The sequence below is a fragment of the Sturnira hondurensis genome, unplaced genomic scaffold, assembly GCF_014824575.4.
Source record: "Sturnira hondurensis isolate 20B ecotype Veracruz unplaced genomic scaffold, ASM1482457v3 Scaffold0005198, whole genome shotgun sequence".
In the NCBI taxonomy this organism is placed as follows: Eukaryota; Metazoa; Chordata; class Mammalia; order Chiroptera; family Phyllostomidae; genus Sturnira; species Sturnira hondurensis.
In genome coordinates this window covers 814733-886821 of record NW_028077829.1, presented here as the reverse complement: position 1 = coordinate 886821, position 72089 = coordinate 814733, and the positions used below count along the sequence as shown (strand labels likewise).

The window sequence follows — 72089 nt, the reverse complement described above, 5'->3', positions numbered from 1 at the left end:
GTTGCAAAGAAAATAAACTATATGAATTCAGTGAAGGGGTTGAGATAATATATTATGTCAGTGTAATATAAATCAAGTTTTAAATTATTTTTTTATGAAATCAATAAAGATGATTCAATTCTTTAAAAGTAAATCTTTGTGTAATTTTATGAGAAAGCAGCTATTAAAATACAGTGATTGAAGTCTATAAGGCAATTTATATTCTATATTTAGTTTTCCATTCTGCACAACAAACTGAATAAATATATTAATTAGAAAATCATTTAAGACCAGCTTTCTTTTGTTGCTTTTAAAAACCATTTATTTTTTTAAGCCATAAGGACGCATAAATTATACAGGGCATGGCCTCATGATTAACATCAACAGGTATTGTGGAAATAACAGAACACATCTAGAAATGTATGGCAGTAATATTAATTTATAATATCTTTTGCATGATTTGTACATTGACATTGTATGAAATGAGCACAGTGAGTTATTTTTTTGTTGTTGTTGTCGCATCCAAAGAGCTGGGGAGAAAATATATTAAGAATGTATTTATAATCACTATTTTGAAATAAAAAATACATTGTATTGTTTTTACCCTGATTTGATTATTAGTATTTTAGGTTAGTTTATAAGACAAAAATCAAGTGATGCTATAAAAGATAATGTAAATCACAGAAAGGAAATGTTTTAATGACTTTTGTTTGCTTTTAATAACATCAAATTATTAGAGAAAATTTATTAAATGCCATTTTATGAAATTATTAATAAAATTGTTTGCTACAATGGTATTTCTGAAGCTGCAGTTTGTTAAATATATTTATTTATCTTTCCATTATTTTTCAGAAGAAATAAAGCAGTAACTAAACTGATCTTTTCACCTAGATTTGAGAGTAAGACATAGAGCTTTAAAATACTGTTTGTATTCAACTTAATTGTTAACTCTATGTTAAGAGATGCTTTCTTTTCAAACATCTTTGCAATCTGTGTTCCTTTACACTGACAGCTTCTTTAGAGAAGAGTCAGGTAGTGCCAAGATCAACATACTTTGATTCTTGCTCATTGCCATTAATCAGTTGGAATCTGACACAACTGCAGGCAAGCGAATATAATATTCAGTCTTAACTAGCTATTGAAATACCTTTAGCAAAACTCCAGAACCCTGCAATCATGGCCAACTTGACTAGTTAATGATTACCTACCCATTGATGGGGTGGATTGTGATTTTTATTTTTTTATTTTTTTTTCCAAAATGACCAAACCATCAATGTATTGTTTTCCCAGGGTTATTATGGTTGAGAAAAACGAACCAACTGCATTACGGTTCATTTGAGTGTGGCAAAGACTATAAACAGACTGCATTGACCAATAAAGTGAATTTCAGGCACGTTTCCATATGGGAAGAGATATAAAGAGAGAGGGAAACAAAGAGAATATAAATTAACATTGTTGTGGCCTTAAGTCTATACCTAGCTGTGCTGAAGATATAAACAGTATAGGTAGCTTATACAAGTACTTTTGGACTAAATGTTTTATGTATCACAGTGTATACATTACATGATTGTGTGACTTTTTTTAGTTCTTTATGAGTGGTGAGCACAGAGTGGTGAGCACTGGGTCCAGCCACTCAGTTATTTAGACAACTGGCATCAAATGAAAGTTTGTCTTCATTTCCAGTGCTCATTAAATTAGTCACCATGATCAGATGGACTAAACTAAAATATCCTGTTTATGGCTTCACTTACCGAGAATTACTGATGACATATATCAAGTTCACCTGATAATTGTTAACCCTCAATTTCAGATTTGCTGGGGAGCTGTCCTTTTTTAAATTAAAAGCAAATTAGAGGTTAAAAGAATTTTAATAGCTTATTGTGTGGAAAGCTATCCTTAATCTCATTTCAAATTCATTTTGTTTCAGTTCCCACTGGTTGATAAGATTGCATTTTAGAGGGGGAAATCAAGGAAAGCAAACGGAATTGTTTATCTTATATGAAACACTAAGACTTTTTAATTTTTAAAGGTTATTTTTAGCCTTCTGTTTTTATGTCTAGAGAGGGAAAATGAAGTGGGGCTCTGAGACAACTACTTGAATACTTTGAGCCAAATAATTGCTATTGAGAATAAAACAATTCAAATTTTTCATTAAATCATAATGACCAGATCTGCTGACTCTGGAATCCAGAACCAGGAAAGAATTACTCAGCCCTCCACCTCAGTTTGCTTTTGTAGACACACTGGATAAATAGAAATTCTTATGATTTTTAATAATACATCAAAATGAGAAATTACTTGTTTAAAAAGCTCATGAATAAGGCCTTCAGAGACATGATATGAATATGTAATGAAAAAATATAAAGTATCACTTTTAAATTAGCTATAGGAAGTAAACAGTTCTCTAAAGTTCTTCAACAACATATTTCTCTTATTTGGCATCTCATAAAGTAGATAATTTTATATGCTGCTGGTTTGCATTCTAAGGAGGCCATGTTGTACAGTCGATACTGCTCATGGAAGCCTTTGAAAATCACAATAAGCTCTGTTCTCCCTATGAAAAATTGCAATGTATATTTCAATAATTGTTCCATGTAAACTGAACTATTGTGGTAAAATTCTGCAGTCGATATCAATACTTTTAATGCTGTTTTCACTAATAAAAGTCTTTTCTTATAGGTCATATTTGTAGCCATTCAGTGTGTTTATTAGTGTGAAATTAGTGAAGCTCAACATCAAAAAGAAATGTGAACAGTGTTTTTATCTCATGTAATTGTTTATTGGTTTACATGATAGGCCAGGTCTACCTACCTACCTACCTACACATACATACACACAGGAATGCACATAAAGTGAATTATTCACAAAGGGAATTATTTAGCTGATGTAAACAGATAAAATGGTTCTGCCTTGACTACGTAGATTTTTCAAATAAGAGTAGGTATTTGGAGTCCAAAATGATGTTTCTGCTGGTTGCTGCACTTTTTTAAAAGTATATTTTATTGATTATGCCATTACAGCTGTCCCACTTTTTACTCCTTTGCTCCCCATCTGCCCTGTACCTCCTCCCCCATCATTATTCCCCACCCCCTTTAGTTCATGTCCATGGGTCATACATATAAATTCTTTGGCTTCTCCATTTCCCATACTACTCTTAACCTCTCCTTGTCTATTTTGTTCCTACCAATTATGCTTCTTAATCCCTGTACCTTCCCCTTCATTCTCCCTTTCCTCCCTCCAGGCTAATAACTCTCCAAATGATCTCCATATATATGATTCTGTTCCTGTTTGGTTGCTGCACTTTAGATTGAAACCTAGCTACTGTTTAATGTACAGTAGAAAATAGACCCAATCCATCTCACAGGACTCCCTTGGGTGTCAGTAATGTTTATTGCCTTAAGATTTAGTTTTTATTTTCCTTATTTATTAACTTTACCATCATTATCATCCTCAATCTATAAGCTCAGTTAATATGTGTGAGGTGTGCAATTCCCAGATAAACCATGATGTGAATCAACATAGCTACTACCCTTCTCAAATATTCAGAGAACCATGGAGGGATATCAAGATCCAAATTAAGAACCCCGGGGTCAGAATTTGATTAGAAATTAGTAGAACATAACCCTGACTGGTGTGGCTCAGTGGATTGAGCATGGGCCTGCAAACCAAAGGGTCACCAGTTCAATTCCCAGTCATGGACATGCCTGGGTTGTGGGCCAGGTCCTCCATGGGGGGCATGTGAGAAGCAACCACACATTGATGCTTCTCTCCCTCTCTTTCCCCTTCCCTTTGCCTCTCTCCAAAAAATAAATAAATAAAATCTTTTAAAAAACAACAAAAACCAAATTATTAGAACATGGATGTTAAAAAAGAGAAGAATAAGAGACAGTAGACTGAAAATTGCTAACCAAACAGCTCTGTACCTAAGTTAAGGTTGGGGAGGATTTGGGGAGGATAAAGGCAAAAGATTATTAAGGGAAAAAAGTGTTTGCTTATCAGACAAGACTCAGAATCTGATTACTAAATAAGAATCATGGTAAAATATGTCAAATCTTACACTTTTTTCTTATTCTCTCTCTGCTTTGTATTTTTCAAATATACCATATGAAATTTAGGCTATATCAATATAATACTAGTAATTCATGTATTTTCAAAGAATTCAATAGTTAATTAAAGTAACTAGTTACCTTTTGAACCCCCATGGAATTTTTTCCTGGGATGACTGACATCATGGATTGACTGATTGTTAAGGCCTCCTGATACAGTTCTATCTGTAAAAAAACAATAAGAAGTATTTGTGCTTAATGAGAACAAGAGGTGAGACATGCATATTACAAATAATGAATTTTGATAGGGAGCAAAATAAATCACTGCAAACATTTGGGTTTCTAATGTCATGGTAAAAAGCAACTAGACCTTTGGGTTGTTTTCAGAAATTGAATCCTAATAAAAATCACCAAGTGCATATTTCAGAAACCATTTCCCACAACAACCCCTGGGAAGCCACGTCTCTGCCATGGGTCCCCTTGTTCCATAGCAGGATGTTGTCACATTTGCCAAGTCCTCCCTGCAGGAAATTCTTCTCTTCTGCTGGTATGAACAGCCTACATCTATGACATGGGCTAGTGTAAGTAGATTTTTTTCACTGTTGTTTGATTCTTCGTGGAAGTACACACAAAAAATCCAAGATTCTATTTCCAAACATATATTTCCCATTGCAATATTATCACAAGTAAAGAACATTTCAGTTGTATATATATTCTACATTACTATATTTGTTTTTATTTACTGGTTATCTTCCTGTGCACAACTCCTAGTTGTTTTATTCATAGCTCTCCTTCAAAGCAGAAGGTAATCTCCACCTTGGAAACTCATCTATTTATAGAAAGAATCTTGATGCTTCTATCTGCTCATTTCCTTCTGTAACTTCTAGAAACATAGGAAATTTAATACATTAAGTGAATGGTTTACAAGGAAGTCCAACTGACACAAAACAGTTATAAGAAGATAAAGTGAGTTATCAGAGGAAAAAGTCAACTTTAGGAAAATCTTTCTTGTGTTTTAGATTCCCTTGGAATTGTAGTCCAATGCTTTATCTTCTCAGCTGGACTCAAAGAAATCAGTTTTCACTCTGGAATCTCTGCAATAACCAAAGAAGTGTGTTATTATTGACATGTGGACAGGCGTGCCATGTGTTGCCATGAAACATGACTATTATTTTCTCCTTGAACTCTATTTCAGACAATACTCATTTGATCAGGTTTGATACATCTGCTAAAATGCTGGTGTATCAAGTGTCAGCCTCAAAATGCACAAAGCACTTTTTTTCTATATGAACCTAAGTTGTTACACAGAAATGTGCATTGGAAACTGGATAAAACCATCAGAATTAAGAAAAAACCTAGTGCCCTTAGAGAAACAAAGTGAAGTGTTGTATTAAAATCACCTCATGATAGAGCACCTTTTTTTGAACTTGTTAACTTTTTGTAGATTTCAATATGTGCATTATAAAGGAAGTTTCATTCCAGTTCATAGATATTTGCATTTTCTGCACAGTCATCTTGGTTGCCTAGACTGTGCTGTGGCCTAGAATGTAAGCATTAACTGGGTTATTTAATCCCAAATGCCTATCTGATTTCAGCTGCTCATTTGAATACAATCACATTGAAGAAGACCAGTTTCTAACATACTGTTCTTACTGTAGCCAAGTGAGGCTGAACTAAACAGTCTTTATTTTATTATGTTTAAGGGCCATCACAGGAAGATGGCAGTATACATACTCATTGAATTTCCAAATCAGATCATTTGGTCCCAATTTGTTTTCTAGTGAAAGAGCAACCAGGGTTAGAAAGGGAAGGTGATTTGCCCAAGGTCAAATAACATTTTATGGCAAAACTGGTCTAAGACCTGATGCTCCTGACTCACAGGATGATGCTATTTCCATTACACTGCTCTTTTTGGAAGTTACAGAGGGGAGAATGAGAATCTGTTGGTGAGACTTCAGGGAGACATTCTAATGTAGCATAAGAACATTTTCCATAAGGTTATATAGCAGTCCATAACTAGAATGAGCCAGATACACCATACAGGATTCTCAATCCATGGAAGTGTCCAAACTGAGAATGGTTCCAACAAGGAAGATAGATATTATTCAAGAAAATTTATTTGAATGCGAGCTTGGACCAGATCTTGGTGGGCACTTCTAGCTCTAAGTTCCTGTGTTTCTCTGGTGTATACACCAAAGTAATTTATCAAGCAAGTCAAAACTATCAAATATTGATTTTGTCCCAAACATTTAAATATTTACTGTATAGTAGTTTAATAACTAATAGATGATATATACTAAATATTGAAATAACAAATCAGTAATCCAAAATACCAGTTATATATTAAGTATCATTTTAGAAGAAACATGAATTTCCCTCTAATTTTTAGTGTTTTCAATTTGTGTCAACATTCCAAAAAGCATAGTTTCTAATGTTTACTTTTATACAAAGAAAAAACCAACAACCTCCTTTGTACATTGCACTGAAGATGGCACTGTAGTAACAACCTCACACTAGAAATGATAAGGTGTGTTTATATTTAATGTTTTAATCCTACATTTCAATTTGGAGGTTATTTCTTGAGATTGGCAAAAGGAACACAAAGGTTAGTTTATTGTTACATCATCTCTTCTAATTGGAGTTGATTCTATTTTTTATTTGCCCTCAGTTAGACAGAATTGAAATTTATTACAAAGAATTTTAGTTCAAGTTATAGCTAAACAGACTATATTAAGAATGGCAACTACAAATTATCTGAACTATAAAAAATGCTCTCAGAAATTCTTATTTGAATTGCATTCAATACAGACAGTTTTCAGGGGGAAAAAGCAAGGGGAAAATAAACACTTCAGATCTCAAGTATTTTGAGTTTATTTTAGGTCTTGTTAGTTTTTAAAAATTCTGAATACATCCAAGATCTCTCTCAAATGCAATTTGAAGTTTGTCTTAATTCAATACATTAACTAGAACCCCCTCAAATGTGACTACTGTACATTCACTGACCCATTTAATCACAAAGAGTGTTCCTTCAGGTATTACTTAGTAACTCATTCAAAATTAGCAGTTTTACACTTTAGAATAATACTTCACTTCTAAATAGTAACAGTGTTTAATGTATAAATAACCTCTGCCTAATTAATTTTTTAAATTTATTTAATTATTTTTCAAGTACAGTTTTCTGTCTATTACTCCCATCCCATCCCACCCTCCAGGGTCCCCCCTCCCTTAATTTTATGTTTAAGTAGATAAGAACAGAAGAGAATAAAAATATTTACTTTGAGTGGTTTCTGACATGTTAAAATGTCCATTAGAATGAAGCATATTCACCCCCTGGCCTCCCCTCTCTGTTTCTTCACCTGTCCCCTGAAGCCACCACTTCACCCCACTTGCTACTTATGCAGTTCCACAACTCCTCATTCCAACATCCTTTTTTATGACAGTTGCCATTACCTCCAGGAATAATGCCCCACATCTCATTGAAATGCTGATTCTGCTTAATGTTTTGCTTTCTCCCGGATTTGCATTCAGATGCCAAATTCAAAGGAAGCTAATTTTTGTCAGTACTCTCAAAGGTATTTGCATGTTTAAGAGAGGATATCTGACTTCTGGCCAAGATGGAGGTGTAGGTAGATGGACAACAACCAATTTAAAAACAAAAACCAACAGAACTGACAGAAAATTGAACTGTATGGAAGTCCAACAACCAAGGAGTTAAAAGAGAAAAATTCATGCAGACCGGTAAGAGGAGCGGAGTTGGAAAGCTGGGGTGGAGAGGACGCACTCCAAGGTGGCTGGTGGACAACTGGAGCAGGCAGTGGCTGGCAGAGTGGGTGGTCCCACATTTGAGTGCAGATAAGCTGGTAGGAACACCTGGGAAGCAAGACAGACAGCACAACCCAGGGTTCCAAAAATGGGAAAATAAAGCCTAAAAATCTCCAACTGATAAAACCTGTGGGGGCTGAGGTGGCAGGAGAAACTCCCTGCATCACAGGAGAGTTTGTTGGAGAGATCCGCAGGGTCCTAGAATGTACACAAACCACCCACCTGGGAATCACACCAGAAGGGCCCAACTTGCTTGCGGGTAGTGGATAAGTGACTGAAAGCCAGCAGAGAGCTGAGAAAGCAGCATCATTCAATCTCTGACACTTCTCCCACAGACAGCACCACAATGCAGTGAAGTGGGTTGCCCCACCCTCACAAATACCTAAGACTCCACCCTTTACAATATAACGGGTACACCAAGACAAAGAAATATGGCCTGAATGAAAGAACAGAGCAAAGCTCCAGAAAACATACAACTAAGTGATGAAGAAATAGCCAACCTATCAGATGCAGAGTTCAAAACACTGGTAATCAGGATGCTCACAGAAATGGATGAGTATGGTTGCAAAATAGAGGAAAAAGTGAAGGCTATAAAAAGTTAAATAGAGGAAAATAGACAGGGAATCAACAGTGACAGGAAGGAAACAGAAACTCAAATCAACAATTTGGATCATAAGGAAGAAATATACATTTAACAAGAACAGAATGAAGAAAAAAGAATTTTAAAAAAATGAGGACATGCTTAGGGTACTCTGAGACAGCTTTATATATTCCAATATCTGAATCATAGGGGTGCCAGAGGAGAAGAGAAGAGCCAGAAATTGAAAATTTATTTGAAAAAAACAATGAAGGAGAACTTCCCCAATCTGGAAAAGGAAAAAAGACTTTCAGGAAGTCCAGGAAGCTCAGAGAGTCCCAAAGAAGTTGGACCAAGGAAGCACACACCAAGGCACATCATAATTAGATTACCCAAGATTAAAGATAAGGAGAGAATCTTAAAAGCAGTGAGAGAAAAGGAGACCGATACCTACAAAGAAGTTCCCATAGAGCTATCAGCTGATTTCTCAAAAGTAACCTTACAGAAAAGAAGGGGCTGGAAAGAAGTATTCCAAGTCATGAAATCCAAACACCTACATCCAATGTTGCTCTATCCAGCAAAGCTATCATTTGGAATGGAGGGGCAGATAAAATGCTTCCTAGATAAGGTCAGGTTAAAGGAGTTCATCATCCCCAAGCCCTTACTGTATGAAATGTTAAAGGGACTTATCTAAGAAAAATAAGATCAAAAGTATGAACAGTAAAATGACAAAGTCATAGCTATCAACAACTGAACGCCCCCAAACAAAAACAAACTAAGCAAACAACTAGAACAGGAACAGAATAACAGAAATGGAGATCATATGGAGGGTTATCAGTGGGGAGGTGGAGGTGGGAGAATGAGGGAAAAGGTACAGGGAATAAGAGGCATAAATGCTAGGTACAAAATAGGCAGGGGAAGATTAAGATAGTATAGGAAATGGAGAAGCCAAAGAACTTATATGTTTGACCCATGGACATGAACTAAGGAGGGGGGAAATGTTGATGGGAGGGAGAGTGAAGGGTGGAGGGAGGTAAAGGTGGGGAATGGACAACTGTAATAGCATAATCAATAAAACATTTTTAAAAGAAAAAAAAGAGAATATCTAGGAGTAGAGGAGGAAACTATGTTAGTAGAACAAATAAGGGCATTCTAGGTGTGTGATAATCAGTGAACTAGAAGGCCTCTCTTGGTACCCTGTAGTCCCTTTAGTCATACCATGAGTAAAGCTAGTGTGGTTCTCATGATAGGTCCCCTAAGTGGCTTTCTTTCATTCAATTTTATGCATATTGGAGTGAGGAAAAGGGGAAAAGAAGTTAACTAAGTTTCACCTGTGGAAATGACATTTAAATTAAAGCCTTGGAGAGCGAGTTCAAGTTAGTTGTTAAAGAATGGGGCTAGGGGAGGGCATATGAAAGTAAGAAAACAACATGGGCTAAAATTCCAAAACACAATTAGCTCATTATGTGCTACTGGTGAGGTAGGCAGTCACTATACCAAGGGTTGGCTGACTTGTTCTGCAAAGGGCCAGATAGTAAATACTTGGGGCTTTGTGGGCCTTTGTTGTGTCTTTGTCACAACTAGTCAATTTTTTTTTGTACATGGAAATTTCTACCTTTATTGAAATACATGGTGGACAAAACATGCAAACACAATTTTTAGAATAAACTTCTGGTTATACAAATGCTGGTGTGGATCCAAAATGGGCTGAGCCTGATGTGGGGCAGGTGAGCAAGTAAAGTTGAGATAGGAATCGATTTTGACATTATAGCTCGAAAGTAGCCGATGAGTAAGTAAACCAATGGGTGTGGGTGTTTTGATAAAACTTTGTTAATGAAAAGGGTGGTGAATTGGATTTGGCCAATTGGCCATCAGTGCCACCAACCCTTAGGCTAGATTGTGAAGTGCCTGGTAGGATTCTGACTTCCACGTGCTTTGGGGAGTCAATGAAGGTTTTAAACATTAGTAGTGTGACATGATTAGGTGTATTTAAGACAGGCTTCTGGCTACTATATTGCAGGTGAATTGGAGGGAGAGAAGAGCAGAGTATAAATGGCGGAAAGCAATAAGGAAGTTCTTCAGGTAGTATTGAAAAAAATGAGGGTGATCTAAGGTGTTAAAGTTGAAGGAAGTATATAATTACAAGCTGTATTTTAAATGTATACTCTGAAGGTTTTACCAATAGAGTAGATATGAGGGTCAAGGGTGACATGAAGTCAATGAGGATTCTCAGATTTCTCTGCCTTGAGCCACTGGGCTGATGAAGGTACCCTTCACTGAGATGAGGAACTCTATCAGAGAGGTGGCTGTGAAGAGTACACATCAAGAAAGTAAAAGTTCCTGTCCTGGCTGGTGTGGCTCAGTGCACTGAGTGCCAGCCTGCAAACCAAAGGGCTGCCAGTTCGATTGCCAGTCTAGGATGCATGCTTGGGTTTTAGACCCCTGGTTAGGGGGTCATGCAAGAGGCAACTACACATTGATGTTTCAATTCCTCTCTTTCTCTCTCCCTTCCTCTCTCTAAAAATAAATAAATAAAATCTTTTTTTTAAAAGTAAAAGTTCCATTTTGGATATGTTAAATTTGAAATGGCTGGAAGTCTTCATGTCTCATAGATGGCTGACTGTGTTTAATAACTGCTCTGGGGAGCAGTTTAGACCAGAGAGAGAACTAAAAATCATCATTATTGACACTTAAGGGCATAGAAACAGATCCCAGACTGAGAAAACAAGGCCCAGCAATAAGTACAGGTGTTTCTGAGCTTTGTTTTTCAGTATTATCTCTGCACCATCTGCATCAAAATCACCCAAAGTAGTTGCTAAAATCCAGACTCTCAGGCTTCTTCTGAATTAGAATATCTGTTGGGCAGGGCCCAAGAATGTGCATTTTATAGTTTCCCAGTACATTATCATTTACATTAAATTGAGAATCTCTGTTGTTGAAGTAACTTGGAAGAGAAGACACCTGCACAAAAGAGACATCATAATCAGACAGCTAGAGGGAAAACCAGGAGGCCCCTGGGGTTCTGGGAGCAATGAGAAAGGGTGCTATGAGAAGGATGGATGTCAACTGTGTCCTCTTTTGCTAAGAGACATCAGTGCTATCTCACTAGGCTTTTCTGGCACCGGTGTAGTTGGATTACATTTAAGACAGATGTCAGAACAGCTGTGGGGGACTCCATCCCCTAACAGAAGACAGAATCACAGACAGACTCTCCACAGATGAAGATGATCTAAGAAATAAAACAACAGTCTGGACCAGGATACTGGGCAATTGAAAGCAAAAGGTCAGTGCAAGGAAGACTTCAGGAGTCCAGAGGAGAGGCATGGAAACCACTAAGCCAGCAACAGGGTAATGTCAAGGGCAGGCAGTCAAAGCGAGCATCTATACCAGAGGGCATCAGGGTAGGCTGTGATGACAGATTACCAAACACCAGCATTTTTGTTCTGGTAATCAATTAAAAAATTTTAATTGTTGTTCAAGTACACTTTTCTACCTTTTACCCCCATCCCAGCCCACCTCCTTAGCCCTCCCCACCTCCCTCCCATTTCCACCCTCACTTGTTGTTGTCCATGTGTCCCTTATACTTGTTCCTGTAACCCCTACACACTTTCCCCCTGAAACTCCCTTTCCTTTCCCCTCTGGTCACTGTCAGCCTGTTCTCAATTTCAGTGTCTTTGGTTATATTTTGCTTGTTTGTTTGTTTTGTGGATTATATTCCTGTTAAAGGTGAGATCATGTGGTATTTGTCTTTCACTGCCTGGCTTATTTTGCAAACACCAACATTTTTTGAGAAGCTTTATGCCCAGTGGTATTGCCCCACAAAGATGAATCTTGGATAATTCCCTAGACTTTGTAGTTACTACTATTGTCCCCAATTTACAGATGGAGAAATGAAGGCAACAGGAGATTTTAAAAACTTGCCCAAGGTTACACACTAGTAAGTATCACAGCTAGAAAACACATCCAAGCATTCTGGCTATACATCTCAGACTTCTATTTACACTGCATGGCTCCTAATATATATAAACTCTTTACTATGTATGGTCTACATACCCAGCACGACTGGGCTTCTGGTTATCTTCTCTAGCCTTCATGTCATTGTTACCCTCTCTCCCTTAATATTCTATGTGGCATGCTGAACTAAATGGCTGCAATTATGTGAATGTGCTATGCTCTCTTATCCTCAGGCTTTTGAATATACAGCTGCATCCCTCTGCCTAAACCACCACTTGTTCCTCTCTTTGCCACATTGACTTTTATTTTTATTTTACGTCAGCACTACTTCCCTCTGGAAGCCCTTCCTATACATCCCCATAGTACCCTCTGCTAACCCCTGTATTTGCACTTGCACCTTGTATTAAAACTGCATATTTTCTCATGTCTCTCCAATTAAAATAAGAGTGTGGGCTCCAAACTCTATTCATCTTATATTCCCAATGCTTAGCATAGTACCTGGTACATAGTAGATGTTGAACAAATATTTATTAAATCAATAAATATAGTATTTGGTATGACAGTCGATGAAGTCTGAGAGAGGTAATTTGGAGTCAAATTGTTAAGGGATTTTGGTTCCATGTGAAGATATTTGTATTTTATTTTGTGAGCATTGGGGAGCCATTGAAAATCTTTGAGAAAGGAGAGATACATGTGAACTTTCTATTTTAGGAAGAAGAGTTTGATATTCTGTGGGGATTGGAAAGGTAATTTTGAAGGTAAGAGGATAATGAGGTGTTACTAATGTAATTATAAAACTAAGGATTCAGTCAGTTTTTGTTGCATAAAAGAATTACCTCCAAAGGGGCAAAAGAAATTGGGACAACTGTAATAGCACAATCAATAAAATATACTTTAAAAAAGAAATAAGTCCCTGGGCCTTGGAGACACTGCCACCACCCCAGGTCTCTCTGTGCCCAGTCATGGTCAACCCCACTATGTCTTTTGACATCGCTGCCCATGGTGAGCACTTGGACCATGTCTCTTTCAAGGTTTTTGCAGACAATGTTCCAAAGACAGCAGAAAACTTTCATTCTCTGAGCACTGGAGAGAAAGAATTTGGTAATAAAGGCTCCTGCTTTCACAGAAATATTCTGGGATTGATGTGCCAGGGTAGTGACTTCACGCACCACAATGGTATAGGTCCCCAAGTCCATCTATGAGAAGAAATTTGATGAGAATTTCATCCTGAAACACACAGGTCCCCTGGCATCTTGTCCATGGCAAATGCTGGACCTGACACATATGGTTCTCAGGTTTTCATCTGCTCTGCCAAGACTCAGTGGTTAGATGGCATGGATGTTGTGACAGTTATGGAATGCGGTGGGTCCATGAATAGCAAAACCAGCAAGATCACCATTACCGACTGTGGATAACTCACATAAATTTGACTTGTGTTTTATCTTTAGAAAAAGAAAGAAAGAATTCCCTGACACTTTTGTGTTTCCTGAAATGACTTAATACCAAGAACCATTCTTCCCCATATGACTTAGCCCAGTCTCATAAATGAGCCTCTCCCCTAGAATACCTATGACAAGGCCAGACATAGATCTTCCAAATTTCTATCCTCTATCTCATAAATGATTAGCTGAAATGTTTATCCCTGCTGAAAAATCAGAACAAAATGCCCACTAACTGAAATTGGCTGAATTTGTCAGATTTCTCTTCCCAGGCCTCTGAATTTTAACCCACTTTCAGCCTGAACTAGCATACAGACTCTCTTCAAAACCTCAGCTTGAGGGTAAAACATTCTATGACCTTCTACCCCATCACGCCACCCTTGGTCATACCACTCCCCCACAATCAGTTCTATCTATCCTTGTTTATCTTTTTCTATAAAAGAGAAGTCCTTTCATGCCTGACCATGGAGACGCTTGCAGATCTCTTGATCAAAGTCTTCAGTCTATTGCAATAGGTTCCTTTTATTGCAATTGTCCCCTTTTCACCCCACATGCAATAATTGTTTCCAATAAATATCCTTACCTAAATTCAGGTTTGTTGTTTTATTTGACATGCTCCACTAGATTTTTCTTTCCTCAAGGACAGGACTATCTATGACTCAGCATGGTACCCATAGCACCTAGCACCTGTCTCATCCAGGTACACATTATATATGAGGAGGGACACAAAAACCCAGAAAGCATTTATAAAAATTGGGTATTTATTCTTACACATTTAAACTTCAGTCACCTTCAGAGTACTCCCCTTTTGATGCAATAAACCCATCAAGACGTGTTTTTCCACTGCTCAAAACAGTTTTTGAACGGGTTGATTTTGATGCCATTTAGTGCTTCTATTGTGTTTTGTTTTTTGTCGTATCTCTTCAACATTGGCAAGACCTTTCTCTTTGAGGACTTTTTTCCATCTGGGGAAACAAACAAAAAAGTTGTCCCAATCGTCTGGAGAATAGGGAGGATGGAGTATGGGGGCCATGACATTTTTGGTCAAAAGCTGCTGAACATTCAGTGTGCTGTGGGCCAGTACACTTGTAAATCACCTGTCATGAAATGCACAAACACGTTCAAAGAGTCTTTGAAAAAAGTCTGCATCCTCCTAGCAATTTCCATAGGATGTCTTTATGTTTTCCAGTTTTCCCAAGCCCCTGGTTTCAGGTGATAGGCCGTTGTTTCATCCCTTTCTTTGCCTACCTTTCTTGGTTTTTGTTTTACTTTGTAAGGAAAAATCCGTTTTCATTTTCTTTTTTGTGCATGTCTGCTCTGCTGTTTGAGAAAAGAGGGTCTTGATGAGCTGTCACATGTCTGTGAACAGAGCTCATATTTGGAAGTGTTGACCCTGTTTGTCAGCACAGTGGGTGGTCTACTTGGTTACACTTTGATCTCAATAACTAGAAATCCAGGAATCAAGTATCAACAGAGTAAAGAAGAACCTACTCTCTCTAAATTGAAGCTGAGTTTCCATTCTGGCCTCCAGTGCTAAGAAAAATAAAACTGGCCCAAAATGCCACTTTTATTAAGGCTCACAGTCTACCCCTGCACCTCTTCCATGGTGCTTCTTCATAAAGCGGAGTTGATTTTGTGCCATTGGCAGTAGATTTGGGAAGGAGAGGCCTCTCCACAAGAATGCAGTCTCATCCGTGTAAAGTGGTAATATATGGTTTAGGATCCCAGAATGTAATGACAAGGGAGGGAGGGCTCTGGACACATCTGGTGAAGCTCCATAGTTTCACTACTCTGAGCTTCTAGATCTCTAGATTTCTATTCCTTTTTCTATTTTGGAATGGAGGGAGGAGGAATAGTTGCTTTTTGTCATGCAAATTTAAAGAGCTGCTAGATTTTCAACCAAAACTTTTAAAAAGCATTCCATCATTTGCCATGGTACGTTCAGCTGTGCTTGTCCTTCCTTCTTATTTCCTTGTATAAGTAAACTTGCTCATCGCTATTGGCTGGACTCAAGATTATTTTATAGTCACAATGATCTCCTACAAAGCAGCCCAGGATAGGGCTGCAAACTTTTTGCAGCAGGTAGAAAGATGACACTTGATAGCATTTTCCAGCATTAAACATCATTATTCACTTATACAGCAAAAATTGAGACATTTCATGAGGCACTGAATTTAGTTTTTCTCACAGGGGAAAGGTTAGAAAAGGGGAGCAAATTAGTTTGGAAAGAGACTGACTATAAGTGAGTTGGATTACACAAAGTAAACGGACTCCATCATAAAACAGTTGAATAAAAATTGTAAGAGGACCATGGAACTAATTTTCCTGTCTCTCCTTTTTTCTATGTCTACTTTCAACATATAATACATATACCAAAGTACACTTCAGACTCTTCTTTGTGATCTAATATGCTCAGCCACTGTTTCTTGTTTATTTGGGTTTTCTTTTAGCTTTCACTATTGGATACATGCAGTCTTTCTCCACCCAGAGCTGCTGTCATTTACACAATGGAGTTGTTTTCTATGTGGGCTTAGAAGACAATAGTATAACACTTAAAATGTCAAGTGTGGCTAATGTCTTTTTCCATCTGGTGAAGTATCTTTTTTCTTTGCTATCTTTCCATAGGAGTACTGCAAAAAAAGCATGGGTGATTAAATACACTAAACTCTCCAACTCAAGAAAATTCCAGCATATCACACAGGCTAATAACTTCTTGGCAAATTCTCATGCCTGGGCAAAATAAGCAATTTCATCAGCACTGGTAGTTCAAGGTAGAAAAAAATATCAGCACCTTTAGAAAAGTCTAGCCTATTGGAATACTTTGCAGAAGCTATATAGCTCTGGAACCAAGGATTCTATAAATTCAGTGACACTAGAAGCCAAAATGGCCCTATATTGCACAGCAGATCTTTATAATTTAATTCGTCTTTCATAACTGCACATGCCTGGGTTGCAGGCCAGTTCCCAGCAGGGGACTCATGAGAGGCAACCATACATTGATATTTCTCTCCTTCTCTCCTTCCCTTCCTCTCTAAAGATAAATAAATAAAATCTTTAAAAAATGTTTAAAAATAACTGAAACTTTACACATGTTGAATCAAAATTCTCTACTTCCCCCAGCTCATGGCAATCACCATTCTCCTCTCTGCGCCTATGAGTTTCACTATTTTAGATGCCTTATATGAGAGGAATCATGCAATTTGTCTTTCTGTGACTGGCCCATTTTACCTACCTACCCTAATGTTCTGAAGATTCATCTAGGTCAAAGCATTGGATGGGATTTCCTTATTTTTTCTTAAAGATTTTATTTATTTATCCTTAGAGGGGAAGGTAAGGAGAGAAGGAGAGAAATATTAATGTATGGTTGTCTCTTGTGAGTCCCCTGCTGGGAACTGGCCTGTGACCCAGGCATGTGCCCTGACTGGGAATCGAACCGCGATCGTGTGGTTCGCAGGTTTGCACTCAATCCACTGAGCTACACTAGCCAGAGCGGATTTCCTTCTTTTTAAAGGCTGAATATTATTTCATTGTATGTATATACCACATTTTCTTTCTATACATTCGTGGACATTTAGGTTGTATCCACCTCTTGTGTATTGTGAATAATGCTGCAATGAACACGGGAGTGCAAATATTCTTCAATACCCTGATTTCAATTCATCTAGATAAATACTCAGAAGTAGGAGTGCTGTGTCATATGGTAGTCCTAGTTTCAATTTTATGAGGCACCTCAGTACATTTTCCATAGCAGTTACACTATTATGCAATCCCACCAACAGTGTAGAGGATTCCATTTTCTCCACATCCTCACCAGCACTTGTCTTAAGTTTTTTAAATAATAGTCAACAGGTGTGAGGTCATATCTTATTGCAGTTTTGATTTGCATTTCCTTAATGAGGATTGACATTGATAATCTTTTTCTATACTTGTTGGCCATTTGCATGTCTTTTTTGGAAAAGTGTCTATTCAGGTACCTTTCCTGTTTTTAATCAGGTTACTAGTTTTGTTGCTATTGAGTTGTAAGAAGTTCTGATATATTTTGGAACTTGACCCCTTAAAGATATATTTTTTGGAAATATTTCTCCCACTTAATAGGTTGCACTTTTAGTCTATTGATTGTATTCTTTGTTTTGCAGAAACTCTTTAGTTTGATGTAGTCCCACTTGTTTATTTTTGCTTTTGTTGCCTATGCCTTTTGTGTCATATCCATGAATTCATTGCCAACACTAATGTCATAAAGTTTTCCCCTCATGTTTCTCCTAGGAGTTCTATAGTTTCAGGTCTTACCTTTAAGACTTTAATTCATTTTGAGTTGATTTTTGTTTATAGTATAAAATAATAATTTATTTTAGTTCATTTGCATGTGGATATTCAATTTTCACAACACAAGGCTTGGTACCCTTGTCAAAGATCAGTTGATTACACATACATGGATTTATGTCTGAGCTTTTCATTCTGTGCCATCAGACTGTATCTCTGTCTTTATGCCACATCATACTGCTTTAATTATTGTAGCTTTGTAATATATTTTGAAATAAGGACTTGTGATGCTTCTAGCTTTGTTCTTCTTTCTCAAGATTATTTTGGCTATGTGGGGGTATTTTGTGATGTCATATAAATTTTAGGATTGTTTTTTCTATTTATGTAAGAAATACCATTGGCCTGTTTAAAAAAACTACAGATTACATTCAGCATTATCTTGTATTAGTTTTAGGTATACAGCACAATGACACATTTCACAAAGTGCTACACCCAATAGTTCCAGCATCCATCTTGCACCATACATAATTATTACAATATTACTGACTGTATTCCTTATGCTGTACTTTATATTCCTATAACTATTTTGTAACTAGCAATTTGTACTTCTTAATCACTTTACTTTTTTTCATCTAGTACCTCAACCCCCTTTCCTTCTTGCCACCATCAGTCTGTTCTGTGTGTCTATGAGTCTGTTTCAGTTTTGTTTGTTTGGTTTTGTTCTTTAGATTCCACATATAAGTGAAATTATATACCATTGACATTTTGATAAAGATTGCATTGAATCCACAGATCACTTTGGGCAGTATGGACATTTTAACAGTATTGAGTCTTCCAGTCGATGAGCACAGGATGGCTTGCCATTTGTTTGTGTGTTTTAAAATTTCTTTCATCAATATTTTCAGTGTACATGTTTTTTACCTCTTTAGTTAAGTTTATTCTTAACTATTTTATTCCTAAGTATTTTTAATACTATTGTAAATGGAATCGTTTTCCTAAATTTCTTTTTCAGATAGTTCATTGTTAGTGTATGGAAATACTATAGGTTTCTGTGTGTAGGTTTTGTATCCTGAAACTTTACTGAATTTATTAGTTCTAACAGTTTTATGGTGGAGTCTTTAGCGTTTTTTTTTTATGTAGATCATATTATCTGCAAACAAAAACATTTTTCCTTCTTCCTTTCCTATTTAGATGTCTTTTATATCTTTTTAATGCCTAACTGCTCTGGCAAAACTTCCAATACTATGTTGAATAGAAGGGGCATTGGAAAGAGTGAGCATTCTTGCCTTGTTCCTGATCTTAGGAAAACCTTTCTGCTTTTCACTGTTGAGTATTATGTTAGCTGAGGCTTATCACATATGGTATTATTACGTTGTGGTAATTTCCTTCTATCTTTAGTTTACTGAGAGTTTTTTTTTATCATGAAAGGGCATTGAATTCATTCAAATATTTTTCTACATTTATTATGATAATCATGTGATTTTTCTTCTTCATTATTTTAATGTGGTGTATCACATTAATTTACTTTCATATGTTAAATGATCTTTGCATCCCTGAAATAAATCTTATTTGGTCATGGTGTAAATGATTCTTTTAATTTGCTGTTGAATTTTGCCTGCTAGTATAATGATGGCATTTTAAACAAAGGTTTTATTTAATTAAAAATACACACAATGTTTAAAAATAAAAAAATAACAATGAAATTGATGTTTCTCTTATCTCCAGCTCACAAAGTCTCTGAGCATAAGCAATAAGAGGGATAAGAAAGTTGAAAAAAACTCAAACAAATAGACATGGATTGTTGTTCTTACTCATCTGTTAATTAGCTCCTTGACTTCTGTGGGTCCCTTAGCCTCTTTCGATTTTAGTTTCCCAATCTGTTGAAAGATGAATGTGTTATGTATTTTATTAAATTTATTTTTATTTTTAATTTTATTTTTTAAATATATTTTATTGATTATGCCATTACAGTTGTCCCATTCCCCCCCTTCGCTCCCATCCACCCTGCACACCCCTCTCCCACCATTCCTCCCCTTTCGTTCATGTCCATGTGTCACAAGTTCTTTAGATTCTGTCTTTCCCATAGTATTCCTGCCCTCCTCCCTGTCTATTTTCTACCTACCATCTATGCTACTTATTCTCTGTACCTTCTCCTCCCTTCTCCTCTTCCCACTCCCCTGTTGCTAACCCTCCATGTGCTCTCCATTTCTGTGATTCTGCTCCCCATCTAGCTGTCCTCTTAGTTTGCTTTTATTTTAGGTGTGGTTGATAATAACTGAGTTTGCTGTCCTTTCACTGTTCATATTTTTCATCTTCTTTTTCTTAGATAAGTCCCTTTCACATTTCCTATAATAAGGGCTTGGTGATGATGAACTCCTTGAATGTGACCTTATCTGAGAAGCACTTTACCTGCACTTCCATTCTAAATGAGAGCTTTGCTGGATAGAGCAATCTTGGATGTAGGTCTTTGGATTTCATGACTTGGAATACTTCTTTCCAGCCCCTTCTTGCCTGTAAGGTCTCTTTTGGGAAATCAGCTGACAGTCTGATGGGAACTCCTTTGTTGGTGACTGTCCCCTATCTCTTGCTGCTTCTAGGATTCTCTCCTTCATTTGAATCTTGGCTAATGTAATTATGATGTGCCTTGGTGTGTTCCTTCTTGGATCCAACTTCTTTGGGACTCTCTGAGCTTCCCAGAATTCCTGGAAGTCTATTTCCTTTGCCAGACTGAGGAAGTTCTCCTTTATTATTTGTTCAAATAAGTTTTCCACTCGTGGTTGTTCCTCTTCCCCTTCTGGTACCCCTATAATTCAGATGTTGGAATGTTTAAAGATGTCCTGGAGGTTCCTAAGCCTCTCCGTATTTTTTTGAATTCTTGTTTCTTCCTTCTTTTCTGTTTGGTTGTTTCTTTCTTCCTTCTGGTCCATTCCATTGATTTGAGTCCCACTTTCCTTTCCATCACTATTGGTTTCCTGTGCATTTCCCTTCATTTCAGTCAGTTTAGCCTTCATACGTTCCTCTAATTTGTGGCTAAAATCAACCAATTCTGTGAGCATCCTGATCACCAGTATTTTGAATTGTGCACCTGAAAGTTTGGCTATTTCTTGGTCACTTAGAATTATAGACTCTGGGGCTTAGAGCTTTTCTTGAGTAATAATGTTTGGTCTGTTCGCACCTGTTATGTATGAGGGGTGGAGCATTAGGTGTTCACCAGGGCTGGGCGACCCAGTCGTTGGGTTTGACGAGGTCTGGTTGGGTGGTTCGTTGTTGTTGGACTTCTGTACAGTCCAATTTTCACTGTTTTGGCTGCATTTTTGTTTCTAAAACTTTGCTATCTTTAAATTTAGTTGTGGGAGGGGGCACAGTATTTCCACCTATGCCTCCATCTTGGCTGGAAGTCTATTTTATTAAATTTTTACCCTAAAAAGCTAGTTGCTTTTGTAATGATCACTTAATGTAAAGTAATTCATGCAAAAGATAAACATAAGACAAAACAAACAAACAAAAACAAAGGGATATAAAGCCCTGGCTGGTGTAGCTCAGTGGATTAAGTGTTGGCCTGCGAATCACACGATCGCATTTCAATTTCCAGTCAGGGCACATGCCTGGGTTGCAGGCCAGTTCCCAGCAGGGGCCAGTTCCCAGCAGGGAATTCATGAGAGGCAACCATACATTGATATTTCTCTCCTTCCCTTCCCCTCTAAAGACAAATAAATAAATAAATCTTTAAAAAAAACAAATGGATGCATATGATTACAACAAGGTTTCCTTTTATCTGGAGCCTCAGCTATCCCATCCCCCATAATCAACTGCAGTTAACAGTTTCTTTCTTAAAAAATATACTCTATTGATTATGCTATTACAGTTGTCCTAATTTTCCTCCTTTGCCCCTTCCAGCCAGCACCTCCAATTCCCTAGAGCAATCCCCACCTGTACTTCATGTCCATGGGTCATGCATATATTTTGGATTCTCCATTATCTATACTATTCTGAACATCCTGTCTATTCTGTACCTATTATTTATGCTTCTTATTCCCTGTACCTCTTCCCCCATCATTCCCTTCACTATTCCCCACTGATAACCCTCCATGTGATCTCCATTTTGTGATTCTGTTCCTGTTCTAGTTGTTTGCTTAGTTCATTTTAGTTTTAGGTTTGGTTGTTGATGGTTGTGAGTTTGTTGTCATTTTATTGTTTGTATTACTGATCATCTTCTTTTTCTTAGATAAGTCTCCTTAACATTTCATATAATAAGGGCTTGGTGATGATAAAGTCCTTTAACTTGACCTTATCTAGGAAGCACTTTATTTGCCTTCCAATTCTAAATCATAGCTTTGCCAGATAGAGCAATCTTGTATGTAGGTCCTTGCCTTTCACAACTTTCAATACTTATTTCCAGCCCCTTCTTGCATCTACTTTTAAGAAATCAGCTGATAGCCTTATAGGAACTCCTTTGTAGGTAACTGTCTCCTTTTCTCTTGCTGCTTTGAAGTTTCTCTCCTTATCTGTAACCTTGGATAATTTAATTATGATGTGTCCTGGTGTGTTCTTCCTTGGGTCCAATTTCTTTGGGACTCTTTAAGCTTCCTGGACTTCCCGGAAGTCTATTTCCTTTTCCAGATTGGGGAAGTTCTCCTTCATTATTTTTTCAAATAAGTTTTCAGTTTCTTGCTCTTTCTCTTTTCCTTCTGTAACCCCTATGATTCAGATATTGGAGTGCTTAAAGTTGTCCCAGAGGTTCCTAAGCCTCTCCACATTTTTCACATTCTTGTTTCTTCATTCTGTTCTGGTTGAACATTTATTTCTTCCTTTTGTTCCAAATCATTGTTGTGAGTCCTGATTTCATTCCCTTCACTGTTGGTTCCCTGTGTATTTGGCTTTATTTCACTTTGCACAGCCTTCGCTTTTTCCTCTATTTTGTATCCATACTCAATCATTTCTGTGAGCATCCCAGTTACCAGAGGTTTGATCTCTGCATCTGATAGGGTGTCTATCTCATAGTTGCTTAGTTGTTTTTCTGGAGTTTTGATCTGTTCTTTCACTTGGACCATTTTTCTTTGTCTCGGAATATTTGTTACATTGTAAGGGACAGAACCTTAGGCATTTGTCAGGGCAAGGCAACCCAGGTCATTGTATTGTGGTGCTGTATGTGGGGGAGGGGTGTGAGAGGGAACAATGCTTCTTGCTCAGCTCTCACCAGGCTTTCAGTCACTTCCCTTGCTACCCACAAGCAAATTGGGCCCCTCTGGTGCTGATTACCAAGTGGGTGGGCATGTGTATGTTTTAGGACCCTGTGGGTCTCTCCAATTAACTCTTTTGTGAGGCTGGGGGTTTCTCCTGCCACCACAATCCCCACAGGTTTTTACAGCCAGAGGTTTTGAGGCTTTAGCTTCTCATACTGGAACCCTGGATTGTGCTTTCCGTCTTGCTTCCCAGGTGTTCCTCCCAGTTTATCTGCACATGAATGTGAGTCTGCCTGGTCCATCAGCCACTGCCTTGTCATGTGTCTTCTCTGCCCTGGCTGCCCATCTCCACCTGTCCTACCAGTCCAGATGAATGTTTCTTCTTTAACTCCTTGATTGTTGGACTTTCATACAGTTCAAGTTTTTGGCAGTTCCGATTGTTTTTTGTTTTAAAATTTATTGTCATTCTTTTTTTGGTTCTTTGAGGAAGCAAAGCATATCTACCCACAGCTCCATCTTGGCCAGAGGTTCTATTACAAAATCTTTTATTACAAAATCATAAGCATGTAAGTCTGTAACATAAGAATATCACACTGAAGCACATCATATGACATTTTAGTTGACATGTTCAAATTAAAAGTATAAATTATTACACCCATATTGTTTTCCTACCAACCACACTGAAGTAAGGTTTACTTCTGCTGGATATATACAGGGTCCAGTAGACCCTGTATACATATATATACACACATTCTCTTTATTCTATGTTCTTGTTATAAGCTCTGAGGTTTTTGGCATAAATTCCTATTTGTCAGAGAGACTTTGTAGTTATTTCTTTCTATAGAAAAACTCACTCCACCTTGGCTGATACAGCTATAAGTAGAAGAGTCAGAGTTTAACCTGGTCTATTCTGCTTCCAAAATCTCTACTCTTTTAATTGTAATACAAGGGTTCCCAGATGACCAGTATACATTCTATAGTAATGAAAGATAGTATCTCATTATCTCATTAGTTCATTCAAGGAAGTATTTGATTATCACTTTTGGGAGTTCTTATAGATGGGATTGATAAGTCAAATAGCAGAATCATCTCTTCCAACTCTAGTATTCTATGATTTCCTGATTTTGTAACAGGCTATAAAACTCAAATGAAAAATTAGAGTTTGTGTGTGTATTCTTTATTTTCCTCTTTTTTAGGCCTAAGGCATATTCACTTTATATGGATCTTTTTCTGTTCCATCTCGATTGGTCTGTATAAAACATAAAGATTCTACTTTTTTTTCCTAACAGCAATGAAGTTTGGCACTAAGTCACAATGATCTATTAGCTTTTATTCCTAATGACTTCCCTGAGGAAAAGAAAACATTTGCATTTCAGTTCATTCTTTTCTAGTGCATAATACATTCTTAGGTTATTTATAATTGGTGGGGGATTGTACCTTCCTGTAGGTTCTCCAAGGTTAGTGCTATCCCCAAATATCATTTCTACATTTCATGTCAAAATGAAGACATGGAATAATTTTTCACTTGGGATCTCCTCATCACTATAATCACATTGTGCCATCATTGAAGCAGATATTATCTTAAGTGAGATCTTGTTGGAGCTAACACGTGCTAAAAAATCAACAAAAATATTTATTATATTCTTATCCTCCTATGATTTAAATATTTTAAAATATTTTTAAAATATTTTATTTATTTACTTTAGAGAAGGGAAGGGAGAAAGAGAGGGAGAAAAACAGTGATGTGCGGTTGCCTCTTGTGCCACCTACTGGGGATCTGGCCTGCAACCCAAGCATGTGCCCTGACTGGGAATTAAACATGCAACCCTTTTTTTTTCACAGGCCAGCACTCAATCAACTGAACCACACGAGGCAGGGCCAGATTGCCTTTTAATGTAATTAAGGTCATCAGGGTACTACTGTGTGTGTGCTTAGGAATGTAGTTATGCATCAGTCTAAGTATGTTCTATGCATTTGTTGGTTAAGATGCTTTGAAAAAACAAATTGCATGGTTAAGTTGAAAATACTTGCTCCTCAAAGGGAGGAGTTGAAAATACTTGCAGCTTCAAAGTGATAGATTAGTACATGAGTGTAAAAATTATTGAAAAGACCTGTTGAAAAGATATTTTAGCTTTCCCAAATGTATTTACTAATAGAACCTTTTTTGTTTTGTTTAGTTTTAAACAATGCCTATTCAAACAGACTGAAGAACAAATTTGGCAATTATTGTGTTAAAGAAAAAGTAATCTCTAAACATATCAAGTTTGAGTGTAAATAAATGGGAAAAAGTGGTAGGCTCAACATGGAAATTCTTCTGTTTTCCATTTGCATTACTTTGAACATCCTACTGATCCTTTCCTCTGAGCCTCAGTTTCCTCTTCTATAAAATAGAAATAAAAACATTTAGTGAAATAAGGTATGCTATTTCTAGGAAAGCAGTACATCTTAGTGGTTGAAGGCGTAGATTCTGGAGCCACAGCCCCTTGGGTTTTAATCCTGGCTCCACTGCTACTTATGTGTGTAATGTTGAGCAAGTTGCTTAAACTTACTTTTCTGTCTGTTTTTTCATTTGTAAAATAGGAGGATTATAGCACTTAAAAAGCTTTGCTGTGAACATTAAATGACATTAAAGTACTTCAAGTGAGCACTCCACTAAACATAAGCTGTTATATTTTAATTTAACCAAATCCATGAGTCAATGTGATTGCACAATAAATGAGAGTTAAATTTTAAGCAGATTAAATGTGTTAGCAAAAGGGCTGGAGTCTGTACAAAATTTAGGGGTGGGGAAGGTAGAGGGAGAATACAAAGCAGGATTATTCTATATTTACTCAGTAAACTTGTAGATGGTTACTTTGATTAATGCCCACAAAAATTATTTTCCTCTAGCTCATCAGTTGGGCACAGTTGAAGGGTTTTTTTTAAAAAAATGGTACATCTACACAATGAAATACTACACAGCAGAAATAAAGAAGGAGCTCCTACCCTTTGTGACAGCATAGATGGAACTGGAGAGCATTATGCTAAGTGAGATAAGCCAGGAGATGAAAGACAAATACCATAGGATCTTAACATTAACAGGGATCTAATCAACAAAACAAACAAGCAAGCAAAGTATAGCCAAAGACATTGCAATTGAGACCAGGCTGACAGTGATCAGAAGGGTGAAGGGAGGAGATAAAAAGGGAAAATGGTGAAGGGTTTACAGGAACAATTATAAAGGACATATGGACAACAATGGGGAGGGGGTTGGAAATGGGGAGGGAGGCATGGAGGGATGGGGTTGTGCATAGGGGTGGGAGAAAAGGCAGAAGACTGTACTTGAAAAAACAATAAAAAATACCTTGTCTCTATCAACCTCTATCTGATAAGCAAAAAAAAAAAAAAAAAAAAAATTCTCCAGCTATTTACCTTTTGCCTAACTCTGCATTTACAAAATGATTCTCTCTTAGATTTTCCAAGAAACAGTCTTATAGGAGAGAGACACAGGTTAGGATAACTTCCTCTTCAAAACTTCTACTAGTTCCTATCATATGTTTTAATATTTACAGTTATATAATTCCAAAAGAGATGTAATATGAAGAAACTCATAGTAAAAGTACATTCTCAATGGATGGCTTAAGTAAATCTCAAGAGGAGTTCGAAAACCAAAGAGAGATGGGAGTGGGGAGATAATTGTAGTGGGAAAAGGGGAAGATATAATTTTTGTAATTGTGCACTAATTTTAGCTCTGTAAGTCATTAATATCTGAATTACACTTACTTTTCAAACCCAGACACTCCATTCCAAATTTTAATCACCTATGTTACACCTTTAGAATTATACTTGCCATTAATTTCATTCAAATCTTCTTTAATGGTAGTCTTTGTTCCTTAAAGCCCAGTGTTTAAATCTTTAAATCCCCAATCCTTGCTGGTAATTCTAAAATGAACTATTATGCATTTTATGGCTTACATACATGATCACACACACACACACACACACACAATTTCCCCCTTCTGTATATGCTACTGGATCTGATCTCCTCCTTCCTAGATCAGTGTGTCTGATTATTGCTACTGTTGGATCTTCTCAGCTCTCCCCAACCCACTATACTTCAAAGCAGTGTTTGATATAGTTGTCTATATTTGCTATATTTGATGAAGTTGCCACTCCATTGTCTCCCGTCTTGGCTTCTGCATAAATATCTTCCTGGTTTTCATTTCTACCTGATTAACAGCTTTTCAATCTATGTTAATCCCCTCTTTCCTTCTAGATCTCTGTATTGGGGTTCCTCAGCATTCTGTTCTAGGATGATCATTCCCCACCTCTCTAAGAGTAAAACCCAAAATACTAATTCTGACCTACAAGATCCTACATGATTTACATTCTCCACTCTCTTTCTGACAAGATTGCCCCATTTCTATCCTTTTTACATCAATGATATTTGAAATATTGATTACCATTTATTGCCTCCACTTTCTCTCTTCCCATTTTGTCTTGAATTCAGTATAATCATGCTTTCATTCAAATCCCACTGCTCTACTCCACTCCACTGAACAGCTGTTGTCAATTTCACAAGTGACTTCCCAGTTGCCAAATATAAAGATCAGTGTTCAGTTACCCCTTTAACTGACCTGTCCACAACATTTGAAAAGTTGATTGCTCCCTCTACTTTTTATTGATTCTACTAAAGTTGATTCTACTTTTTGTTGCTTCTCCTACCTTACTGGCCTCTCTTGCTGTTTGCTTAGTGGGGGGCGACTTCCTTCGCAAATCCCCCCGGGTGCCACGGATGAGAGTAATCATGACCAAGCTATGATGTGATCTGCTTGGGGAGGAGGGGTGGCCATTTTCCCTGCTGGGAAAAGGCCATGGGCTGGTGGCCAGTTTCTCAGGGGCGACAAAGGCCAGCAGCAGCCAGTTTCTCTGAGGAGAAAAAGGCCCAGAGCCCCCTCTTCCATAGCCTTTTATTGGAATAAAAGGAATACAGGGTGGCAAGGATCAAACAGTAGATAACATTTCAAAGAAATCTGAGGGCTTCAGAGTCTGTCAGGAACAGAGTTTTAGGGTTTCCTGCTCGAACCCTTAACATATGAATGAAAGCACTCTTAGCAGAACAGATTTCACAGGTTTATCAGCAAGTCTTTGTGATGCTAGATTTTTCCCTAGGACACGCTCTAGCAAGGCAAGGAGCTGCACCTCTCCCAAACAGGCATTCAGGCTTAAGGGGATTAGAGCCAGGAAGCACTTCTCCCAGAGAACATGGGGACTTGGGTTATGTCAAAGCCTGGGGACGAGAGTCCATTGCTCTTTGTTGCAGCCCCCCCTCCAGTCCATTCATAAAGGCCTCCCAAGTGATGGAGTCTGGCTTAGGTTGTCCCCCACTGTGAGGGGTCTTCCCTGTCGTTGACTTTCAGACCAAGCTTTGGGGGCAGGGAGAGGAAACTGAGGCAGCATTTGCTACCAGAAACTAGCTTTGTCTCCTGGGGCTCGTATTCCAAAGGTCGCCCGTAGCCCTTAGCCACAAGGGGTCGAGATACAATTCCTAAAACCAGGCAGAGTGGTCTACAACAGCTTAGTTTTCTCCATCCTGATGACAACTAAATATTATGATGTTTCAGGGATTAGTCAAGAATTCGTTTTATTCTCTTTGGTGAAGGTGGTTCAGTCCAGTAAATCTCATCAATATACTGATGACTTCTACATTTTACCCCTTTCCCAGAATTCTTACCTGAACTACAGATTTACATACTTAACTGCCAACTATACACTAATAAGCATTCCAAACTTACCATGTCTCACACCAAAGTAGTGATACCCCAGCCTAAAGCTTATTTCTCCTACAGTCTTCATTTCGATAAATGACAATGTTGTTGTTGAGTTGTTTAAACCAAATGCTTTGGAATCAGCTTTGCGTGTTTTTCTATCTCACACCCCAAAACCAATACTCCAGTCAATCTGACCAGTTTTACCTTCAAAAAAAATAAATAAAACTCAATCAGAAGAAAACCAAAAATAGAACCATACCATCTCTAATGTTTCCACTTTAGTGCAAGCCATCATGATCTCTTGCTTAGATAACTTTAAGTGTCTGCTAACCAGTCTGCTAGCTTCCACTCTCTTCTCTATGAACTATTCTCTACATAGCAGTGTTATCCTGTAAAAATGTGCCAGACCATGTCACTCCTCTACTAAAAACCATCCAATGGAGTTTATATTATTCAGAGAAAAAGCCAAAGTCCTTACACTAGGAGTGAGGTTCTAAAGCTCTTCAGAACTGAGTCCCTGGTTTCTCTGACCTGATATTATATCCACCCTTCTTGCTCACTCTCCCCAAGTCACACTTGCCTCCTTGCTGTTCTTTGAGTATGAAAGTGTTAAGCAGGCTCCTGCTTTATGACTTTTTCACTTGCTACTCCTTCTGACTGGAATACTCTTCACCCAGATAGATGGTCACATTTCCTACTTCATTTTGTTCATTTCTCTGTTCATGTATCATCTTCTAAGAGAGACTACCTCTGACCACTTTACATTAAATGCATACAGTTACTCTCTAACCCTATTATGCTGGTTCATTTTTCTTTTTTTTATTATTTATTTATTTATTTATTTATTTATTTATTTTTTATTTAACTTTTGTTCAAGTACAGTTTTCTTTCTTGTATTCCCAGCCCTACACACCCCAGTGCTCCCCACGCCCCTCCCATCTCCGCCCCCCGTCTTAGTTATTGTCCATGTGTCCTTCATACTTATTCATGTGAGTCCATCCCCTTTTACTTTGTGCTTCCCTCCCCTCTACCCTCTGGACCCTGTCAGCACGTTCTGTATTTCAGTGTCTTTGGTTACATTTTGCCCGCTTGTTTGTTTTGTTGTTTGCATTCCTGTTAAAGGTGATATCATATGGTATTTGTCTTTCACTGCCTGGCTTAGTTCACTCAGCATAATGCTTTCCACAGCCATCCATGATGTTGCAAAGGGTAGGAGCTCCTTCTTCCTTTCTGCAGCATAGAATTCCATTGTGTAAATGTACCATAGTTTATTGATCCAGTCATCCACTGATGGGAATTTAGGTTGCTTCCAGCTCTTGGCTATTGTAAATTGTGCTGCAATGAACATCGGGGTGCATAGCTTCTTTTGGATCGGTGTTTCAGGGTTCTTAGGATATACTCCTAGCAGTGGAACTGCTGGGTCAAAAGGCACGTCCATTTTTAGTTTTCTTAGAAAATTCCATACTGCTTTCCATAGTGGTTGTACCAGTCTGCAATCCCACCAACAGTGGACCAGGGTCCCCTTTTCCCCACAACCTCTCCAGCACTTGTTGTTTGTTTCTTTGTTTATGATAGCCATTCTGACTGGTGTTAAGTGGTATCTCATTGTGGTTTTAATTTGCATCTCTCTGATAGCTAGCGATATCGAGCATCTTTTCATGTGTCTCCGGATCCTCTGTATGTCCTCCTTGGAGAAATGTCTGTTCAAGTCCTCTGCCCATTTTTTAATCGGGTTGCTTGTCTTCTTTGAGTGGAGTCGAGTGAGTTCTTTGTATATTTTGGAGATTAAACCTTTGTCTGAGGTATCATTGGCAAATATGTTTTCCCAAACAGTTGCTTCTCTTTGTATCTTGATACTGTTTTCCTTAGCCATGCAGAAGCTTTTAATTTTGATGAGATCCCATTTGTTTATTCTTTCCTTTATGTTCCTTGCTCTAGGGGACGTATCAGTAAAAATATTGCTGCGTGGAATATCTGAGATTTTCTTGCCAAGGCTCTCCTCTAGGGTTTTAATGGTTTCACGGCTTATATTTAAGTCTTTTATCCACCTTGAATTTATTTTGGTGTATGGTGTAAGTTGGTGCTCAAGTTTCATTTTTTTGCATGTAGCTGTCCAGTTCTCCCAACACCATTTGTTGAAAAGGCTGTCTTTACTCCATTTTATGTTATTGCCCCCTTTGTCGAATATTAATTGACTGTAGAGAGTTGGGTTTATTTCTGGGCTCTCTGTTCTATTCCATTGGTCTATGTGCCTGTTTTTGTGCCAGTACCAGGCTGTTTTGATTACAGTGGCCTTGTAATACAGTTTGATATCAGGTATTGTGATCCCTCCTACTTTGTTCTTCTTTCTCAAAATTGCAGCAGCTATTCGGGGTCTTTTCTGGTTCCATATAAATTTTTGAAGTGTTTGTTCTATGTCTGTGAAATACGCCATTGGTACTTTAATAGGTATTGCATTGAATCTGTAAATTGCTTTGGGTAGTATGGACATTTTGATGATGTTAATTCTTCCAATCCATGAACACGGTATATGTTTCCATTTATTTGTGTCTTCCTTGATTTCTTTCTTCAGTGTTGTGTAGTTTTCTGCATACAGGTCTTTTACCTCCTTGGTTAGGTTTATTCCCAGATATTTTATTTTTCTTTTTGCTATATCGAATGGGATTTTTTTCCTGATTTCTGCTTCTGCTGCTTCATTGTTGGTATACAAAAATGCCTTTGATTTCTGGATATTAACTTTGTATCCCGCTGTTATGCCAAATTCATTTATTAGTTCCAGCAGTTTTTTGGTAGAGGCTATAGGGTTTTCCATGTACACTATCATGTCATCTGCAAACAATGCCAGTTTTGTTTCCTCCTTTCCGATTTGGATGCCTTTTATTTCCTTTTCTTGTCTGATCGCTGCAGCTAGAACTTCTAATACTATATTGAATAGAAGTGGTGAAAGTGGGCAACCTTGTCTTGTACCTGATCTTAGTGGAAAAGCTTTTAGTTTTTGCCCATTGAGTATGATGTTGGCTGTAGGTCTTTCATATATGGCCTTTATTATATTGAGGAATGTTCCCTCTATTCCCACCTTGCTGAGTACCTTTATCATAAATGGGTGTTGTACCTTATCAAAAGCTTTTTCCGCATCTATTGATATGACCATGTGGTTTTTGTCTTTGCTTTTGTTTATTTGGTGTATTACATTTATTGATTTGCGTATATTGAACCATCCTTGCATCCCTGGGATGAATCCCACTTGGTCGTGGTGTATGATCTTTTTGATGTATTGTTGGATGCGATTTGCCAATATTTTATTGAGGATTTTAGCATCTATGTTCATCAGTGATATTGGCCTGTAATTTTCTTTCTTTGTTGTGTCTCTATCTGGCTTTGGAATTAGGGTGATGCTGGCTTCATAAAAAGAGTTGGGGAGTTTTCCCTCCTTTTGGATTTTTTGGAATAGTCTGTGAAGAATAGGGGTTAGCTCTTCCTTAAAAGCTTTGTAGAATTCTCCTGTGAAACCATCTGGTCCAGGGCTTTTGTGTGATGGGAGTTTTTTGATTACTTCTTCAATTTCATCTGCTGTTATTGGCCTGTTCAGGTTTTCTGCTTCTTTTTCATTGAGTTTTGGAAGATTATATTTTTCTAGAAATTTGTCCATTTCATCTAGGTTTTCAAATTTCTTGGCATACAGCTCTGCATAGTAATTCCTTACAATCCCTTCTATTTCTGTGGTATCAGTTGTAATCTCTCCTCTTTCATTTCTGATTGTGTTTATTTGGGTCCTCTCTCTTTTTTTCTTGATGAGCCTACTTAAAGGTTTATCTATTTTGTTTATCTTTTCAAAAAACCAACTCCTGGATTCATTGATCCTTAGAATTGTGCTTTTAGTCTCTATGTCATTTAATTCTGCTCTGATCTTGGTTATTTCCTTCCTTCTACTTGCTCTGGGCTGTCTCTGTTGTTGTTCCTCAAGTTCTTGGAGGCGTCGGGTTAGGTTGTTTGTTTGAAATGTTTCTATTTTCTTTAGGTAAGCCTGTATTGCTATGAACTTCCCTCTCAGGACTGCCTTGGCCGTGTCCCATAAGTTTTGGGTTGTTGTGAGTTCATTTTCATTTGTTTCCAGAAACTTTTTTATTTCTTCCCTGATTTCTATCTTGACCCATTCGTTGTTTAATAGCATACCATTCAGTCTCCATGATTTTGGGTGTTTTTGGTTTTTTCCTGTGGGGTTAGTTTCCAATTTCAGTCCCTTGTGATCAGAGAAAATGCTTGGTATGATTTCTATTTTCCTAAATTTGTTGAGTCTCGTTTTGTGTCCTATCATGTGATCTATCTTGGAAAATGTTCCGTGTGCATTTGAAAAGAATGTGTATTTAGCTTCTTTAGGGTGAGGGGCTCTATATATATCAATGAGGTCCATTTCATCTAGAGTGTCATTTAATGCTGCAATATCTTTGTTGATATTTTGTTTGGAAGATCTGTCCATTTTTGACAGTGGGGTGTTAAAATCCCCTACTATAATTGTGTTGCTGTCAATATCATTTTTGAGGTCCTCTAGGATTTTCTTTATATATTTGGGTGCTCCTATGTTGGGTGCATATATATTTACGATGTTAATGTCTTCTTGGTGGATTCTTCCCTTGAGCAATATGAAGTGACCTTCTGGGTCTCTCTTTATGGCCCTGTTTTTGAAGTCTATTTTGTCTGATATGAGAATTGCTACCCCGGCTTTTTTTTCTTGTCCATTTGCTTGGAAAATTTGTTTCCATCCTTTCACCTTTAGTCTGTGATGGTCTTTTGACCTGAGGTGGGTCTCTTGTAGGTAGCATATGTGTGGGTCATGCTTTCTTATCCATTCAGCTATTCTGTGTCTTTTAATTGGTGCATTTAATCCATTTACATTTAAGGTTATTATTGAAATGTACTTATTCATTGCCATTTATGTACCTGTGTTCCTCTCTGTCTCTCTCTCTTCCTTCCTTTCCTTAAAGCAGCCCTTTTAGTAATTCTTGTAGAGCTGGTTTGGTGGAAGCGTATTCTTTTAGACTTCTTTTGTCTTGGAAGCTCTTTATTTGGCCTTCTATCTTGATTGAGAGCCTTGCTGGGTACAGTAGCCTTGGTTGTAGGCCTCTGTTTCTCATTGCTTGGAATATTTCTTGCCATTCTCTTCTTGCTTGGAATGTTTCCATTGAGAAGTCAGTAGCCAGCCTTATTGGGACCCCCTTGTATGTCACTTCTTTTTTCTCCCTTGCTGCCTTTAGGATTTTCTCTTTGTCTTGGAGGTTTGCCATTTTAATGATGATGTGTCTTGCAGTAGGCCTCTTTGGGTTCCACCTGCTGGGGACTCTCTGTGATTCCTGGATCCGTGCGACTTTATCTCTCCTCAACTTAGGAAAATTTTCCGTTATTACTCTTTCAAGTAGGTTTCCTATCCCTTGTTCCTCTTCCTCTCCTTCTGGAATTCCTATTATTCGGATATTATTATGTTTCATGTTGTCTTGCATTTCTCTTAAATTCTCTTCATTTTTTCTGATTCTCTTTTCCCTTACTTGCTCCGTCTGGCAGATTTTTTCTAACCTGTCTTCAATCTCACTTATGCGATCTTCCGCCATATCGATTCTATTCTTCATACCTTCTACTGTGTTCTTCAATTCAGAAATTGTATTCTTCATTTCCTCTTGGCCTTTATTGATGGTTTCCATTTCCTTTTTCATGTTGGTATAGTTTGCAGAGAGTTCATTGTAGCTCCCCTGTAGTTTCTGGTAGCTCGTTGTTAGCTCTTTGAATTTCCTGATAACCAGTGCTTTGAATTCCACATCTGATAGTTGACTTGCCTCTATTTCATCTAATATTCTTTCTGAGGTTTCCTCCTTTTCTTTAGTTTGGGGATTATTTCTTTTTCTTCCCATAGTTTGTGATACTCTTCTTGTTGTCCTCCACTTGTTAAATTGATCTATTCTGGTTCACTGGGTTATGGTGTGAACTTCTGTGGTAGGATACCTGTGAAAGTCACCGGTGCAGTCTTATGTAGGTATCTTGTTGTTCTCTGCTTCCACCAACTCCTTTCTTTATTGTGCATGTGTGATCAGTTGTGGGGGAGGCAAAATGGTTTATGATAGCAGAGGGTTATTTTATGTTATCTACAGACACAGTGGGCAGAGAAGAAATAGACAATCTCTTGGCTATGTATAGAGTTAACCGTGGTCTTCAACCCAGCTTACCACTTTTAGGAAAGGGCGGGCATAAGTTTAGTGTCTTGTTAAGAAGGGGGGGCTTGTGAGTTGTATTTAGAAAGCAATGTGGTTGTGGGTGGTCAGATTTGAGGTAAGGTGACAGTACAGGTTAGTAACTGGGTGTAGCGCGTCAATAAATAGAGTAATAGAAGTCAGGCACCTGTAAGGTGGTCTAAGGTCTGAGAGATGTGTTACGAAGTATTACTGTTGTACAGAACAGCCCTTATTTACCCTAATATTAGAGGAACACTCAAGTGATAAATTCTATGTGATCTGTCTAAATGGGGGTTATAGAGCTTGGATAGTATAGCAAAGGAAAGCACGTGAAGTATAGAAAATCAGCAAAACACTGTGGAGGAAGGAGCAGTGGGAACCTGTCAGGTAGTACAGTATACCCAGCCAGGATTAAAAAACCTGTACCGAAAGAGGTGGGATACAAAGATATTCTTGAAATGAAAAAATGAGTAAGAATAATACAAAAATAATAATAATACACCTCAAAAGACAACTACCCAACGCACAAACAAACAATCTGACACACAAACACACACGCAAAAGTCAGGAGAAAAGGGGAATATGCCGAAAATTTGGGAAGAACAGAAGGACTAAAACCGGACAAAATGGAGAAGAAATGAGGGACAGAGTATTGAAAGATAGAGCAACAATAGAGTTTACAATATATAAGATTAATTACAAAAGAGGTTGCGAGAGAAAAAGAAAAAATAAAAAAAATTAAAATAGAAAAAAATTAAAAATAAAAATAAAAAAAGAAAGAAAAAAAGGGGGGAATGGAAAACACACACAGACACACACACTAGAGAAGGAGGCAAGAAAAAAAAAAGGAAGCACCCTTCCTTTGTTGGTTTCAAACTGTCCAAACTGTTTTTTTTTTAGTTGCAATGTCTCTGAGGGCAGGTTTGCTGGCGCAGGCTAGCAGGCTGCTGATTGGTCTGTGGTCGCGCACAGCCCGGAGAAGCTGCCTGTGGCCCGAGGCACCATCCTTCTCCGCGGGACCCAGATTTTCCCAATAGAGACTTCTCCACAAAGCCTGTCTCTCAGCCCAGCCCAATCCCAAAAGACCAGCAATGACAGTGTCCCTCTTAAATCCCTCGGGCTGGCGGGCTGGCAGGCTGGCGACCGCAGGGTCTGCAGTTGCCACCCTCTACGTTAACCCAAGCCCTCGGGTGTCTGTCCAGCACCAATCTGCCCGCCTAGACGGGGAGGGGAGAGTCAGTTCTCTCCCGAGGAGTGCGCTGCCGGTCCACCGGACGCCGGCCCTCCAGCGTTCACCCCGTCACCCGCACCCTGCCCTGGATTCAGACGGGGCTCCTGTTTCCCCCTGATGGTGCCAACCCCCTTTGCACGCCAATTCTCGTTGGTACTCACGCTCCACCAGAGTTCGTCTGCCCTGGGAGCGCCCGGCCCGGGCTCAGCCCGCAGCCTCCCGAGGGCTCGCAGCTGCTTTTGTCTTCACTGGCCTTCTGGATTCCTTGCCGACCTGCCACTGTTTGTTTCCTCCGTTACACTCTCTGGTCTCCTGTTTTCATAATGTTGGGGAACTGTTGGCTGATTATGCTATTCTTCGGTAGATCTGCCCGGATTTTCCACCAGATGCACGAGAGCTGGGTTCCCTCCGTGCTACTCTGTCGCCATCTTAACCCTCCTCCTCCCATTTTTCTTCATACTATTTACCACCAACTGAAGAATTATGTTTGTTTATTGTCTGTCACATCTAACTAGAATATAAGTTCATGAATACAGGTCTGCCACTGTTTCAGTCACTGATTCCTCAGTACCTAGAATTTGAACTGATATATTGTAGGTGCTCAATAACTATTAAGTCAATGCATGAAAAGAGCTTTGTTTTTAACTCTATAGTAGAGTTCACAGATTCGAATACTTTCACTGATACTTCAAATACAGTAATTCAATTAATTCACTCATTCTAGTATTTCTTGAGCCAGGCAAAGGGGCCTCAATGACAAAAAATAGAGTGGCTCTAGTTCTCATGGTGTTTAATTAGTTTTTTTACTTTATTTCCCCCTGTTTCCAATCCTTGCCACCACTCTCCCTGAAATGTGCTTGTTCTATGTTTTATATCTTAATAAAATGCTATTGCTCACTACATAATCAGCCTAGCTAAAACATGAGGGGTAATTTTGACTCTTCTTTTTTCATACATCCCCAAATCCAATCACTTATCATGTCTAGTCAATTCTAACCAGCTGTATATCTTAGATCTATCATTTCTGTTTCAATTCTACTGTCAAATAAATTTTACTTTCTCTGGCCTCACCACCACTGACTGACTTCTTAGGCTATCATCATCTTTAACTTAAAAACTAAGTCAATGAATTATTTTTTACCTCCTCCTGCTCCTTTACATTACAATCTATTTTCTGCACTGTTGCTAAAGTTATTCTCAAGTACAAATTATGATCATACCACTCCTCTACTTGAAACCCTTTCATAGCTCTCCATTGCCCACAGGACAGAATTTAAATGCCTTAACATGGTCTTTAAGACCTTAAATGATCTAGTTTCTACTGATCTCTTCAGATTTATGTTCTGGTGTTATTTAAGCCCAGATCATATGAGACCTTTGAGATCTTTCTAGCCCTACTTGTGCCCCTGTAGGAGCATTTAGACCAGCAGCATAACCTGATTATACTGCTTTAGGAGAGTAGTATGTCCAGCAGCTTGGTTGTCTGTCTTTTCACTGGAGTGTTAGCTCTAGATACTATGTGATTTCAAATGTCTCCCCTGTTGGAATTACTTTCTTCCTTCCCTGAACTCCCACTGTGTTGCATCTGTTTCTTTCCTTGGACACCGTTTATTATAGGTAGTTCTACACTGCTATCACCACCTCTAGGTTGAGAATTCCTGGAGGGCAGGACTGTATACTTCTTGCCTTAGTCAACTTTCCAACCTATGCACCACTGGGCTTGTTGGCCTGCACTCAATTGCAAAGCACTCAACTAATGCTTGTTGAAGGAATTGATTTTACTTATGAACATTTTAACTTATGTTGCATTTCTAACATAGATTTTCCCTTTGAAATGTATGGTTGCATCATTTTGAAATGCTGTCATAATATTTATTTATTAGCTTTTGGTACTCCCTGCTTTTCTAAATTTGTTAATAAAATCATCAGAAAACATTTACTAAAATTCTCACAGAAATCTTAATATTCTATTATGTGATGGGCTTGATTTATTGTGCTTAATATGTATTAAATATATATTTGATCCTTAATTCACTGTTTCTTCTTTTCTGTTTATCTCTATCAAACATTATTTTTATGACTGGTTTCACTATCAGTTGAACTAGCTCACTAGTTCACCTTAGTCAGTTAAGAGAGACAAAAATGATACTATTTTCAAGCATTTAGGTCAAAAATAAAGGAGAAATTAATTAACCATACTTTGAATTAGCTCTTTGAGATTTGAGGATATTTGTTTTCAATAGATTTGTTTTGGTAATGTCAGAAGCAAAATAATTTGATTTTTAAAATTATCTAATTTGAAGAGATGTGTTGAAGTCATATAGAAACAACCACATGCAGCCTCTGCTGGTTATACTTTTCGTTTAATGATGTGCACCAGTTCTGAATATCTGTCCAACAATTCTTAGACACAAGTTATGATTCTACTTTGCTAATCATATTTAGCTCTGTATGTAGCTCAACAAGAGTCTTAGGTAAGTCTTATGAGCTATAGAAGCTGAGAGCGAGCTGGATCAGAAATACTGGATATGGATTATTTTTATAAAATATACACTTTGATCTCTTAAGTTATGCCAAGTGACAATGCTCTTTTGGACACATTGAAAGGATCTAGTGTACTCAATATTTAACGTATTAATGAAGGGCTGCAATTTGTGTGAATTAAGTGGACTACATTTATTATAATATTTGACACATTTCTACTTTTAGTTTAAAAAGAATATCAGGATAAAAAATGTAGAATATTAGATACATGAAAACACATTGCCTCAGCAGGAACCATGAGGATAAAAAATGTAGAATATTAGATACATGAAAACACATTGCCTCAGCAGGAACCATGATCATTACCAGTTGTCAAAGGATATGTTAAAATATTTAACAAGCTAAATTGTAAAGACATATCATACGTTTATATAAAAATGTACCTGAATTTGACTCTTGGATCTTACTCTAATGCAGCATGAACAAACAATACAAGGGAACAACAGAATATATGGAAGAAAGAGCACCGATTCAGGAGACAAGGCACTTAGCTTAATCACTTATTTGCTGCCTGACTTTGGGTAAGTCACTCTTTCATGCTAAGTTTTCATTTTCCTACCTGAATAATCAGAAGATTGGACTAGATCAGGGGTTTCTGATTGCCTGGTAACTCATGCTTATTTCATGTCCATAAAATTTAGTTCAGCTCCAGTTAGTTCAATCCAACAATACTGAAGGACAGCTACAGCAGTATAATATAATATAATATTGCAAATAATCAGATAAATGATAATTTCACTGCAGGCTTTCTACTTACTATCTACATGACCTTAAATAAATTCACTTACTTTTCTGAGCTTTAGTTTTCTATTGGTAATAAGGGAATGAAAATAGTATTTTTCATAAGTGTTGTCAAAATCAAATGAGGTAATGTGTAGCTTCAGTTATATGTGAGATATTTGTTGTGTGAGGCAATGTTTGAGAATACAAAGATGTATCTTACCTCACTTATTCCTACCCTAAGAAGAGAAAAATATCAAGTAAACAATTAACTTAGATGCAATGCAGTCTGGAAGCCACAAAGAGACTTATAAACCAAGTGATCAATTTGGAGAATCTGAAAAAGAAAGATGTATCCCTTGAATGATAATTTTCTAAGAACCCACTTTGTGCAGATCATGTGAGTAAGAAGGTGGATACAAACAAACACCTGCATCTCAAGTGTTCACAAAACCAGTGAAGTGATTCTTAAACTTTTCTGCTTCATAGATTGCTTTATAAAGCTGATGAAAGTAAGGACTCTATCACCAGAAGTATGGTCACTTAATTTTACATTCAAGTTCAGAGAGTTCAAGGAGCCTGTGGAAGTTCATTCTTATACCACTTGGGTCCTCAGACTCTAGATTACAGATTCATTTCATTGAAGGTTTTCTAAAAGATGTGGCATTTCAGATCATGTGAATAATGACTAGGATTTCAAATGTTGTAGAAGAATGATCTCCTTGGTCTTTGAACACATCCTCTGCAATTTTATAGCACATATTGGTCACTTGCTTCTGCACATTTGTTGGATCAGGACAAAATTCCTATTTTCTGTTTTTGCTGCCTTAATTAACACTTGTTACCTGCATGGCTACTGGATGCTTCCCTGGCTTCTGAATCCAAGGTACAATTCATGGACTTCTGCTAGCCTAGTCTGCCACCCTCCATCCAGGCATACATGCCCCTATACCTGATCCCTAGTATTCACAGCTGCCAATGTCCTTATTCTCCAATCTTGCTTCTTCTGCTGTCTCTCTTATCCACTGTCAGCAAAAGGCCCAATGGAGCAAGGGAACGTATAGTAAAGAGATATTTGTGAGCAGAAGGCCTTTCTAAGATCCAATACCTACTCTAAAAAAAGGTAGCCTGACCTATCAGTTTCTCTTTTTCACTGCTCCGATTGTTGTCCTTTATTTTAATCTCATATATATATGCAAATTTATGCTTCACAGAGTAGACTAACTGCAGTAACCAATGACTCCCAAACCTTAGTGTGTTACCCCAATAAAGTTTATTTCTCATCCACTTTTTTGTCCAGTGCAGGGAGACAGAGAGGAGGCTGACCTCTAAGCAGTCATTTGGTTCCAAAGCTGACCATGTATACACATGGTTCTCAAGATTGCTCTGAGAATTGACATCTAGATGACCAAAAGGAAAGAGAGGATCAGTAATGCTGGTAGTGGGGAGTCTGGAGGAAAGTAACATACATCATCTTCCATGGGCCAGAACATGGCCACTTGGCCCCACTAAGTATTACCAGGAGACTAAGAAAGTCAGTCTAAGGACTTCCGCCAAGATGGAGGCATAGGTGGAAACACTGTGCCTTCTCCCACAACCAAGTTTGAATACAACAAAGGTTTGGAGAAACAAAGACACAACCAAAGGACAGAAAATTGAATTATACGGAAGTCCGACTACATCTAACCGTTCAACGGGGACGGTAAGAGGGGCGGAGCCAGCAGCTAGCAGGGTCCGGCAGGACGGGGCCCCTGACCCAGGTGCGCAGGCAGACAGGAACCAGTTGGGGTCCAGGGCAGACCGCAGGCACATATTCGCGCACAGTGAGACAGACCACGCAGGCCCCAGGGGGCGAGGGCTGACGGCGGTGGCACACTTGCGTGCAGTGGGACGAAACGCGTGGGCCCGGTGACGGCAGCAACTGCGGCACCGGTGAGGGCCATGGCGGCAGGCGGCGGACAGGACGCCATAGTCCCTCTTTGACCCCGCCCCCACATACAGCGTCACAACCCAGCGACTTAGTTGCCCTGCAAGACCAGTGAGAGCCATTGTCCCTCTTTGACCCCGCCCCCACATACAGCGTCACAACCCAGCGACTTAGTTGCCCTGCAATACCAGTGAGAGCCATTGTCCCTCTTTGACCCCGCCCCCACATACAACGTCACAACCCAGCGACTGAGTTGCCCTGTTCTAGTGAACACTTTAGGGCTCTGATCCTGCTATGGAACAGGCACGAACAACCCGAAAGATGGCACAAGAAGAACTCAAAGTCCCAGAGCCAATAACTCTAAGCGACCGAGAAATTGCCAGCCTCTCAGAAGCACAATTCAGGACACTATTTATCAGGATGCTCACAGAACTGGTAGATTATAGTCACAAATTAGAGGAACAAAGTCACAAATTAGAGGAACATATGAAGGCTAAACTAATTGAAATGAAGGGAGATGCACAGGAAACCAATAGTGATGGAAAGGAAACGGGGACTCAAATCAATGGAATGGACCAGAAGGAAGAACAAAACATCCCACCAGAAAGGAATGAAGAAATGAGAATTCAAAAAAATGAGGAGAGGCTTAGGAACCTCCAGGACATCTTTAAACGTTCCAACATCCGAATTATAGGGGTACCAGAAGGGGGAAAGAAACAGCCACGAGTGGAAAACGTATTTGAACAAATAATAAAGGAGAACTTCCCCAGTCTGGCAAAGGAAATAGACTTCCAGGAAATCCAGGAAGCTCAGAGAGTGCCAAAGAAGTTGGACCCAAGAAGGAACACACCAAGGCACATCATAATTACATTAGCCAAGACCAAAATGAAGGAGAGAATCCTAGAAGCAGCAAGGGATAAGGGGACAGTCACCTACAAAGGAGTACCCATCAGACTGTCAGCGGATTTCTCAAAAGAGACCTTACAGGCAAGAAGGGGCTGGAAAGAAGTATTCCAAGTCATGAAATCCAAAGACCTACAGCCAAGATTGCTTTATCCAGCAAAACTTTCATTTAGAATGGAAGGACAGATAAAGTGCTTCTCAGATAAGGTCAAGTTCAAGGAGTTCATCATCACCAAGCCCTTATTATATGAAATGCTAAAGGGACTTATATAAGAAAAAGAAGATGAAAAATATGAACAGTGAAAGGACAGCAAACACACAGTTATTAACAACCACACCTAAAACAAAAGCAAACCAAGAGGACAGCTAGATCAGGAGTGGAACCATAGAAATGAAGAACACATGGAGGGTTAGAAACAGGGGAGTGGGAGGGGGAGAAGGGGGGAGAAGGCACAGAAAATAGCATAGATGGTAGGTAGAAAATAGGTAGTGGGGAGGGTGAGAATAGTGGGGGAAATATAGAATCCAAAGAACTTGAGACACGTGGTTATAAACTAAGGGGGGCAGAATGGTGGGGGAGGGAGTGTGCGGGTGGAGGGGAATGAAGGGGGGGAATAGAACAACTGTAATGGTATAATCAATAAAATATATTTAAAAAAAGAGTCAGTCTAGTTGTGTGTTCACGAGGAAAGTGAAAATAACTTAGTGAACACATAGTATCATTGGTGCCATGCATAGCCATTATCTCATCTGAAGCTCCTAAGAACCCTAGGAAGCACATGACAAGGATTATTCTCTTCTGTTTGTAGATGAGGAAACAGGATCTGAGAGGTGAAGTGATTTGCCCAAAGCCACATAGGTGGTAAATGGAAGAATCTACAGTCAAACTCAGGCCATCAGCTGCAACACTCGAACTCCTTTTATACAACATGACCTGTAGGTTACAGTAAAATATAATCCCCAAGTGTCGGAGGAAGAGCCCTCAGGGAAAATTATATCTAAATGAAATCTGGAGACAATTCACAGAAGAAAAACTTGAAGGAGCTCATTAAAGTGCAGATTCCTTGATTCCAACCTATAGCTACCTAAAGCATCCAACCTAAAGCATCTGGATGATTCAGCATTTGGAGCGTGAGGCAAAGAATTTGCCAGGGGTTCTTTGGTGCATGATATAGTTTGAGAACTCTCTGCCTTAGGGCTTTAGTTGATTCTCACCTACATGTTTAAAACAAAAGATTCTTATAGAAAGCTGCTTTTTTCACTAGTTTATAATTTGGTCTCTGCTGGAAGACCTCTATACTGACATTGGTGATAAAAGATTCCATTGTATTTTAATGTTTAAAGGCAAATGTTTTTTTTTTTCCTAAAAATAAGCAAGTGGGGGTTAGAGAGGGCAAAGATCTATGGCAAAATTATCATTCAATTAGAGAAGTACTTAATAACACTCTGGCTATCTCTATCGGCAAAGTGACTAAAGACCTGAAGCAAATTCTATGGTAATTCAGGTAAAAATAATCTTAGTTTGTCTTGAATTTAGAACTTTATGTGCAATTCTGAGATAATACCTTAAATTGAACATAGTTTTAGAATCAATTTAGAGGATAGGTTTTTTCCCCCTGTCATGTTGCCTAACTATCAAATATGGATTTTGTTGCATGTCTGGCACAAATACCGCATGGTCTATGACATCAGGGATATAAATGTTTCATAATTAAGAAACAGATACAGCAATAACCCAAGTAGTTTAAAAAGCTTCTCAATTCATACCTTTTCATTCCACTCCCAAAATTTGAGAATGCTAATAAGCCTCTTAATTATATTTTATAATATTTCACTTTAATGTCAAAATTATACATACTATTTTACTTCTATGTGGAAATCACTATTAATGTAAGGAATGTTCTGTAAGCTACTTAAAAAGTGTTATTTAGGTAGTCAAAATGTTTCCTTTTCTTTATTCAAGGTGGTTTTAGACACTAATTGTATGAATTCCAACTTTAGGCTTAAAATATCCTTCTAGTAACTATAATTTAGTGTGAAATATTTATACTCTTTAGAAGAACCATGAGTAGAGAAATGCTGAATCATAAAATAGCAGGTACTACTTACCCCAGTGGCAATCATTGCTATGTTTCCTTGAATGGTCCTGTCTTCTGCTTTAGTAGGTATAGGTGAGTTGTTGGTACAACTATGGCCACGCTGGGGGTGAGCAGGGCTCACTCTTCATCCCTTGTGAAAGAAGTAGATGATTGGACATCTTGATCTTTAGAAAACTGAGACCAGAGTTTAACTGAACTTGAAAGTTAAAACCCCAGTTTTCTGCCTGACCCTGCCTGTCATGAGCAAAGTGATAGTGTTTCCAACTAGACTCTAACAGGCTGATGGTTATAAAAGGTGTTTGGAGTTGGCCTTCATTATTTCAGAGCCAGCATTTGGGATTAGCAGTTCTGCACATGCAGCTCTACTCTTTGTCTTAGAGTAATTGATTTTATCTTAATCAAGTTAAGGAAGGTATCACACAAGACTGTGTATCTTGGGCAAGAAAAATGAGTAGGATTTCACTCAGCAGGGATGGGAGGGAGAAATGAAGAGCTAAGGACCAGCAAGAGCAAAGCTCTGGAGGTGGGGGAGTGTGTGGAACAGTCGGGGGGGGGGGCTCTGATGAAGGGGGCTCTGATGAAAAGAGCCAGGACATACAGGTGAGAATAAAGAATTAGGGCAGAGGTCCATTGTGAAGGTCCCTCTAGTCCTTAACCTTTTGACTGATCTGCACCCATCACATCAGAATACAAATATTTATATTTTAGTAAACCTTAGATCTGTGTTCCAATTTTAATCTCATATAAAGTCAAAGGGGGTACTATGGGAACTGTAGTGTAGTATAATGTAATGGCTAAGAGCAATTATTTTAGGATTAGATTGACTTGGATTCAGAAAATGAATTCTTCACTTACTAGCAAAGCAAACTAGAGCAATTAACTTAATCTCTCTGAGCCTCAGTTTCTCCATGTAAATATAGATGTTAGAATTGTACCATGTATCTCATAAAACTATTACTGATATTGGAAGTATCCATCTATCATCCTGGCTGGTGTAGCTCAGTTGATTGAGCACCGGCCTGTGAACCAAAGGGCGGCCAGTTCTATTCCCAGTCAGGGTACATGCCTGGGTTGTGAGCCAGGTCCACAGCAGGGGACAGGTGAGAGGCAACCGCACACTGATGTTTCTCTTCCCCTGTTTTCCCCTCAATTTCTCTCTCTAAAAATAAATAAACAAAGAAGCAAACAAACAAACAGATAAATAAATCTTTTTAAAAAGTATCCATCTCCAGGAGGTGAGGGACAAATATGATATGATCTTACCTTTAACTGGAACATAATCAGCAAAAGAAAAAAGCAAGCACAATATAACCAGAAAAACTTAAAGTAAGAACAATCTGGCAGTAACCAGAGGGGAGGTGTGAAGGGATAACGGGGGGAAGGGTTTTCAGGAGCTACTATAAAGGACACATGAACAAAACTAAGTGGGAGGATAGAAGCAAGGAAAGGAGGGGGTTTTGGCTGGGGTAGGGAAAGCAATGGTGGAAAAATGCAGATGACTGTAATTGAATGACAATAAAATAATTTTAAAAAGAAAAATTATAAAATATTTTATAACACAAGCAATAAAAATAGTAAATAAGTAGAAAAGTATATTCAATATAACCATATTCATTTTATATTCAAAATACAGAAAGTATCCATCTAGCTATACACACATACATACACATATACAATACACTCATATATGCTTAACATGGTACTTGACACACCATAAACACTCAAAAATGGTCTTTGAAGTCACTGAGATGGATAAGATTGCACAGGCAAAGTGTGTAAAGTACATTGAGAAGAGGGTCTAGGACTTGAGGAACACCAAGCCTAAATCTGAATCTCAGCTCCATCATTCACTAGCTCTATAACTTCTAGCAAGAGGCTCTGTTGGATATGAACTGTGAAGTGTTTATTAGCCTTAACATGAAGGATGATGTAGATGATTTTGGTGAGAACTTTTTCAGTGGAGGGGCAGGTTTAGGAGGGAGAATGAATGAATGGGCAGTGAGAAAATGCAAATAATAAGTGTATTGACAACTGCTACTATTACTACAGTTACTGCCAACTTCTAGAACCAATACCACTAGTACCACTGTGAATGGGTCTTACTATGAGTCAGGTTCTGTTAAGCACTTTGGAGGAATGAGCGCATCCATACCTATCTCTAGCGTATCCATTTCTATCTCTAACTTATGGATAGAAAACAGAGACTCAGGGGAAAAAAGAAAAGAAAAGAAAAGAAAGACCCAGGATGCTTAAATATCACGGACATGGTTGCAGTTACTAGGTGGCATAAATGGGACACAAACGCAATTTCTTTTCACAGCCCCCTGCCGGTATAGTGAAACTTAAGAAAGCTCCAAGACATTTGTTTAACAGCTGAAGAGAAAATAGATAATAAAACAAATAACTGTATTTTGAGGCTGGGGATTTGAACTCAGAGACTACACATTTGCCCGAGTGACTAAGACTTTTTATATTTCTGCTAATGATGTGACTATAAGACAGGACTGCTTCGACTGTGGTGTCCTAAGCTGACATTCTTGGAACAATGCCAAACATGTAGCTAAAATCACAGAGAACACCCAACAAAAGAATATCATAGTGAAGATTTTGAAAAACATCATAGAGGCAGGAAAGAGCTGAGTTTTACCCAAGTATTTTGGGATGATCTCTTGTGTCCTAAGTGTAGACAGATCTTTGAATTTGAACAGCTGTATCACTATGTAGTTGTGTGACCTTGAACATTTGATTTAACCACTGAGTACCTCAATTTTTGTATATAAAATGTGGTAAATAACAGTATTATACCTCTTAGGGTTATTTTTATTTGATCACTTAGAACAATGGCTCTTGCTACTTCTCTCTCTCTCTCTCTCTCTCTCTCTCTCCTTCAACATCTGCTTTTAACACTCATTTGATATCTCCCATCTTTAGACATTTTAATTTTTCTCTCAAGCAATCAGTTGTTTTTGGTTTTTACCCCCTCTTCTATTTCAATAGAGATGCTAGATATGTATTCTTAATTAGTCACTTAGATAAACATTTTACCTCCTTTAATTCTTCACTGTCTTGTGTATCATTTGGACAAACCATAACCCTGGACTAATCCAACTCTCTTTAACTTTGTGGCTTCTTGCTCTCACTTCTTTCACCAACAACAGTTGAAGAAGTACTATTTCTTTAGTCTGAGGCAAATCCCATTTCTTACTTCTCCTCAGGTAAATGACCCTATCTCTTCTAGCTTCAGTGTTGTCTACTGGCTTCCTTGTTCCTTCTCATTAGCATTTAAACATGCTCAGTTTCTCCCACTACAGAGTAAGATGCAAAACAAACAAACAAAATACACCTTCCCACCATCCTGTATCTCTCTCCAGCTACCAACCTAGAGGGCAATACTTCTAGATTCCAGATTTCCAGAATCTAGAAAAATCAGTTTACACAATGTTGTCTTCACATGCTTCTTAACATTATAGTTAACTGTGGTCTGCATTTTGCCTTTCCTTTTCCACTGACATTGTCATAGCAAAGTCATCTGTGTCTTATGGTGGCAGTAATAAAGGGTAGATGGTATAGAAAAAAGTTTTGCCTTCCCTACAGGGTATAAGGTAATACCTGACACAGAATAGGAACTCAGTAAGTGCTTGTGAGAAGAAGGAAAGAAGATAATACAAATAGTCAGGCTCACTATGACAAAAATGACTTGAAATATTTGTGTCTTGAGGCCAAGCTGGTACAAATTCATATGAAATTCAGTAAGAAAAACCTCTCCTTGAAAAGAATAGAGATACTTGAGCTGATTTATGATTAGGTAGCAAAAAGAATAGTGTTGGTTGACTTTTTAATTTTATTTTTATTAAATATTTATGAGTAAATTGATAATTCATTTAAAAAACAAACAAATTGAGTGGCATGTTATCAAGTTTAATGCATTAAGAGGCCAGTCCAGAAAGTTTGTGAACCACAGCTTGAGAAATACCCCTTGAGAGCTCTAAAATGCATAAAGTTGCCCTGGCTGGTGTAGCTCAGTGGATTGAGCGCGGGCCTGTGAAGCAAAGGGTTACCGGTTCGATTCCCAGTCAGGGCACATGCCTGGGTTGCAGGCCAGGTCCCCAGTGGGGGACCCATGAGAGGCAACCACACATTGATGTTTCTCTCCCACTCTTTCTCCTTCCTGTTCCCTCTCTCTAAAAATAAATAAAAAATATTTTAAAAAATAAAATGCATAAAGGGGGCATGCCCATCACATTTCCTAGTTACTCCTCATTATCTTCTATATCTTAGCTTCATCCAAGATTTGCCTGTACTCTTTTCATTCACTGATACTCATTGCAGGTTTTGATTTTAAGTCAAGGAAGAAGGAAACATTCTTTCTTGAAGGCTGGGATGGAATGTGGGCAGAGATGGCTAGTTTCCCCATCAGTGGAGTAGATACCATGGCCCAGATCCCCTGTGTAGTCATCATCCTAAGTTACTGAAAATTTGCCTTTTGGAAGCTCACAGTTGCTCCTTCTCACTGACAGTTGCCCTAGGCCTCAGAAAACTGCTTTGCCCTGGGTTACACCCTCTCCCTGTAACTGGATAGCTACCTAATTCAGGTATACAAAGGCTGGGCAGACTTACTTGAATTTGGGACCACTCTGAAGGACCACCCCAGCTTTAGACCCCCATAGAGTCAACTGAGGCCCTATTTGCAACCACATCGCTGGCAGCATCTCCCACTGCTCAACCCTGTCTACCTCATCTCCTCACAGGCTTGTTTTGTTTTTGTCTTTTTTCTTTTGGTAAAAGATAGAATGCTCATGGCAATTAAGGGTATGTTTTTATTTGGACTACTGTAATAAGTAGAATATTTATTAATGAGAACTTTCTCAAAGAAAGGAAGAGGGCTGGAGTTTTATAGAAGCACAAGTCAAGGGAGTTATTTGCTTCATCTAGGAGTATTACAGAGGCTACATGGAAAGATAGAGAGGGTCATATAGAGTATAGGCAAATGTGCCAGGGTCTCATGGTCATTTGTGGTTAGCTATTTCCAGAACAAAAAGGGTGGTAGTAGTGGTTGGGACCTAATTGTTACTGCCTTCTTGGAACAAAGGACTCAGTTAAGTTTAACACTCTCAAAAGCTTTCCTCAGTCAAACACTTGTAAGTGACTCTCCATCTCAGAATCTGTTTCCAGAGAACCATTCAGAAACAATCTGCCATCTGGCCTTTTGGACTGGGTTTAAGCTCCTCTGGCTAGAAGCTATATGCCAGAAATCTGTAGAATTGTATTTTGATGAGGCAATTGACAAGGTTCTGGGCAAAAAAGCGGTGAGGTTTTAGCTTAAAGCCTTCAAAACTCTTCATGCGCAATGAAACTTGACCATCAACTGCGCTGCATCAGGGCCAAGTTGAGATCCTGAACTGGAGTTCTTAGAGGCTTCTGTCCCAGCAATGTTCTATCACCCTGAAGACAGGAACTTGCGAAAATATATAGATATAGTAATACAGTTGGTGTAGACCTTGGACCTTGCAACTCCCACTCCCAGCATGGGCAGTGATAATTGTAAAGCTTCTTCCCACTGGAGGGCAGAACCCTGAGAGAATAAAACAAGAAAGAACAAAGTGCACCCTGCATGATGCCTGCAAGTAAAAGTCTCATGAGAGGCCATGGAAAGGGAACATTTTAAAACAGAAGCCTGATTTCCAGCTTCTGTGGAGGCTTGAGCTTTATGGTTCGGTCATAAAAAGTAAATGTGACTTTTCAGGATGGTAAGGTCTGCGATATCTGGGTTACATTCAGGTGTCTTTAAGGAGGTCTCATTAAAATAAGGATTTTCTTTCTTGGCAAGTTAGGTCACACTTAAATGAGATCAAAGACCAGAAATTTCTTTATAAGCTATACAGTACTTTAGGAATGTAAGCTTTAAAAATAGATATCATTGTCTCTGTAAAGGTTAGTGGGAGGTCACTTTTGTGGTTAGGCACTTTGATTTTGGAGTCTGACAGATCTGTATGACTCTGGACTAGATTTTAATCAGTGGGGATGCCAGAGACTTTAACTTCCCATGTATGGTTCCCCAAAGGAACATATATCTAAACAATAATGAAGATGAACTATATTGGATATAATGGAAGCTTCAAGACAAACACCCTAAACTTGAGTAACTTACATAAATCATGCAAACAAATGAAAAAACAAACAAAAGTTCAGGTAAAAAAAGTCTTTTAGACAAATTTAACTTTAAACAAGTCAGTTCTTTGCTCAACTTTTACTCACAGCTTGTTCAATTTTGCTCTCTCTCTCCCCACCCCCACACACTAGGTTGCACTCCTAACTCCCTCTATGTAGACATACCATCTCTTCAACTAATAATACATAACTTTTCTGAGCCTCAGTTCCCTCATCTGTGTGATGAAACATGGTTGTTAGCAGTGGGTTACCCATTATTAGCATGCATCTCTAGAGAAAAGTTAGTATCAGAATGAAATTTTTATAGGTTTTATAGGATCTCTGGTAATTTATGTCATCTCCATTTAAACATTTATTGCACTTTTCTCATATGCTTATGGGTAGAGTAAAAAGAGAGTAATGTTTCTATCTGTCCATCTCTCTCTCTCTCTCTCCTCATCTGAATCCAGGATCATATGATTGCACAGAACAAGAAACAGAAGCACTTCAACAGAGCTGAAGTGAAAAGGGGATTTATTAATAAGGGGAATCTCTTGGAACACAACTTAGGATGTTCATATTTCATCTGCATAAATTAATTTACTATATTTTGCCATGTATAATGTGCACTTTTTTGCCCAAATTTTTGATGGAAAAATAGGGATGCACATTATACGTGGGTATGCTGACATAATCCCATGTATAACGCACAAAAAAGTGGATGTGCATGATACATGACATTGCATTATGCATGGCAAAATACAGTAATCCCCTAAAGTCATTAAGCAAACATTTCTAAATACAGATAAGAAAACTGAGGTCCAGAGAGGTAACATAGCTTATCCTTTAAAAATGATAATTTCCACTTTTTTTCTCCTTAGCTGCTTGAAGATTGGCCACTATCATGAACAACATAGTGACTATCCAGACCAGGAAGTTGATGACTAACAGACAACTTCAGTGGAGATAAATGGTCATTGATGTCCTTCACCCTGGGAAGGCAACAGCAGTACCTAAGACAGAAATTCCAGGAAAAAAAACCTAGCCAAATATTTAAGACCACAGCAGATGTCATCTTTGTATTTGGACTCAGAAACCATTTTGGTGGAGGCAGGACAGCTGGCATCGACATGATTTATGATTCCTTGGATTATTCAAAGAAAAATGGACCCAAATATAGACCTGCAAGACATAGCCTGTATGAAAAAAGAACACCTCAAAAAACACCCCCCAAAATAACAACAACAGGGAAAGGAATGCAAGAATGGAATGAAGAAAATCAAAGGGCTGCAAAAGCCAAGAGAAAAGGAGTAAAGATTTTTCAGTGACTTTATCTGTGGTGATTGTGCAGATTTTTCATGAGAAGATTAATAGCCTAAAACTTCCAAAAATAATTTCTATATTATTAGACATTTGAATTGTTTCTGTATATATTTTTTTAAAGATTTTATTTATTTATTTATCTTTAGAGGGGAAGGAGAGAGGGAGAGAAACATCAATGTATGGTTGCCTTTCATGCGTCCCCTGCTGGGAGTTGGCCTGCAGGGAACCTGCCTGCAATCCAGGCATGTGCCCAGACTGGGAATCGAACCGCGATCCTCTGGTTCGCAGGCCCACGCTCAATCCACTGAGCTACACCAGCCAGGGCGTTTCTGTATATTTTTATTATTTAAAAATTCAGGAAGTATTTCTCTGCATATTATCCTTTTTCTTTTGAAATGCTTTTATGAGAATAAATTCTGAGAATTTATATTATATGGACAAAAGTTCATTATATATGACCTTTTCAGTGATTCAGTATGTGTCACTCTGGTTTTTATTTTATGAGGTATTTTTTTAACTAAGAAAGCTGTAATTATTTCACCAAGGTAAAGAAAGATGCTTTTGACTGCACTTATTAATTATTTGACACTGACATGTGTTTTGGATGATGAATATCATAGTTGAATTACCAATGGGCTCTTTGTCATGTGGATTTATTTAGTCTTCCTTATAATATTGAGTACATACTAAGTGTAGACCTTGTCCTCATGTGTCCATAGCCACCAGCCTCATCAGTCAGACAACTCTGTTCTCCAGAGTCAGGGATCTGTACCTTTAGTATGATACACCATCTCTTGAAGTCATTCCACATACAATTTTAGAAAGAAAATTTGACCGAGAAAAATAAAATTTCCACTTGCTTCCAAAACTAGTCTTGAACAATTATAAGATAAAATGATGATAAGTGTAATGATCTATTTGGAATAATGGTTCCATAGGAAATAGAGTGCAGTAAAAAGAAAGAAATAGTGGTGGTAATAACAATGACTGAGAAGCACTCATTAAGAATATACTATTTTTGAAATTTATATGGGACCATAAATGACCCTGAATAGCTACAGCAATTTTGAGAAAGAAGAGCAAAGTAGGAGGGATCACAATACCTGATATCAAACTGTATTACAAGGCCACTGTAATCAAAATAGTCTGGTACTGGCATAAGAACAGACACATAGACCAATGAAAGAGAATAGAAAGCTCAGAAATAAACCCAAGTCTCTATGGTCAATCAGTATTTGGAAAAGGGGGGAGAAGTATAAAATGGAGTAAAAATAGCCTCTTCAACAAATTGTGTTGGGAGATCTGGACAACTGCATGCCAAAAAATGAAACTCAATCACCAACTCACATGATACACAAAAATGAATCCAAAGTGGATAAAAGAATTAAATATAAGTCCTGATACCATAAAAGTGCTACAGAAAAACATAGGCAGGAAAATTTCAGATTTTCCATGCAGCAATATTTTCACCAATATATCCCCTAGAGCAAGGGACATAAAGGAAAGGATAAACAAATGGGACTTCATCAAAACAAAACGCTCTGCATAGCTAAAGAAAACATCAGGAAAATGAAAAAGGAACCAATCATATGGGAAAACATATTTGCCAATGATACCTCAGACAAGGGTTGGATCTCCAAAGTATATAAAGAACTCATAGGACTCCACTCCAAGAAGATAAACAACAATTACAAAATGGGCAAAAGACTTGAACAGACAGTTCTCCAAGGAGGACACACAAAGATCCCAGAGACATATGAAAAGATGCTCAGCATCACTAGCCACCAGAGAGATGCCAATTAAAACCACAATGAGATACCACTTCACACCAATGAGAATGGCCATCATAAACAAAGCAACACACAAATGCTGGTGAGGTTGTGGAGAAAAGGGAACCGTAGTGCACTGTTGGTGGGAATGCAGACTGATGCACCCACTGTGGAAAACAGTATGGAATTTCCTCAGAAAACTAAAAATGGAACTGCCTTTTGACCTGGCAATTCCACTGCTGGGATTATATCTTGAGAATCCTGAAACACTAATCCACTAGAACCTATGTACCCCAATGTTCATAGCTGCATGATTTACAATAGCCAAGTGCTGGAAGCAAACTAAGTGCCCATCAGTAAATGAATGGATCAAAAAGTCTTGGTACACTTACACAATGGAATACTACATAGCAGAAAGAAAGAATGAGCTCCTTTATGACAGCATGAATGGAACTGGAGAGTATTATGTTAGGTGACAAGCCAGGTGGTGAAAGACAAATACCATATAATCTCACCTTTAACTGGAACATAATCAACAAAAGAAAAAGCAAGCAAAATATAACCAGAGACATTGAAATTAAGAACAATCTGACAGTAACCAGAGGGGAGGTTTGAGGGGATAACGGGAGGAAGGGTTTTCAGGAACTACTGTAAAGGACACATGGCCCTGGATAGTGTAGCTCAGTGGATTGAGCGCGGGCCTGCGAACCAGAGAATCCCGGTTCGATTCCCAGTCAGGGCACATGCCTGGGTTGCAGGCTGGTTCCCTGCAGGCCAACTCCCAGCAGGGGACGCACAAAAGGCAACCATACATTGATGTTTCTCTCCCTCTCTCCTTCCCTTTCCCTCTAAAGATAAATAAATAAATAAATAAACAAATAAATAAATAAATGACACATGGACAAATCCAAGGGGGAGGGTGGAAGCAAAAGAGGGAGGTGGCTGTGTCTGGGGTGGGGGGAGTGATGGGGGAAAAATGCAGACAACTGTACTTGAACAACAATAAAATAATGTTTAATAAAAAAGCATATACTATTTTAGTCATTCAACAAGTATTTATTGAATGCTTATTGTGTGTGTGTGTGTGAGAGAGAGAGAGAGAGAGATTCCTCCAGTACCTAGAGCATGTCAAGACTGAATGAGGGCAGTGTTGAAATTCTTATTGCATGCTCATCACTTTTGTTATAAGGAAATTAATTCATAGAGAGATTAGATGACATGCTCAAAGTCAGACACCTAAAAAGTAGTAGATCTAGAATTTTAAACAAAGCCTATCTCATTTCTATTTTTCTTCCAAAGAACACTATCTTCTAGTGTCAAGGGGAAAAAAACTAAAATTAAAGTGTTATGGAAGTTGGGAGGAGGAATTAATTAATTACCTACTAAGGGTCAGAAAAGGTCTCTGATAATTGTGTAGGCTTTGCTAGGCAAAAGATAAGAGGTAGTTGAGGAGGTGAAAAGGCTGTTAAAGTTTGAAAAGGCAGCATGAGCTAAAGCAATGAGCAATGAATATGTTTGAGGTTTCAAAGAAAGGAAAGTGGATGGTTCTTGTAGGTGGACCACAGGTTGGGTGGAGCTAAGGAGAGAATTGAGAAAGCCATGGAAACAGCCTGGAGCTCCAATGTAGAGTGCTTTCAAATATCATGCAAAGGATTTCAGATTTCATTATACTCACAGTTCCAAACAATTGCAAAGGAAAAACATGAATAAGGGCCTGAAACAAGGCTGTAGCAATGGAAATGAAAAGACTTATGAGAGTCAAAAGATAGTTTCATGGCAAAACTGGGTGAGTTTTATGACTGATTAAATACCATGCTGAGAGATTAAGGAGTTGAGGTGATGCTGAGGTTCCACTTTTGGTGAAGAGCTGTCTAATTAGGCTTTGTTCAGCTTACTTCATCCAGCATTTATTGAGTATTTCTGTGGTGTTGCAGCAGAGGACAGGTATGCTGATTTCGTTTTGCAAAGACATTCCTAGAGCTAGCAGGCTAGAAGTGTTTTGATAATGTATATCCTCTAGTTGATAAGAGTCTGTAGTTCAATGAAGTGCCTCAGAACTTACCTTACCAGACTCTGTTGAGCTTAAAAGAACTTCTTATATTTTTATCTTTTTTAAAAGATTTTTAAAATTTATTCATCTTTAGAGGGGAAGGGAAGGAAAGAAGGAGAGAAATATCAATGTATGGTTGCCCCTCATGCATCCCCTGCTGGGAACTGGCCTGCAACCCAGGCATGTGCCCTGACTGGGAATCAAACCGTGATCGTCTGGCTCGCAGGCCCGTACTCAATCCAGTGAGCTACACCAGCCAGGGCTATTTTTATTTTTAATGAAATCAAGAATGTATTCAATGCAATAATGAAAATTACAAACTATTAACACTTCCAACCCATACATACATTGGTTTTCATCCTTTAGTGCCTGGTTTAACCTGAAGAAATTATTGATATTAATTCAAAATCTTTGGCAGACTGCACTTGCCTTTTAAATATCTTTTATGTGGTATGTATTCAAAGGTAGGTTGTTGGATTTTTCAGTATCTTAAAACTATGAAGCAAAAAACTAAGGCCTACAGGAGAACTAGGATGAGGCATGGTTATGGAAATGGAGTAGAAGTTTGCCTCTTTCACATGGCTCTTATTATGGAAACCATTGCCTTGGTCTTCACTGCCTGTATATGTGTAAAATAACACCTTTTTGCATTATTGATCTCAAACCAAGCCTGCTATGAAACTAGGACTCATCAGAGTAAAACTATCTTAAAACATACCTGGCAGGTATGGCTCAGTGGACTGAGCTCCGGCTTGTGAACCAAAGGATTGTGGTTTGATTCCCAGTCCAGGGCACATGCCTGGGTGATACAGGGTGCAGCCAAGGGGGGGGGCAGAAAAGATTTGGAATGGTGTCCAGAACTCAAAGTGTACAGGAATATTGGAGGAAATATTAAGATGTCCTCACCGCCCCCCACCCCCCAAGGTGTCAGTTGGGGGAAGGGATGAATGGAGCAGGGCCATTGAGAGCTGTTTTGCATAGCAACAGTTTTGCAGCTAACCTCTGGAATGGCATTTAACATATCTATAACCTTTAACTGGTTTCATAGATATGTTAAATAGCTGTGGCCAAGTTTTGGGCCAGGGAGAAGTGAGTTGCAGCGAACCAGGTGGGAATTGGGAGCTGCTTTCTGAGAGAGTGCCTGCAAGAGAGGCATGTGGCTTTAACAGAGTGAAGACCCCCTCTTGGCCAGGTGAGGGGGAGAGCCACGCTGTTTTGGAAAGATGTAGACCCCTGTAGCCATTAGGAGGGAGAGCCATGCAGTTTCAGCAGAGTGCAGACCCCCTCTTGGCCAGGTGAAAGGGAAGACCACGCAGCTTTGCCAGAATGGAGATCCCTGCGGCCAGGTGAAGAAGAAAGACGCGGCTTTGGTAGAAGAGGCCCACACAGCTTTGGCGTGCTCCCTTTGGCTGAGGGGCCTGGAAACCAGGAGAGACTTTGACTAGGACTTGGTACAAAGAACTCTTGCCAGTGAAAGGTGCCACATGACTTTGGATTAATTGGAGATCCTGCCTGGACAGGCAGGCGACACAGCTCACATGCCAGTGACCTGAAAAACGGACATGTGCTCTTTTCCTGATTTACGGTACCCGGAGTTGGGACAGTGGGAGAAGGGAGCGCTGTGTGTGTGTGTGTGTGGGTGTATACCCTTAAAGACTCTAATATTTTAAGGAAGGCATTAGGCCTGAATAGCATTAAATAAACATTTTGTTTCCTTTTCACAAATCTCTGGCATTGAGAGATGTCTTTCCAATTGGCGGCGGACAGAAGAGCCCTATAGATATTAGTGTATCGTCCTTGGGAGGGGCTCCTGTTTTCTGTAGCAGTTTTTGGCATCCCTCGGTGGGCCAAGTATTGTCCCCCCCTCGGACCCTTTGTTCGGTAACATGGGTTGTGGGTCAGGTCCCCAGCACACAAGAGGCAACCATACATTGATGTTTCTCTCCCTCTCTTTCATCCTCCCCTTTTCTCTATAAATGAATGAATGAATAAATAAGTAAATAAATAAATAAATAAATAAATAAAATCTTAGAAAAAGTGTCTTAAAACATTAACCATCTGCAATTGGAGTAAGCTAGCGTTTTGGCCTTCAGATGATGATAAGTGAAGTAAGAGGAAATCAACTGGTTATATTTCTAAATTCAGTGAATTACAAAGGATGAAAATATACCTCTCACCAATATGGTTAAAATAGTTTTAAGCTAGCATTTATTGACTACTTACTATATGTTAGGCACCATGGTATACATTTTTGTTTCATATCTTATTAAATCTTTAGAACAACCCAGTGGAGCTGTACTATTATTCCCATCTCCATTTTACTTATGAGAAATTGGGGTTGTAAGAAGTGAAGCATTTTGTCTAAGTTCAGCCTGGCTCTCTCTATTCTTGCTACACCTGGCTTTGGGCTTCTTGTGACCTATTACATTAGTCAGCAGTTGATGTCTTCACTTATTCTGAGATCTTTCTGACTCTATTATTGGTGTGTGAATAACTCTGAGTTAACTCATCAATGAAGTCAGAAATGACTCTCTTTGAGATATGTATTAGTAGATTAAGCTGAAGTTCCTGAACTCCTTTGGTTTTGTACTTGCACATATGTCTACACCAATACTTCTTATTTTTTCCACATAAAGTAAAGGGAACTTGAGGGCTGGACTCCCTCCATGTAGAATATCATTGTTCACTATTTTTCAATTCTGTTTATGAGTAATAAGAATAAGGCTGACCATTATAAGATGGCTTAGCCAGTTACGAGTTGAATTGTGTCTGACAAAATTTATATGTTGAAGTCCTGTTTCCCAGTACCTTAGAATGTGAATTCATTGGGAAATAGGGTCTTTACATACATAATCAAGTTAGCATGAGATGTTAATATGACTGGTATCCTTATTAAAAGAGAAAGTTTGAGCATAGATGCCCATATACAGGAGAGATGCTATGAAGAGATAGATGACTATCTGTAAGCCAAGAAGAGAGCCCTAGAACAGATCCTTCCCTCATACTCAATTTATGCTCTTATGAGCACTGTAAAAACACATGTTGAGGGATGAGGTGGTGTTTTTGTTTGTGCGTTTGTCTTGTTTTTGCTTTTTTTTTTAGGAGGCAGTAGGGAAGAGACTCAGGGAGGTTTCTCTGGAGATGGTGAAATCTGAAGTGCAGTTTTAAGAATGAAGAGAAGTTTACCTGGTGAGGAGGTTAGGGTATGGGAGAAATGTACATCATGTAGAAGAGACAGGTATAAAATGTCCTGAGTAGGAAAGCAAGAGAATGATGTGCTCAGGGACTCCTCAAAACTCCTACTTTTGACCTGACACTACACATTCCTGCTTCTCCATCTACCTTTCTGAGCATTCTTTTTTCTCTCACTACTAAGTGCTAAGTGTCCAAGGTTCACTCCTTAGCTCAGTAATATTCTCTTTTTACTAATTTCTGAAAAATATTATATTTAACAATATTAATGAAACATCATTTGCAAATGGACTCCCATGTATGAACCTGCAGCTGAGACAGGTTCTTTTCTCTGAAGTGTCAAGCCTTGTCTTCAGTGTTTATATTCTCAGAGCCTAGTATCAGCAAAGACCCAAGATATCAAAATTACATTCTTTAACTTTCTTCCAAAAGTGTTGCCCAGGAATTGATTTACTTATTATGAATTAGTTTCAGGTGTACAGCTTAGTAGTAAAACAATCTTATACTCTACAGAGAATTCCACTCAATATTTCCAGTACACCAACTGGCACCATATAAAGTTATTTCAATATTATTGACTATATTTTATGCTTTACTTACTTCCCCCTGACTATTTTGTAACTACCAATTTGTGCTTCTTAATCCCTCCAGCTTTCACCCAATTTCCCAACCTACCTTCCCCTCTGGCAACCATCAGTTCTCTGTATCTATGAGTCTGTTTCAATTTTGTTCATTAATTTTGTTCTTTACATTCCACATGAGAGTGACATAATATGGTAATTGTTTTTCTCTGAATGACTCATTTCACTGAGAGTAATACCCTCTAGGTCCATTCATGCTATTTGCAATGCTAAGATTTCACTATTTTTTAGGGCTGAGTAGTATTACACTGAATATATATACCAATGATTTTTGATCCACCCATCTACTGATGGACACTTGGGTTGTTTCCATAACTTGGCTATTGTAAATAACACTGCAATGAACACGGGGGTGCATATATTCTTTCAAATTACTGTTTTGGGTTCCTTTGGATATAGTCCCAGAAATCAGATCACTGGGTCAAAAGGCAAATCCACTTTTACTTTTTTTGAGGCATCTCTATACTGCTTTGCACAGTGGCTGCACCAGTCTGCATTCCCACAAACAGTGTACTAGGGTTCCTCTTTCTCCACAACCTCACCAGCATTGTTGTTTGTTGATTTGTTTATGATGGCCAACCTGACCATTGTGAAGTGGCTTCTCATTGTGATTTTAATTTGCATCTCTCTTATGGCTAGTGATGTGAAGCATCCTTTCATATGTCTTTGGGCCCTCTGTGTGTCCTCCTTGGAGAAGAGTTTTTCAGACCCTCTGTCCATTTTTCAAATTGGATTGGGTTTTTTGTGTGTGTGTTTGTGTGCGTTCTTTATAGATTTTAGATATTAACACTTTATTAGATATACCATTGGTGAACATGTTCTCTCCTTTATTAGTTTTTTCTTTGTTTTTTGATGGTTTCCTTTGCTGTGCAAGAATATTTTAGTTTGATGTAGTCCCACTTTTTTTTGTTTGTTTGTTTTCCTTTTTGGAGTAGATACATTAGAAAAAATATTGCTAAGAAAAATGTCAGAGATGTTACTGCCTGTATTTTCCTCTAAGATTTTCATGCTTTCAAGTCCTATGTTTCTGTTGTTAATCTATTTTGAGGTTATTTTTGTATAAAGTATAAGAAGATCATCTAGTTTTATTGTTTTCCTCATATTTGTCCAATTTTTCCAGCACAATTCACTGAATAGACTCTCTTTACATCATTGTATGTTCTTGGCTCCTTTATCCGATATTAATTAACCACAATGTTATGGGTTTATTTCTGGGCATCTATTCTGTTCCATTAATCTATATGTTGGTTCTTATGCCAGTATCATGCTGTTTTTATTGTTATGAACTAGTAGCATAGTTTGATAGTGGGCAGTGTGATACCCCCAACTTTGTTCTTTTTTTCTCAATGTTGCTGAGGCTATTCTTTTGTGTGTGTGTGCATGAGTGCGTGTCTGTGTGTGTGTTGTTCTATATAGATTTTTGGATTATTTCTCTAGTTCTTCTCAATATGCCATTGGTATTTTGACAAGGATTGAATTGACTCTATAGATTGCTTTGGGTAGTATGGACATTTCAATGATATTAATTCTTCTTATCCGTGAACACGGCATGTGCTTTCATTTATATGTATCACTTTTTGATTTCTTTCTTCAGTACTTTATAGTTTACCAAGTATAGATCTTTTTAAAAAGATTTTATTTATTTATCTTTAGAAGGGAAGAGAAGGAGAGAAATATCAATGTATGGTTGCTTCTCATGTGCCCCCTGCTGGGAACTGGCCTGCAACCCAGGCATGTGCTCTGACTGGGAATCGAACCACGATCATGTGGTTTGTAGGCCTGTGCTCAATCCACTGAGCTATACCAGCCAGGGCCCAACTATAGATCTTTTACTTCCTTAGTTAAATTTATTTCTAGGTATTTTATTATTTTTTTTTTTTTGTAAAACTGTACATGGGATAATTTTCTTAGTTTCCCTCTCTGATAGGTTATTACTGGTGTATTAAAATTTTACTGTCTGGCCCTGTCTGGTGTAGATCAGGGGAATGAGTTTGGGCCTATGAACCAAAGGGTTACAGGTTCAGTTGCAGGCCAGGTCCCCAGCAGGGTGTGTGAGAGGAAACAACAGATTTATGTTTCTCTCCTCTTTCTCCTTTCCTTCTCTCTCTAAAAATAAATAAATAAAATCTTTAAAAAACTACTGTCTGTATTTTTTTATGTTTCCATCATCAGTCATTGACCTGGCCCCAAACCCTGACATTATCTGACTCCTCCTGTACCCAAATACCTTGTTAGAATTCAGAGCTAGACTTGCAGTTTTATTCTCTAATTCCCTATTTGTTCCCTTGTGTTGAAATTCTAAGTAACCTTTGCTTGTGCCTTATGTCCTGGCATCTCTTTCCTATTCTACAAGTAATGAGAAACACTACTGACAGTGACAGAGATGATATCTATAAGGCCCTACAAAACCAGAAATATCCTTAGGCTGGACCTGGTAAATAGTATAATAATCTCCTTCCATCTCTTGATTAATCTGTGGCTGCAATTCCTTCCTTAAACTGTCTGCACTATTCTTTCCAATTAGAAGACCATTATCTTCCCTGGATAAAATGGATGCACAATAGAAAATTAGTAGTTGGAAAGGTTTTTTAAAATAATGTGAGTATCACCCTTTTCCCCATTTATTTTTCCTGGAGAAAATTTTGTAGTTGTTGACACTGTGACCACCCTCTTCTTGATATGCTTTGTTCATGTGAAACCATTCTCTCCTGAGCTTCTTTTTCTGAGTGCAATCCTTTTTGGGACTCTGCAGGATAATTCTTTTCTCTTCCTATGCTTTAAAAGTTTGTTTCCCAACCTTCTCCTTGGGCTCATTCATCATTTTTACTCTTCAGACTTTACCAGTTTCCTCTCATTAATTCACAAAACCTTTACAGCTACCAAACTCACGCTTTTGAACCTGCAGCTCAGATCTCTCTTCTTGAGATCCAACTTCCTATCTGGCAACTCCATTTGGATTTTCTCATACGTCTTATAGCCTTATCCTGTCAAACACTGAAAGATTAATATATTCCTTCTTCTTGGGGAAACTCACATTGTTGCTACTGTGTTTTCATCAGTTCAGCTGCTATAACAAAAATGCAGTAGGCTGAGTGGTTTAAACAACAGACATTTATTTCTCACAGTACTGAAGGCTAGGAGTCCAAGATCAAAGTATCAAGACAAGTAATAACAAGTGTTGGAGAGGTTGTGGAGAAAAAGGAACCCTCATTCACTGCTGGTGAGAATGTAAACTGGAACGCCCACTATAGAAAACAGCATGAACATTCCTCAAAAAATTTAGAATAGAGTTACCTTACCATATGACCTACAAACCCCTCTTCTGTGTATTTACCCCCATTTGAAAACATTTATTTGCAAAGATAAGGGTGGGGCAAAAGTAAATTTATAGTTGTGAATATGTGAGTTTATTTTTATATTATTATTTATTAATTATTGTATTGTTTTCCATATGAACTGTTGTAAACCTACTTTTGCCCCCTCCTATATATGTAAACTTTTGTTCACTGCAGCATTATTCATAGTGGCCAAGACATGGAAATAACCAAAGTGTCATTTAATAGATGGTTGGATAAGTAAGGTGTGGTACATATGTGCAATGGAATACTACTCAGGCATAGAAAAAATGAAATAATGTCATTTGTGACAACATGGATGGATTGTGAGAATATCATGCTAAGCGAAACAAATCAGATGGAAAAAGTCAATAATCATATTATTTCATTCAGGTGTGGTATATAAAACTAATAGAAAACAATAAACAAACAAGCAAACAAAAACTCGTAGACACAGAGAAAAGTATGGTGGTTACCAAGGGAAAGGAGATTGGGGAAAGGTAGTAAAAGGTAAAGGCTGTCAAATATATGATGATGAAAGAAGATTTGACTTTGGGTGGTGAACACATAATGTAATACATGTATAAAGATGATGTATTATAAAATTGCACACTTGAAACCTTTATAATTTTATTAACCAATGTCACCCCAATGAATTTAATGAAAAATGAACAATGAGATTGCCTTAAAGAATTTATCTAAATCTCAAAAAAGTGCCATCAGATTTAGTTTCTGGTGAAAGCCTCTTTCTGGTTTTCACAAGGCTACAAGGGAGGACCTCAGAATACCTGGAATTATCTTCTGGAGGGTGGGCCCCTTGTAGTACAGGCTTCCCCTTCTAGGTGAGAGTTCTAGGAAGCCATATGTGTCAGTGTACCAGCTGGTGGTGTCATGGAGCACTGCATTTGGCTTCAGTGAGTTTTTTGAAGATTCTTTCAACTCATTTGCCCATTTCATGGTAGGTGATTTACAGGCACACCTACCCACACCATGCTGAGTGTTCAGCAATTTTTGACCTGAAATGGCATGACCCTCTATTTACTCTATGTCTCCCCAAGTGACCTGTTTCTGTTTCCCTGGATGAAAAAAGTCCTGAAAGGGAAACATTTTGCCAATGTAGAAGAGGTGAAACAACAATAACAAAAAACAGCAGAAGCACTAAAAGACATCAAAATCAAGTTCAAAAACTGAGCAATGGAAAAAATCTCAGTAGGTGTATTACATCAAATTGAGAGTACTTTGAAGGTATCTGAAGTTTAAATATGTAAGAATAAATACATTATTTTTATAAATAAATTCTGGTGTTTTTGGGGATCCCTCCCCTGTATTTTCTCATCTCAGTAAAGAAAGAAAGCCAGCTCTCTCTTGTTTCCCTTTTTATAAGGAAACTAATCCCGCCATGGGAGCCACACACTTGTGACATAATTTTCTCTCTTAAAGGTCTACCTCAGAATATCATCACATTGGGGATAAAAGTTTCAATATATCAATTTTGGGAGAACACAAATATTCAGTCCATAGCACTACAGTTGGGAAAATTATGGTGAATTTTGATGAATGAGATGTTACAGTGATGCATGTCTTTTCTAATGTGGTTTCTGGCTCAATTCTTATCCTATTTTTAAAATCAAACTCAACTTTATTACTTTATAAACATCATATGCTTACCTTTTTATTTTTTAATTAAATTTATTGGGGTGACATTGGTTTATATGGTCATATAGGTTTCAGGTATATATTTCTATGATACATGATTGTGTATTGAATCATGTGCCCACCATTTAATGACAAATCATCTTCCATCACCATATTTGGCCCCCTTTACCATTTACTATCCCCTTACCTCTTTCCATCTGGCAACCACCATGCTGTTGTCTGTCTTTGAGTTCCAGTTTTATATCCAACATATGAATGAAATCATATGGTTTTTAGCTTTTTCTGACTGACTTATTTCTCTTAGCATAATCTTCCCAAATCCATCAATGTTGTTGTAAATGGCAGTATTTTATCTTTTGTTATGGCTGAGTAGTATTCCATTGTATAGATGTACCACATCCTCTTTATCTGATCCTCTATCAAAGGACACCTTGATAGTCTCCATGTCTTTGCTACCATGGATAACGCTGCAATGGACACTACGGTGCATGTTTCTTTGCAAGTACATGCTTTCAAGTTTTTCAGGTAGATATCCAGAAGATGGTTTGCTGGGTCATATAGGAACTCTGTTCTTAATATTTTGAGGAAACTCCATACTGTTTTCCAAAGTGGTTGTACCAGTTTACATTCCCATAGGCAGTGAATGAGGATTTGTTTTTCTCCACAACCTCCCTAATACTTGTTATTACTTGTTTTGTTGGCAATAGCCATTCTAACAAGTGTGAGGTGGTATCTAATTGCAGTTTGATTTGCATTTCCCAAATAGTTAGTGAAGTTATTAAACATCTTTTCATATATCTGTTGACCATTTGTATGTCTTCTTGGGAGAGGTGTTTGTTTAGGTCCTCTACCCATTTCTTTAAATTACATTGTTTATTTGTTTAGTGTTGAGTTGTATGAGTTCTTTATATATTTTGGATATTAACCCCTTGCCGGAGCTATTGTTTGCAAATATTTTCTTCCATTTTGTTAGTTGTCTTTTTATTTTGTTGTTAGTTTCCTTTGTGTGCAGAAGCCTTTTAGTTTCATATAATCATATTCTTTTATTTTTGCCTTTCATTCATTTGCCTTTGGGGTCAAATTCATAAAATATTCTCTACAACCCAAGTGTACAAGTTTAGTACCTATGTTTTCTTGTATGTACTTTATTGCTTCAGATCTTATACTTAGTTCTTTGATCCAAAGAGTAAGATGGAAAAATATTCTGTGTTTATGTATTGGAAGAATCAACTGAGTTAAAATGGCCACATTACTCAAAGCAATATACAGATTTAATGCAATCCCCATCAAAATCCCAATGTCATTTTTTAAAGAAATAGAGCCAAAAGCCATTAGATTTGGGTAGAACAGCATAACACCCCCAAGAGTTAAAGCAATCCTGAGGGAAAAAAATGAAGCTGGAAGTATCATACTACCTGACTTCAAATTATACTACAGAGCTACGGTAATTAAAACAGCATGGTATTGGAAGAAACACAGACACACAGACCAATAGAACAAAATTGAGAGCCCAGAAATAAAACCATAGGCATATGGGCAAATAATTTTTGACAGAGGAGCCTAAAACATACAATGGAAAAAAGAAAGGGTCTTCAATAAAAAGAGATAATGGGGGGGAGGGAGGGATGGGTTTTCAGGAACAACCATATTATGAAGGACACATGGACAAAACCAAGTAGGGGTGGAATTGTAACAGGGTGCAGCCAAGAGAGGGGCCCTAAATAGGGATTTGGAATGGAGTCCAGAACTTAAGGTGTCCAGAAAATATTAGAAAGATATACAGGATATCCTCACTACCACCCACCCCCCCACCACAGGTGTGAGTTGGGGTAAGTGACACATGGAACAAGGCCATTGAGAACTATTTTGCATAGCAACAGCTTTGCAGCTAACCTCTGGCATGGTCATTTAACATACCTATAACCTTTAACTGGTTTCATAAATATGTTAAATAACTGTGGCCATGCTTTGAGCCAGGGAGAAGGGAATGGCTCCTACCCAGGATGTAACTGGGGGCTAGTCCCCTGAGTTACAGTGCCTGCATGAGAGCTTGGAGTTGATTGGCTCCACGCCATGGGGCCACACCTGCCCAGACTCACGCTGGCAGCCCAGTAAACTTGTAATAATATGGGAGTCCTGGCCGGTGTAACCAATTGTGGGAGGAGTCGGAAATAGGGCTGCAAAGTAGGAATGGCGTGGGGGTTTAAAACCCAGACACAGCAACCGTTGGGAAGAGAGTCATGTGGCTTTAGCAGAGTGAGGGCCCTCTCTTGCCCAGACGAAAGAGTACCACTCGGCTTTGCCAGAATGGGGACCTCTGCATCCATGTGAAGAAGAAAGCCACATGCTTTTGGTCAGAGTACAGACCCCTGGAGCTCTGGTTGAAGAGGAACTCTCTTTGGCCATGTGGCCTGGGAAGCAGGAGAGACTTTGCCTGGAACTTGGTACAAAGAACTCTTGCCAGTGGAAGGTGCCGCATGACTTTGGATTAATTAGAGATCTTGCCTGGACGTCAACACAGCTGACAGTGCCAGTGGCCTGAAACAAAGACGTGTGCTTCTTTTCCTGATATACCGTACCTTGAATTAGGGCAGGGGGAGAAAGAAGTGCTGTGGGCGTCTGTGGTTATCCTAAAATATTTTCGTATTTTTATGCGGACATCGGGTCACTACTTTAAGTCTGTATAGCTTTAAATAAACCTTTCCTTTCCTTTTCACAAATCTCTGGCATTGAGAGATGTCTTTCCTTTGGCAGTGGACAGACATGTCCAGTAGGTATTAGTATACCGTCCTTGGGAGGGGCCCCTGTTTTCTGTAGCAGTTTTTGGCATCCCTCGGTGGGCCAGATATTGACCCCCTTGGACCCCTGTTCGGTAACAGAATGAGGGGAAGGAGGTGTGGATGGCTGGGGTAGGGGGGAATGATGGGGTAAATGCAGACAACCATATTTGAACAACAATAAAATAATTTAAAAAAATAAAAATAAATGGTGCTGTGATTACTATTTTTCCTAATGTGCTTTCTGGCCACCATGTTTGAAGTCGGTTTAACTATAGGAATTTATAAGTCTTTGAATAGGCAGAGGAAGAATAAAAACATCCATAGTAGATTTAAGTACTTATTCAGTCAATAAACGAGTACTGAGTGCTTGCTTTGTGCCAGAGATGATAGGCATCATTACAGATAATGGACTAAGATCATCTCTAACCCTCATGGAGCTCAAAATGTAGCATATTGTATAGATTTTGCTTAAGTTAGTGTGATGGTTAACTTTATGTGTCAACTTCTCTGGACCTCAGGGTGTCCAGATATTAGGACAAACATTATTCTGGGTGTGTCTGTAAGCCTGTTTTTGTTTGTTTGTTTGTTTGCAAAATCAACATTCGGATTGGTAGGCTGAGTAAAGCAGATTGCCCTCTCTAATGTGGGTGGCCCTCATCCAATTCACTTAAAATCTGAATAGAACAAAAAGGCTGGCCCTCCTATAAGTAAGGGGGAACTTCTGCCTGATTAATTGATCTGTAACATCAGTCTTTTCCAGCCTTTGGTATTGGACAGAAGCATTGATTCTTCTTGGTTCTTGAGAATGCCAACTTGAGGACTGGAATTCACACCATTGACTCTCCTGGTTCTCAGGCTTTTGGACTCTGAAACTGCACATTGGATCTTCTGGGTCTCCAACTTGCCGACTGCAGGTCTTGAAACTTCTCAACTTCCATAATCACAGGAGCCAATTCCTTATAATAAATCTTTCTATCTACATCTATTTATTATCTATCTATCTATCTATCTATCTATCATCATGTATCTATCTATCATGTATTTATTGTGTAGCTCCCCATCTATTATTGCTTTTGTTTCTCTGGAGAATCCTAACATCACTGCTTAGCTCTCCTCAGGTCCACTTTTTCTGTGTGATTGTTTTAGATTAACATACTATAAAATTAACTTTTTTGTGTGTACAGTTCTATGAATTCTAATGTATGCATAGACTCATGAAACTACCAACATAATCAGGATATAAAACCCTTCCATTACCCACCCACTCCAGTTTTCTCATGTTGCCCCTTTGATAGTCAAACTCTCTGAGCCAGAAACCCTGGCAATCACTGATCTGTTCTTTCTATAGTTTTGCTTTTTCAAGAATGTCATAGAAATGGCATCATAGAATATGTAATCTTTTGACCTGCTCCATTTCCGACCTGGGCCAGTTCACCCCTCCTTAGGCAACCTGGTGCCCCCGCTCCCCCGCGGGAGGTCACCATATTGATGCTGAACTTAGTGCAGACACCTGATCGGCATAGCGCACTACAGCCCAGAACTCCTGGGCTCAAGCGATCCTCCAGCCCCAGCCTCCCGAGTAGCTGGGACTACAGGCGCGCACCATCATGCCCGGCTGTAATCTTTTGAAATTGTTTTTTTCCTCTTCACATAATTCTGTGGATGATCATCCAAGCTACTTATATTAGTAGTTTATTCACTTTTACTTCTGAGTAGTATTCCACTATATAGATGTACCACTTTCTGGTTATTCATTCTGCCACTTAAAAGAATTTGCGTTGTTTACATTTTTTTGTAATTATGAATAAACCTGCTATTAAGCACTCAATTTCAGGTTTTTGTATGAAGAAAAGTTTTGGGTAAATGCCTGGAGCAAATATGGTAGTGTAGGATTGCTGGGTCATATAATAAATATATGTTTAACTTCACGAGAAACTTCCAAAAAGTTTTCAAAAGAAAAAAATACTTTTTTTGCATTCCCATCAGTAGTGTATGAGGGATTCAGTTGTTTTCCATTGTTGCCAGCACTGGTCACTACTAATCTGTTGTTGTTTTCCCATCTTAACAGGTGTAGTGGTAGCTCACTGTAGTTTTAATTTTGATTTCCCTTATGTCATCTTTTAATGTGTTTATTTGCCATCCACATCTCATTGCTGAAGTGTCAGCTTACATCTTTGCCAAATTTTAATAATTGTTTTTAAATTGAGTTTTAAGTGTTCTCAATATGGTCTGGATAACAAGTCCTTTGTTGGCTATATGATTACCTAATGTTTTCTCCAACTCTGTAGCTTGTTATGTAATTCTCTTAATAGTGACTTTCTTAGAGTGAAGATTTATTTTTACAAATTTTGATTATGTTTTGTTCATCAGTTTTTTCCTTTGTGGACTATGCTTTTGGTATCATGTCTAAGAATTCTTCACCAAGCCCTGGGTTGTAAATATTTCCTCTTATGGTTCCTTATAAAAGTCTTATAGTTTTAAATTTGTGTTTAAGTCCCTGTATAATTTTAGTTAATTTTTAATAAGTTTTGAGATTTAGATTGAGGTTAATTTTTTCATATGGATGTCCAATTGTTCCAATACCATTTGTTGAGAAGACTATTCTTTCTCCATTGATTTGCCTTTGTACCTTGGTTGAAAATCCATTGGCCATGGATATTTATCTACTTTCTGGACCCTATGGTTTCCTGAGTCATTTCTAACTTTACTAGGAATACCACTCTTGAGGTGGGTTCTACTGACTGGGGAAAATTGAGCTTCCCTTATTCCACCAAAGGAAATGGATAGAACTGATTCTCATTGGATGTGAAGTTCACTAATCTGATGTGGATCTAGGACTCTGAACTAAAAGAGGATTTAGGAACAAACACTCTGTTGGCATAGACACTATTGAGTCATGAGAGATCAAATTCTTCACCCCGTCCCCAACTCCAAGTATGCAACTGCATTTGCCTGGATCTGTTTTTTGCAAGCATATAGTTCTGTCAAGGAAAATTGACTTCCTATATTGTTATATGCTATGAAGAACTTTAAAAGAAACAAATGATTGACTCCCTTCATTCAAAATAAGTTTTCCTGCTTTCCTCTATGTGCTTCTACTGACTTTCCATTAGGCAAATGTCTATCTTAATCTTATCAGCCTTGTCCTGATATCTCTTGGCTCCACAGGAAGGATAAGGGGTTCCTCCCATCTTCCTCTTAGGGACCCATATCAAGTTCCTTCCAGCAGGGGTCAAGTCTCTCCATCTCTGCACCATCAGCCCCTAGGACACTGTCTGGCACTCTGTAAATACTATGTGTTTATATACTTGAATTTGTTGTTGATCATTTTGAAACAATGTAAATAGTATGATACAGTTATGTAAAACATTTTCCAGAATGAAGGGAAAACTGAATGATTATGCTTATGGGAGCTAGACTGAGTTGAGGACCTAAGTATTAATTTCACCTGCCATAAAGCAACTGTGTGACTAAGTCAGTCCTTTCATCTTTCTAGGTTACTATGTTATCTGGAAAAGAAAAGATTGAATGAGAACAGGATTTGCAGAGTCAATACCTGTATGGGTCAGATAATCAATATAACTTAATGAAATATGATGAGTTTAAGAAAAAGTAGTTGCAGAAGCTCATTGATAAGTGATAATTGCCATTATGTCTCTCTGAATGATCTGAGGAGTTCTGGGACTGGGAGTGACTAAAAAACTCACAGCCACATAAGGCAGAAACTATCACTCAGCTCCAGCTGAGTTTTGACCCGCAACATCAGTATTGCCACAGCATCTGACATTTCAGAAACAAACAAATACAGAAAAAAACACCCCCAAACCAGAAATCCAGGTTTCAGTTCTAGAACAACCTGGTTCTTGACCTAGGTGTTCACAGAAAAAAATGTCCTGGTTGTCACACAAAACTTTGGGTCTAGATTCTCTACCCAATGATGCTTTCATGCTAATACCTGTGTGATTCAGTCATGGGTCTCTCAGGCAACAAAGAAAATTTGATTTTAGGACAAATCATTCTCAAACAGTTTTCTGGAACCAATTAAATTCAAGAACTGAGATTCAACTGTACTTCTATACACTTGCTTCTAGTTAAAAAAAGATTATTATGCAAGCTAAACAAAATCCCAAAGAAAACCCATCCGTGGGCCAGATATTTAATTTGTGGCCTCTGGAGTATATTGAATCCATGGCCCTCTGCCATAAGGTTCTGAGATTCCCTGTGTTCTGCTTATGAAGCAGGAAGTTGGAATGAATAATTAACCTCTTAGCTGAAGGTATACTTAACATTAATGTACTTTTTTATATTAACCACTTTGAAAATTAAATCCCTTATTAACATAATATTCACAGCTTCAGGTGCTATTAAGATAACACCTAATGTTTACATTCAGGAGGCTGTATGAAAATAATTTATGAATACATTTGTAGTAGTGATAAAATTATAAAAGTATTTTAACATAGAACCTATGTATAGGCTATGTGGCTCATAGTCAAATGTAAGAAAACTGTATAATATCCCCCATTTGAAAGTGTCTCATTATC

The 72089-nt window shown here is 38.2% G+C and overlaps 1 protein-coding gene and 1 long non-coding RNA gene across 3 annotated transcripts in view; both read left to right on the top strand.

Moving 5' to 3' along the window:
* Positions 1–262, top strand: part of SLITRK4 (SLIT and NTRK like family member 4) — a 9463-nt gene extending 9201 nt beyond the window's left edge. Inside the window, exon 2 of the mRNA XM_037046201.1 lies at positions 1–262. This exon is cut by the window's left edge and continues 5467 nt beyond it. The gene's annotated coding sequence lies outside the window, so the exon portion shown is untranslated.
* A 47974-nt stretch (positions 263–48236) lies between these two features.
* Positions 48237–69146, top strand: LOC118987179 (uncharacterized). 2 transcript variants are annotated; one of them, XR_005066520.1, is made up of 4 exons: positions 48237–48247; positions 60482–60488; positions 60792–60797; positions 69052–69146. It is a non-coding gene; the product is annotated as an uncharacterized LOC118987179 (long non-coding RNA). The 2 variants fall into 2 exon arrangements; XR_005066521.1 differs by lacking the exon at positions 60792–60797 and having other exon boundaries at positions 69047–69146.
* The last annotated feature ends 2943 nt before the right edge of the window (positions 69147–72089 follow it).